We start from the raw sequence: 70,971 nt of genomic DNA, 5'->3' as shown, positions 1-70,971 counted from the left end.
GTCTGGCGGTTCCTCAGAAAATTGGACATAGTATTACCTGAGGACACAGCTAAACTACTCCTGGGCATATACCCAAAAGATTCTCTAACATATAACAAGGACACATGCTCTACTATTTTCATAGCAACCTTATTTATAATAGTCAGAAGCTGGAAAGAACCCAGATGCCCCTCAACAGAGGAATGGATACAGAAAATGTGGCACATTTACACAATGGTGAATTCATGAAATTCTTAGGCAAATGGATGAAACTAGAAAATATCATCCCAAGTTAGGTAACCCAATCACAAAAGAACACACATAGTATGCATTCACTGATAACTGGCTATTAGCTCAAAAGCTCTGAATACCCAAGATACAATCCACAGACCACATGAAACTTGAGAAGAAGGAAGACCAAAAAGTAGGTGCTTTGGTCCTTCCTAGAAAGGGGAACAAAATACTCACAGGAGCAAATATGGAGAAAAAGTGCAGAGCAGAAACTGAAGGAAAGGCCATCCAGAGACTCTCCCACCTGGGGATTCCCAGATACAGTCACTAAACTCTGACACTATTGTGGATGCCAAGAAAGGCTTGCTGAAAGGAGCCTGATATAGCTGTCTCCTGAGAGACTCTGCCAGTGTCTGACAAATACAGAGGCAGATGCTCTCAGCCAACCATTGCACTGAGTGTGGGGTCCACAATGGAAGAGTCAGAGAAAGGACTGAAGGAGATGAAGGGGTTTGCAACTCCATAAGAAGAACAACAATATCAACCAACCAGACCCCCAAGAGCTTCCAGGGACTAAGCCATCAACCAAGGAGTATACATGGCTCAGGCTACATATGTAGCAGAGGATTGCCTTGTCAGGCATCTATGGGAAGAGAGGTCCTTGGACCTATGAAGGTTCAATAGATTGAGGGCAGAGGAGGCCGGAGTGGGTGGGTGGGTGGAGGAACACCCTCATAGAAACAGGGGGAGGGGAAGGGATAGGGAATGGGGGGATGGGTAAAGGGATATCACTTGAAATGTAAATAAATTAAAATAAATAAATAAATTGGGAAAATGAAGAATATTAACAGATTTCATCACAATGACTAGAGTAACACAACCAATGGGTCTGTTACATCCTGGAATTCCTTTACCTTCTTTATTACTAAGGCATGGCCTATGATAGTAATTGATTTAAAAGATTTGTTTTTTAATAATACTCTTGTATAAGCAGAGTTAATGAAAGGTTTGGTTTTACAGTACCTACTTACAATAATGTTCAACCTACAAAAAGATATCAGTGGGAAGTTCTTCCACGGGCAATGTTAAGCAGTCTAACTTTATGTCAATATTTTGTGCAGCAACTGTTAGAAATAATTCATAGGCAATTTCCTCAATCCATTATTTATCATTACATGGATATTTTGTTTGCTGATTCTGATACAGATACTTTAGAGAAAATGTTTAAGGAAATACAAAGAATTCTGCTAGGCTGGGATTCTATTAACTATTTGGTTTATAAAATAAGTCAACAAAAAAATTCAACCACAAAAGGTACAGATCAGAAGAGATCAGTTACAATCTCAGTGATTTCAAATTAATGGGAAAGATTAATTGGGAACAACCTACCACTGGATTATTTACTTAAGTGTTAAGAAATTTGTTTCAAATGTTACAAGATTCAGGCTTAAGTAGTCCAATATGGTTAACAGCTGAAGCAGAAAGAGGGAGGGAGGGAGGGAGGGAGGGAGGGAGGGAAGGAGAGAGAGAGAGAGAGAGAGAGAGAGAGGTTATTCTGGTAGAATAGAGACTACAAGATATACATATGAGTCACATAGATATCAAACTTGATTGTATTTTGGTTATTTTGCCTTTAACTCTTCCTCCTACTAGGCTCATGATGCAAAGGGAAGACAGTATTATGGAGCAGATTTTCTTAACACACAAAGTAAAGAATTAAAGACTTAGAAAAAGTTTCTGATTTGATCATGCACGGTAGAACAAAACTCTATCAATTATCAGGAACAGACCCAGAAGAAATTATCGAAACTTATACTAACGCTGAGATAACGCCATTATGGGTAATCAGTGAAGAATGGCAAAGAGACTATTGCAACTATTTGGGAGAAATTAACAGCAAATATCCTAAAAGCAAACATCTTCAGTTTATAGAAAGAACTAATTGGATTCTCCCATGTATTGTAAAGGGAACACCAATTCCTGATGCACCTACAGTCTACACTGATGCAAATACGTTGGGATGGCAGGCTGTAAGCCAGAGAATATGAGCCGAGTAATTCAAAGCCCATGTACTTCAGTTCAGAAATCACAGCTGTATGCAGTCCTTATGGTACTGTTAGATTTTTCCTTAATCTCCTAATATAATTACTGACTCTCAATATACAGAAAGAGTTGTTCTGTATATAGAAATTTATATGCTAAATTTATTCTGGATAATTCAGATCATAACATTCAATCTGCAACAGGCAATCAGAAATAGAAACTATCCATTGTAAGAGACCTATATTTGATCTCTTACAAGCTGGCCAGGCCCATCGGTACAAGGAAATGAAGAAACTGATCAATAATTATTAGGAAATGTATTAGAAGCCTCAAATTTTCATGAAAAAAAACATGTTAATAGTGAAGGTTTAAAGAAAACAGTTTCTATCACCTAGCAACAAGTCAAGGAAACTGTAAGAGAATGTCGTACTTGTTCCCTATATAACCAAACTCTACCCCTTCAGGAAGCAACCTTAGAGGCACCAGAAGAAATGCAGTCTGGCAGATGGATGTGTTTTAGTTTTCAGAATTTGGAAACCTACATGTATATACCATATCACTGATATATATTCAGGGTTGGATATGGGCAATGGGCAACTGCTTGAAGTTCTGAAAAAGCTGATTCTATAATTACACATTTACTGTAAGTAATGGCTGTTACAGGGATACCTGTGTAAGCTAAGACTGACAATGTCCCTACGTGTGTCTTCAAATGATGAATCCATTCTTTATATAATTATAATACAAACCACATTATATTTATTATAGGTATACCACGCAATCTTATAGGACAAGCAGTTGTAGAAAGATCTAATCACACATTAGAAGAAATGATTGTAAAACAAAAATGAAGAATAAAGACCCCCAGGTATAGACTTAATAGTGCTCTGTTAACTTTAAATTTTTCTGAATATTAATGAAAAAGGGAAGAACAGCAGCCTAGAGAAACTGGATTATAGAAGAAAATTGTAAAATTAAAATACATACTATAAGGATGTGGTAACACCAAATTGGAAGCCAGTGAAAGTTCTGCAGTGCAGATGCAGATTTGCTTACATATCCCCAGGGAATGAAAAGCTGTGGATACCATTAAAAGCAATAAAGATTAGATGTACGCAAGAGAGGCTGAAAACCTTGGCATGATCCAAAAAGTGCTTATTTCATTGAAAATGTCTTTGCTTATAATTTCCTGCTGCGTGTAGCACAACTAATGGCTTAAAGCAGAAGGCGGGCAGGGGGCACTGTAGTGACTATGATTTGCCTCGTGCTCTAGCAGAGGCATCGTTTTGCCAGTTGCAGATAGTTTCTGTGATTGTGTGATGTTTGGAATTCTGGAAAAATTTTAGAGGATATATAAACACTAGAGCCCCGATAGGCGGGTTGGTGGTTGGTGGTCATTCATGGGTATTGGGTATGGTTTGTTAGTAGTAGTTCTCAAAGAAGAAACAAAAGAAGCAAATTAGAATCTGGGATTGCTATCTCTCTCTCCCTTCTATCCTTTTCTCTCTCCTGTCTAATGATAGGGGGTGAACCAGGGAAAACCCACAAGGTAGCAAAGACCAGCTACACACACACACACACACACACACACACACACACACACACACACACACCATTCCTGGCTGGGGAATGATTGCTCTGCGGAGCTCTTTGTGGAAGCACCAGAGAAGTTAAAACACATCTCTGCTAGTCAGGAGAGCCCAGCCTCCATGGCCAGAGGAGACATTATTCCTGCATCCCAGGGCCACATCCCAGCACCTAGCAGTTACCTTGAACAAGAGCTACCATGGTCATTTACAGAGGCCAGTTCTAAATTCTCCATCTCGTCCTGTCTGCCTGTCCCTAGGATTCATGTTAGGGGATGTGGCCTAAGCCTGTCCCACGCTGTTTTCTCCCCTGACCCAGCCCACTGCTTGCTACTTTTTCTGAGGCCGTGTGCCATGTCTCTAAGTCCTATGGGTGTGAAAACAACTACCTTTCCAAGTGCTGCTCATGTCCGCTGTGGCTACCCATGTGTACCAGACCTTGCTGCAGGCCCAGGCAGGCAATGCTAGCAGGGCTGAGCTTACAGGGAGGCAGCGCCCTCCCTCGCTTCCCAGTCCAAGTCCTTTGCATCTCCCTTTCCTTAAGGCAGACAGGTGAGGGCACCAAAGAGGCTAAAGTGACACTGCAGCTGAGAGAAGGTGACTCCAGAGTGGCAGAGGTCCCTGCAACAGAGTCCTATGGATGGTAACTAACAGAAATGGATGCCCTTGCAGGCTTGGGGTGGGAATCTGAGATGTTCCGAGCAGGCCGTGTTCTCCCTGAAGCTGTGTACCAGCCAACTGCAGGGAAAGTCCTTCTCTCTGTTCCTTCCAGCTTAGACCAGACCATCTGTGTCCTTCCTTGTCAGGACATCTTATTCTTGGCCTTATTGAAGATACAAGTCATTGTCCTTAGGCCACACCCACTCCATGATGACCTCATCTTCAGCTGGCCAATCATATCTTTGGTTCAAATAAGGCCCATGGCCGAGGTTGTAAAACAGGTGAGTTTGGGGGACCTGCACTAGCATGGTCTGCTCCTGGGCCACACCCCCACTGCCAGGGATCCTCTGTCTTCTCAGAGACCAGCTAGAAACCCTGAAGGACACCATCAGAGAAAAGGAAAGGCCCACTACCACATCTTCACTTGGTCAGCAACCAAAACCTGTGACTAGTAACTTCTGTTCTCACTGGAGGCCACCATGATGGTCCCTCTACTTTCCTGTAGGCCCACAGCCTGATGCCCCATCCCAGGGAAGCAGAGATTGCTAATTTGTCCTGAAGATGTTGGTAGCTACAAGGCCACACAGCTGACGAATCATATGGAAACAGATCCAATGCCGTGTGTGTGTGTGTGTGTGTGTGTGTGTGTGTGTGTGTGCGTGTGTGTACACACGAGCACATGCATGGACATACATATTAGTTACTTGGGCTTGAACCTAAGACCTCATGCACACTAGGCAAGCTCTCCACCACTGAGCTACATATCCCAACCCATTTTAAAACCAGATCTCACTAAATTAACCAAGCTGGCCTTGAACTCACAAACCCACCCTCTCACACCTACCAAAATAGCTAGAAATTATAGGCCTGAGCCCCCAGGGAGGGAAATCTCTACCTCTGCCGACCTCAAGAATAGCCTCCAGCATGGCAGGCCATGCCAGCCAGGTGCCTGGGCTTCATTCCATTAGCACCTTTTTCTGTATTTCTAGTGTCTGACTGTGGGGTGGCCCTTCAGGCTGACTGGATGTCTGTAGAAGGTAAATCCATACATTGCCAGTGATCTCATGAAAGGCTGAGAGCTGCGGTCAGACAGCAGCTGAGGTCTGGATGGTCGCGTGTCGGATCAGAGCCAAGCAGCTTGACAACAGCTGCCCTCTAACATGGGCGGGGAACAGCTCAGCAGTTAAGAGTGTTACCGCTATGACAGAGGACCGGAGTTCAGTTCACAGCACACACATAAGACAGCTTACAACTGCCTGCAACTCCACCTCTATGAGACACACCCATCTGCATCACACACCTGGGGATCCAGACTCAAGGCCTTCAGGACCCCAGGGCCACAGGGTTGCCAGTACTAAAGCCAGGAGCAAACGCCAGGCCTTTGTAAGTTCAAAGTATGGCTGTGAGGCTCTGAGGCAGAGCTAGCCAAGGGTTTGTAAGGTAGAGGCCAGCGCTCCCTACACAGCTTCCCAGGGACAAAGCTGCAGCCTGTGTTACTACAGCATTCTCCCATCCTCTGTGACAAGCCCAAAAACCTGGAAGGGAATAGGGCAGAGCCCAAGACATTGGGAGTACCTGACCCGCATGTCCAGATAGTGTCATTAGGTCCCTGACCTAAGTGACCAGGAGGAGACCAGACTGAAGGTCAGTTTTCTCAAACAAGCAAAGAAGCAACAGTGAAAGGAGATTCTAGGCGGATATCTCTTGTGCGGGAATAAGTTCACAAAATCCATTGTGGAGTGAAGGATAGGGCTGGCCTGACCTCTGAACCTCACTGCCCTCCCTGCCCACTGCAGCTTAGCCTCAAGGCTGACCATGCCCAGCTGGGGAAGAGGTTTCAGATTTCCAGACAGACTCACCTCAGCACTGCTCCTCTTCTTCCCACACCAGGCCCCAGGTCTGATTTTTCTGTGAATGAAAATCTATTTGCCACCTGCATAGTGCCAAGGAGCCCAGTTCCAAGACTTCAAAGACACGAGCCTGCTGCCCCCAGGGCCACAGGCACCTTCCCTTCACAGCTAGAGCGTTCCCTTTTTAATTTAAACTTTAATTTTAAACTTTAATTTTGCAAGTCTGGACAAAGTGAATGCCAAGAGCTCGGGTTTCTCCCTCGTCAGTGAAGTCAGTGGGAGCTGGCGAGGGACTGTGAAGGCAGGCAGGAGATCCAGCTCCCCGCGGGTCTGGATAATGAGGCCGTGCGAGGGCCACTGAGGCAGCCCTCAGTCACTGGGGCAGGTGGCTGTAACCTTGGTGGCTAATGTCCGTGGCAGCTTTCTGTGCTTCTCTGACAAGCTATTTGCTGGTTTGGGCAAATATTTTCTGCTCCACCCACAGAGGCCCTGCATCACTCACCTAGTCCAGGAGGGTTAGCAAAGACGCAGGGCACAGCCCCAGGGCACACAGAGGTCAGATTAATCCCACCACTGTCCACAGGGCCAGCTGGACACACTGTGGCCTGGCAGTCTGAACAAGGACTGAGTGAAAGCTCTTCGGTCAGAGCTCTTCCCTCTTCTGCCAATATCCGTGTGTGTGTGTGTGTGTGTGTGTGTGTGTGTGTGTGTGTGTGTGTGTGTGCTATAGATCAGAGGCCAATATCAGGTTCTTTCCTTAACAGCCACAGAAACTCTTCATCTCGCTGTCTGTCTCTGTCTTTGTCTCTGTCTCTATCTGCCTCTCTCTCTCTCTCTCTCTCTCTCTCTCTCTCTCTCTCTCTCTCTCTCTCTCTCACCACTCGTTTTGTTTTATTTTCCAAGACAGGGTTTCTCTGTAGACCAGATTGGCCTCGAACTCACAGAGATCTGCCTGCCTCTGTCTCTGCCTCTGCCTCTGCCTCTGCCTCTGCCTCTGCCTCTGCCTCTGCCTCTGCCTCTGCCTCTGCCTCTGCCTCTGCCTCTGCCTCTGCCTCTGCCTCTGCCTCTGCCTCTGCCTCTGCCTCTGCTTCTGCCTCATGTGTTGGAATTAAAGGTAGGTACCGCCACTGCCCCATTTCACCTCATTTTTGGGAAACAGGGCCTCTCACTGAACCTGGAGCTTATGAATCCAGCTACACTGGCTGGCCAAAAGGCCTCAGGGACCCTCCCATGTCTACCGCCCATGAGTGGTGAGTGGGTGCTGGGGCTCTCTGCTCGAGTCCTGGTGCTCACACAGCATTTCACTCACTGCACCATCTCCCATCCTGACAGTTTCCATCCTCACCACACACCCTTAACCAGCACTGACTGGGGCCGAAAAGGTCAGAGGGGGCTTGCTGGCCTTGCTCAAGTCCAAGGAAATGGCAGCCAGAGATCAGAATGGGTCCCATCTGGGCTGGACCCCTGGTACTGTCTAAGCCTAATGGCTTAGCCTTGGCAAAGCCTTGGAAGAAATGGTGGAGAAAACTTAGCTTCCCCAGGCAGCTCAGTCTTCTAGATGTATAGTCAGGCAACATCTGTGTTGTCTTTCTTTTCTTTTAATTGGTCCTAGAGATTGAAGCCAGGGCCCTGTGCATACTAGGCCTGTCTCTGCAGCTGAGCCCCATCCCTGTCCAACCAGCATCTACTGTTCAACCTCGTTTCCTCCTCTGTAGAGGGAACGGCCCTATCTGTCACTACTCACACGCGGCTCTAGCTTTCCTTTGGATGACTTCAGGAGCTTCAGCCTGGACCACGATAGCCTCACCCCAGCGATGCTGCTGCCTCCCCATGAGAAGGCAGGAGGTCATGGGAACACATGTTCAAGATGGAATTCCAGAGAAGCTCACCCCACTGCGCAGGTAGTAGATAGAAGCAGATGGATTGGGTCAGCTGCCCACGAGGATGATGGGGAATTCATGAAAGCCCAAAGAAAAGGAGAAAGGGGGCAGGGGCAGGGGGTTATGCTCACATCTGGAATGTTCCTGTGGGAAGTGACTGAAGAAGTGAGACCAAAGGAACCGTCTCAAGACGGTCATCAAGAGATGACTGAAGTGTCCTGCCTTCCTCACACACGCCTGTGCACCAGCCTTGGGTCAAGGAGAGGGGTGCCATGTCTTTCTACAGTTTATCTCTCTAGCTGGGCTCATTCTCTAGATGTTAGGCGAGGCTTGCACTGACAGGCACCTGTGGGAGCGGCCCTGCTGCTGAGGCGTGGGAGCCAAACTGCTTGGGTTTACAATAGCTGCTCTATTTGACCTTCCAGTGTCTCAGGCTCTTCATCTGTAGGATGGGAAGAACACTGACCTTTGAGGCTAGCTGTGGACTTCCCTCACAGAGTGACAGAGTGATTCCTGGCACGGGCAATTACTCTCACTCACATGGCCTCCCTCTTCCTGACAGAGTCTAAACTCTCAGAGTCAAATGTTTAGTCTCTCTTGGACCTTTTCCTCTGTCTGTAGGGTGGACAAATGTTCAGGAATAGCTTCCAGCACAAAGCTACCTCAAAAATGCATCACCCACACTTCCTCCTATCCTACCAGCCATTTGAAGATGGCCGCCAAGCAGCCCAGGCCCAACCATCTACATGGTACAAGCTGGGTATTTGTATCCTGTAGCTTACTTGGTATTTATGTTCCAGTGGTGGTGAGAAGTGGGAAAATCCTTGTTCCATGCTAGCCAGAACTCTGGCAAGCCAGGGGAAGTCTCTTTTGCCCATGGGTATAACACCAGTACTGGACCACGGATCGTGATAGTCAGCCATGTTGTCTAAAAATCTACACTGTAATTCAGGATGAGACTCAGCCTGGGTGCTCTCTCCCTGAGGAAGAACAGGGATGTTGTAGCAAGTTTCGTTGGGCGCTGTAAGCCAACAATTTGCCTATGTCCTAAGGAGGCCCTAATAGAATATTTAATGGTCTGGAACAATTTGATAGCTCTTCATAGCAGAAGTCTCAGAGATTTGGCCCCATTTCTCCTAACTGACTCTACCTGGCCATCTCTTCAGCTCACAGCCTTGCTGACTGGCTTTGGAACGCAAACAGACGCTGTGGTCACTTTCTATAGCTCTAAAATTCATCACAGTGCCAACAGTGTTCGGGACGCTCCTCCCTTTAGTGACAAAGCCAGAGAAACCGATCTGGAAAGAGCCCAGCAAGGAGCTGATGCCCAAGGTCAACTCGGCCTCTGGGCGGCAGCAGAGCAAACTCACCCTTAGCTGACCCGGATCCCGAGGCCGCGTGGTTCAGGGTGTACACTTGGGTTGAGCTTCGCTCTGAGTTTCATTTTCCAAGTGAGCAAACCGAGAGAAGATGCACTGAGGAGGGAGGGCTCCACAGGGTTTGCCGTCCATCCGGGCACAGTGAAGGGCTCCACAGGCTCTGTTGTCTGGGCTCCAGGGTGACTGTAGCCAGGTCAGACACAGTGCAGGATTTCATGGGACCCTAGGACTACACAGAAACAGAAAGAGAATAGCGGAGATGGAATCTCTTGAGGTGTGTCTCCTCAAGTGTCAGCCTTTCGTAGTCATGATGCCATGGGAACAGTGCGCCATGGTTTTCTATGACTACAGTGGATGATAACATACCTGAAATCTCCCATGTAAAGTGCTACAGAGGCCCTTGAGCTGGAGAAGTCCCCGGATAAAGGTAAGTCACAGCTATTAAAGCTGCCGCAGGCCACACCCCTTCTTGGAGGCCACCAGACAAGTTTGTTCATCCACCCCCAGGCTCCTTAGACTGTTTGCTAGAATTCTGCAAGAATCCAGCAGGCTCAAGGGAACAGCTTGGGAGCCTAGCAGGGTCGGTGATTGTTCTACGCCTGAGAATGGAGACACAGGATGTGAAGGAAAAGGAGCATGGCCGGTCATTGCCAGGGAGATACAGAACAAAATCTGCTTTGAATTCCCACGCAGAGGTGAAGAAGCAAGCCAGCCCAGAGGGTACATCCCACACCTCCATCTTTTTCCAGCACCAACAAACTGTCCTGGGAGGCTTGGGTGCCAGTCAGCTTGGGTGCTGGATGCCAGTCCCTTTGAATACCTTAAGGGGTGAGGGGACAGACAACAGGAAGAAGTAGGACTCAGAACTTTTCCTAGGAGTCAAGAGCATGTGCTATTGTGGGGCCCAAGGCTTCTGGACGTCTACATGCCCTGAGTTCCTGAGCTAAAAGGGTCTTGGTCTCTCACTGTCTCTGTCCTTCTTCTCTACCTCCCTCCCTTCGTCCCTCCCTCCCTCCCTTCCTCCCTCTCTCCCTCCCTCCCTGGGACTCCAAAGTCTTCAGAGGGCAGGAGAGTTTAGAATAAAGAAAGCCTGAGGTCAGTTTTACTAGAGGTCTCCAAGTGTCTGCCTAGCTTCAAACCACACACCCACAGCCTCGAAGGCTCTAGTGGGCTCTGCCAACATCTTTGGGACCCACTGGAGGGCATTTTAAGGAGAAGGTGTGCTTGTCACGGACTTTGCAGTCCAGTGACTGGAGTAGACTGGAGTAGGAGTTTGCAGACTGGAGTTGAAAGATGGCTGTGAGTGCCTGTGAGAAAGAGGAGGCTCTGCGGGCCCCTCAGGAGAACCCACAGCTGTTTCTGTCCAGAGGGGAAAAAGGGCTGGAACAGGAATAACTGAAGGTGGGAGCAGGACTACATTGTCCTGGCCTAGACGCCTGCCCCGCCCCGCCCCGCCCCGCCCCCTCCCCCTCGCTCTGGCTGGTGCTTTCTGAACGTGGTTTACTGTCCATTCCCTGGGGTTCAAGGTGTGTCGCCACCGACGCCAGTGGCTTTGGGCATGCTTTCTCCCACTGAGAAGCATAGGAGACGCCTGCTCCCACTTCTGCAACACAGGCGGCAAACCTGGTCAGAGGGATTGGGGGAAAGAGGAGGGAGATGAGAGAGGCAGACCGAAAGACTGAGAGGCTGAGAGGCTGGACCCGGACACCCAGTGCTGGCAACCTGGGCGTGACTCCCCTCATCTCCACAACAAAACTGCTCTGCGTCTGCCCCTCCACCCCAGTCAATTTCCGCTAAGGCAGAAGACTAGAAAATCCTGCCCACTGGGCCTCCTAAAGCTGAATCCCCTCACTGCCCACACCTGACCCACACCCACATCCATCAGGCCCCACCACCAGTTACTGCCACAGGCTGCTCTTATGGTGTTGTTGAGTGGTGTGGGTGGGTTTTTTTGTTTTGTTTTGTTTTGTTTTGTTTTGTTTTGTTTCTCGGGCCGAGCTCCATCCATAAGAGGAACACAGATTGGTAAATGGTTTGTTCTACTAAAAAACCAAGGGTGTTGCAAGCAAGAACCTTCGTCCATAAAAAAGCCAAGTGCTGTCGTGCTATTGTGGCCTGCTTCCTAAAGTGATCAACAATCAACAGTTTGGCTATTTCCTAGCTTACTAGAAAAGCAACACCCCAGCTTTCAGAACTCAAGCACCTAAGGACGATGGCCACTCCACAGATTCGCCCACTCTTTCCAGCAGCTCCACATAGCTATTGTGACGGGAAAAAAAAAAGGCTCTCACTTTCTTCCTTCTTCACATCAACGGACCCCTGAGACGCTACTCTACCGCCTCTGAGGACAGTGCCTCCCCAGCTGTCCCAGCTCCTGGCAACCAGGCCTTGAAGTCCACGGGCTTGGATTCATTCACCCACCCTCGCATGCATTCCAACCCTCTGAATACACACATTTATTTATGTTTTTAATGTAGTAAATGGGCAGCTAAATGAATTGCGATTTGTAATTTTTATGGTTAATTTGAAATCTCGCTCTTGTTGGCTAATCCTGTTAGTTGATGGCAAAACAGAGAGAAACAGTCGCCCTTGTCGAGAGTCTAACAGGCATTTGATGTTAAATTACAGCTGGCCAGAACAAAAGAAGAAGCCGGACTCCTTGGCCCAGCAGCGGCCTGGAGACCAAGGAAAAGATCCCACAGCACAGCTCAGTCCTCGCCACAATGCCCATCCACCTCAAATTGGAAAGGCCCACTCGGGCGCCCTAGTCCAGCTTGTGAAGGTCCCAGGTGCTCAGCCTCAAAGGGGTGCAGAGCTTTTCAGAGACCACGGGCAGATGTGCAAGTCTTCATCTCTCGGCCCTTTTCCAGTCCTTCCTTTGGGAAGCCATCTGGGGAGTGAGATGTCCCTTCTCTTTCCTGGATCCCAGCTTCCCGCTAGCCAACGGGACCCTCCTGGCGGATTCAAACCATGCAGGCGGGTTTGGGAGGATAGTGGGGACGTGCCTGTATCTCCATAGGAGGCTGTAAGCTGCGAAGGGAGCAGCGGGCTCTTTCCGCTACCTGTGCTGGCAAAGGAGGGTTTCCCCACTCGCTAGCCGCGCAAGAGAGAGGCCGAGCGGGAGCGTGCGCCAGGGCGAGTTTGCTTGTTGTCGCTGGCGCAGAGTCTCTTGTTCCTACCCCCTGCTTCGCGCCATCCCAGTGAGTTTGATTGAAAAGCGGCTTCAGGAAGGTGTGGAACTGGGAAGAGGGTGCTAGGCGGGAGGGACGAGGGACGGAACCTGGAGAAAACCGGGAAGGACCAGCCAGAAGTCACCGCAGCGGCTCTGCTAGCTGCTCCGGGACTGCTATTTTGAAATGCAGCGACTGCCCCTCCGGGGCGCAGGATACCGGGGTCAAGTGTCACTTCCTCTGGCAGTCAATCTCCAATATTCCTTGTAATGTTTTTAAATGGACGAATTCATTACTTGGGGACGTGTGAATGGAGAGTGTGGGGAGCAGACTCGATCAATAGCGTCCACTGATGGTTCATTTTTCACAGCGGAGCGGGGACCGGGGAGCTGAAGGAAGACCTAATCAATATCGCGCACCACGGGCTGGAAAAGGTCATTTAGGGAAGGTGGAAAAGTTCAGGCTCCCGGGCAGTGAAGCCTAATCGCCCCTTGGCTTTCCCTCTACCATTGTCCTTCTAGCACACTGTCACCAAGAGCTGGCTGCTTAAGGTCAGGTCCAAACACGCTATCGCGACACGCCCACACCCAGTGTCCACACTACTCCCACGCAAACACAGGTGGACTCAGCCTAAAGGCCACACCTGCGCTTTTAGCAGTGTAGGGGAGAGTCATGCAACACACACACACACACACACACACACACACACACACACACACACGAGTCCTTTAGTGTCTGGGATGAGTGCACAGGTGGATCCGGTGATTGGAAAGATGGGCCAGCCAGTCCCGCTGCTGTTAACAGAAAAGGTCAAGGAAAATTAAAAGGGAAAATACCTCCAATATCCTTTGCTGTCTTTCCAACAACCCCTTGGGTCTCCAGTAGGCAAGACTGGGCACATGAAAGGCTTGCCAGGAGCCCTCAAAGGGGGTTATTTCAAGCGGTCCAGTAAATGCAATATCCAGAGAGGGCATGCAGTCTTAGCTGGAAATCGAAAGCCCGTTCCCTGATCCCTGATCAGAGAGATTAAAAACTTGCCTCATGACGGCCACATCCCTGAGTTTGTTGGAAGGAAATGACCCGAACTCCATCCCTGGTTCCCTCAGCACCAGGAGGTGTTTCTCTCCTTTCCAGTTTTGCTGCTAGGCCAAATGGAATGGCTGTTTGACCCACCAAAGCCTGTGTGGCTCTGGTTGCATATAGTATAGCTATTGTCTCATCTTACACACACACACACACACACACACACACACACACACACACACAGCACAGTGTGTGGCTTCTGGGGATCTGGAGAGCTATATGGGCCTCTGAAGAGCAATGGGCACCATCTAAAAGGTGTGTTCAGCCAAAAGTACATATCATGAGTGTGTCTCTCTGTGTGTAAGAGTGTGGGTGTGTGTGTGTGGGCGTGTGCATGTGCACAGTGGTACTTTCTATGCCTCTTAAAGGAATAGAAAGCAGGCTTCCTTTTGGCCTCCGGTGAAGCCCCTCCGGATCTTCTGGGTCGCTGGCAGCCCAGTCCCACCCCACACCTTTGCTTCCTCCGAGGTAGAGGAGAAGATGGGGAAGAAATACTGCCAGTTTAGTGAAAACCCAACTACTGCCTTGGTTGTTCTGGGTGTTGCCATCTAAGCTTGGCCACCTTCTAGGGTGGAGACTGTTGGCCCTGTATGTGGGTGTGCTCAGATGTGCCCAAATCTGCGTCATTCAGGAGACAGGCTTGACTTCAGCAGCAGGTATCACAGTGTTTGTACGGCTTAGCAGAAAGTGTTTCCTCTGGAGCCTGATCGGATGGAGCATGCCTGAGATAGTATTATTCTCTATGCCTGTGTTCTCGTCAGCAGGTTGAAATTGGTGGGGGAAAAAAGATCGATTTGCTTGTTTTGAAAGGTTAATTTAAATATGTTAATAAGAGAAAATAAAAATCGTTTGCAAATTAGACCTTAAACCTCCTCACAAAAATTTATCTTTTAAAGAATAGCCATCAAGGGGCCTCTATTACCAATATTTTCTGTAGATCATTCTTTTTACCTAAATTTGATCTGATCAAGTTCCATGAATGGTGTGTTCTTATTCAAGTGTAGTACTTTTATTTTATTTACACATATTGACATTTCTCCTGGGAGTTAGGTTTCCAGGCACAGTGTGTCAGGGACAAGAGGCAAATGCCCGTTTTAGGGGCAGGTTCATATAACAACAGTGCCATTCCTAGGAGCCTCACTCAAGCAGAAAGAATCCGTTTCTGTTCGTTAACATTTTTTGAGCCAGAAAATTAAAAACAAATATTTAACTTCTCAATTTGGAATTCAGGTGGGCATTGACGGCTAAACTTTTGCAATGCATACTCAATGAACTAAACACAATCTTTCCTAGCCAAATAAAACCCCCATTCCCATGGCTCAAAAACAAGTTAGAATAAACCGAGGAGTGGGTAAAATTCATGGAGAATATCCGTAGAGGGAGCTGACGTGTTTGAACTTAGCCAAGAGACAGTTTTTGGACACTGCTCAATTCAAGGGCTTTGATACAGCTAATGAAACTATGTTTAGAATAGACAAATATTAAATAAACATATTCCAACAAACCTATTTATAGCTTTCATTTTTTCCTCTTCCAACACAGCCTTTACAGCTTCTTCACCACAAACATGATGAACTGACAAAGCCTCCTGAGTCTGTTCTTTTATTCAGGGCTCTCCATTTGCATAGGATGGTGGTGGAAGCAGGAACTGAACCCACCAGGGTCCATCCATTGCCGTGGAGCTCCTGGTTCTGGTGCTAAGTTCTTATCAATTCTCTTATTTCTCCAGTATTTTTCCTATACTTTGTCAGCACACGATTAACATCTCTGATACTTCTCTCCCCAACAAAAATAAATCTGTAACATTTATCTCCAGATAAATCTCTAGAGTCAGGCACCTGAGGTCCAAAGCTGCTAAGGAGCTCTTGGCACGCCCTGAATTTGGCCTGTCCACTGCGCAGCAAGCAGCTCTCGGCCCTCAGCTTCTCATCCTGCTAGGTTCCTGCAAATGCCTCCTCAGCTGAGTCCAGAACCTGGATTTCCACTGATGATTCAAATCTAGGATCCTTGTGTCATGACTACTGAACTGGAGGCTGCTAGTGCCCAGACTGATAAAGGCGCAAATCCAGAGGTCACGTCAGCAGTATCTGTGAGTTGGGCGGAGGAAGGCAGAGTCCTGAAGGAAAGGCTGGGTAGGAACTCTTGCTTCCCAAAGGATTTACTGAGTAAACCCCTAGCCTTCCTCCTCAGCCTCCCTGGTAGAGAACCAAATGGAACGACTGTCCTTACAGCGCCTATCTCTGTTCCTGTAACTGCACTACTTGTTTCTTTTTTGGCCTCTAGGCTGGTTCACATTTGCCTTGGTCTTCTAGCTGAAAAGCAGTACTAGTGATGATAAAAAGCAACAGGATTTCTCTAGCACTGACAAGGAGCCCCAAGGTGTATCTGATGTGAGAACTACACTGTGCTAATGGCTAGTTCTAAGCATTTGTCATCTTCCTCATAGCTGGCTCGCCTTTCTGTTCTCTCTAGCTTGCTTCCCACTATGTGCACACACACACACACACACACACACACACACACACACACACACACCAAATTCCAGACCAGTAAAGTAAGACAGGAAACTTCAAGTTCTGATGAGAGGAACAATCCGTGTGTTGGTAACCCCTCCAGCTACTCAGGCCCAGCAGCTGGGAACACCAGAACCTTCCTTCTCCAGAGAGTCCAGAGAGTCCAGAGAGTGCACAGATAAAGGTGTGTGTGTGTGTGGGGGGGGGGGATAGACAGGATAGGCCTTTTTAAAGCCTTCTGGAAACAAGTAACTTTTAAATGAGTCTCTACTATGTAACCAGAATAGACTTTAGACCAAAGAGGTCCTGGTCCTACCCTACCTTGGAGAAGATAACAGAACCTAGAGCTCTGAGTCTTTGCAATAAACTAAATTATCGATTTGTTTTTAAAGAGGCACCCAATCATGAATTAACCACCCACACCATTAACACGTGGGATCAGCATGATTCAGTTTTGCAGAGCCCGTTACTTCTTACACACATGCATGTCTGTATTAAATATGGAAAGAAAAAGAAAAAGAAATTGGAAAGAGAAACAAAAGATTTGGATCTCTCTCTCTCTCTCTTTTTTTTTTTTTTTTTTTTTTTTTTGGTCAGACCCATAAAATTGTTATTAACACTTTTCTCAAATTACCCAGAGAAAGCCACAGAAATGCTCTGCCCAAGAATTCTGCAGCTTCTCTGCTACATACTGCGGGGCAGCAAAAAGAAGAAACAGGCAAAACTATACTCAGTTCAAACAAACCTGTGTCTCCCACAGCAAGGAACCCCCCTGCCCCCTCCCCCGCCGTCTGCGATCTGACAGCCCTGAAGACCTTGTCTGCCTGTCTGCCTCAGCTTCCCCAGGAATCTGACAGGCTTTGTAGGGGACACACCTAACCACAGTTACAGTGCTTAGTACAGAAGCCTAAAGGGGCCCCTCCTGGCCTCTCCCTTTCCGCAGCACCCTCAGAAGGGGAAACTTTGATCAACCTGCTCTTTCTTCTTCTGTGGAGCTGAGCTTTCCAAGACCCACATTCCATTCCCAACCAGAACAGCAAAACCATTCAGTTTTAGAATGGGTTTTGTCCCTTTAGTTTTCAGCCTAGAGAAACCCTTCAGAAAGCCACAGACAGACTCGATAGCTTCCAAATGCTTTCCGAATGAACGTCCTTGGCTACTCAGGGAGCTAGAGATACAGCCCTCTGCCCCGAAAGTTAATTGCAAACTTAAACGATTATAAATTCTCTCTTGCCTCGCCCCAAAGACATTGTGTTAATTTATAACACGCACAAGAGCCTGGCTAACAAACCCAGTCGAAGTTTACATGTGGCAGAGAGCGACAGACTTAGTTTTAAAACAATAAACGAAGCGGATTTTTGCCAGTTCTTCTCTCCCGAGGTTTGATGATCTATGATCCCTGCTCATGAGTTTTTAAACACCTGACTCTGCCTGGATATTTTTTAAAAATGAATCGATTTGTAGTCCTCGCTGCGGTTGCCTGTGGGGAAGGCGCCCGCGTTGGCAGACACCTCGGCAGCGGGAGTGGGGTGTCCTTCCATCAAAGAGACGCCAGGGGGCAAGGAGCGTTAACAAAGGCGGCGCCTGGCGCACTTCCTTTATCTACCCGTGCGTGTCACGCGTTGCAGGGCGAGATGTCATTTTGCAAGGTTATAGTCTCCAATCCCACACAGCCTTCTGGCTCATCACTTACCTCTTGGGCACAAACAAACAGCCTCTTTAAATAAAACCAGAGAAGGGAAGCAGATACCTTTGTACAATTAAAATCACAAAAGAAAGCCAGAGCGAACTGAACCTTGCTGCTAATCCGACTTACCTTGCTCATACTTTGGCCTAATCCTATTTTCTCCTCGCACTACAATGAGTCTGCAAGGCCACGGTTTTTTTCTGTTCTTCCAGAGGGTAGTTTTACCTAGGCAGTTGGGCTGAGGGGTGCTGACCCCCGAAGTGGAGAGAGGCTCGTGGGCTGCCTTCCTGCCTGCCGGGCCTGGAGGTCCCAGTGCAGAGGCTGCTGTGCAAGACAGAAAGCAAACGAAATCACTCAAGGGAAACTTGGCTGGAGACAAAACACATTCAATTTCCTGACGACCTCGCTTTCTCTACCGAATTATTTGCTTTTACAGAGGCACATTAAACAAATTAAACACCCCCCCCCCCAAAAAAAGGAGTCCTCTGACTCAGAAAATAGTTTCACTTAAAAAGGGCAGGTATGGTAATAACAAAAAGAAATGAAAGAAAATACCACATCAGGCCGTTAAAAGAAACTCTTTTTGACACCTCAAGTCCTGGCAAATTTGTAGCATCATCCTTTACAGGCTGCTCAAACAATGAGAGCCTGTGCTACCGTCTGCGACAATCCAGGAAGCTAGCACCCGGCTTATGTGGGCACATTTTCACACCTTCTTCCAAACCGCAGCCCCCTGAGACTGATCCTGGTTTCAGTCTGGCCCCTCGTTTCCAGTCTGGAAAAGTCTGGAAAAGGAGATTTGTTCTGAGGTGGGTGGGGTGAGGCGCACAGCGGGAAGGAGCCAAATATTGCCACCTTTGTATTTTAGGGGTTTACTTCTTTGCTATCCCCCACCCCACCCCTCTCCTCTCACCTCCTCCTCCCTGTATCGTTCCTCTTTGAAATGTCATGAACTTGGCGCTTTGAGACCAAACCTCCGGGCTCGGGCCTGAGACAATGGGATTGTCAGAGGGCCAGCGCCAGCTTTTTCTGCGAGTTCACAGAGCGTTAAGCCTTTATCCCACGAAATGGCTCCGTGTGACCAGGTCAGACAAAAGCCAATCTCTGTCTTCCTCTCTTGAGAAGACCTGGGCTGAGCCCCGCGCATAGTGGTGCTGCTCTGGGGAGGGGCTAAAGGCCTCAGAGCCGGGTCCCGGGCAGTAGCGTGGGCAGGGCAAGGCCGCCGGTCTGCCTTCTTTTGCCCAGTCTTGTTGAACAATAGTTTGGGAGCTCTGAGGCTCCAGTGTCTCTCCTCTCAGACCCGTGCACTTGGTCCATTCAAACGGGCAAAGGGTGCCCGGTGCTGCCCTGCAGCCTCTGTCCGGGGGATACACTTCTCCAGCATCTGACCCTCTCCACACCTCCGCAAGCCCTAGGCCGTAGGTCCTGGGTGTGTTGGGCACCGTGGTGTGGGTGAGCCCTGGCGCTTGTGAGGACCACGAGCACCACACACAGGCACCATGAGCTTGTCTGTGTGCGCACGCACGGGTGGTTTCAGTGTGCCTGTGTAAGGGGCAGGCGAGTTGGCTGAAGGATGACTTCCTCTAGTGAACCTATCCAAAGTTCCCATGGACCTTACTGGAACTTCGGGAGTGTGGGTCCGTCGCGGTGAGTGTCCGGGGCTCTCAGCAACTCTCTTCTACAAGCTCTCAACTGAGTGGCAAGGGCAGGGACCAGAGAGTGTGCAAAGTGTGGTTTGTGCATAGGGTGGGGCATTAGGGTCCCACTGCAGCCAGCAGGGACTGCACTGGCCAGGCCTCAGGCAAGGCGAGTGGGAACAAGATGGAGGGGGCTGTTTGCAAACTCCAAAGGATCGGGACCCTAGGGAGGGGAAGCAGGATATTTCTCCCCATGCACTCTGAATTCAAATCCCTGTGAGGAGGGAGGGAGCCGGTGACCCTGGAATACTCACATCCACCACAGAGACAACAGGGTTCCCTAGCTAAGGCAGACTGAGGAGGATTCAGTGAGAGCTGCCTGGGATTTTGAGTGAGGGCTGAGAAGGGGTTGAAGTCAGATGACAGAATCGGTCATCTTTCTCTATTACTGTCCTCCCCTCCCCCTCCCTCCCTCCCTCCCTCACTCCGTCCCTCTTCACGTATGTATGTATGTATGTATGTATGTATGTATGTGTGTGTATATGTATTTCAAGACAGGGCCGCTCACTAAACCTAGAACTCACTGATATGGCAAGACTAGCTGGCCAGATGGGTCTTGGGCTGTGGGACTGCCATTTCCATGTCTGGTCTTCCTGGGGAAGAGACAAGTTTTTGGATGCAGAGGCACCAAGGTTGCCTGGGAGACTGGACCCCTCCGTTTGCACTTTTCAGCTTTGAGTCAGTCATGTCTTGTGCAGGTTTAGAGCTAGAAGAGTCCCTGAGCTTGTCCCTGAGGTTGGTAGGAAAGCAGGCTTCCCACTCCAGAACCCTGCAAAAAGGCTGGACCCCAGTTGCCTAGGTTAGGTCTTGTGACTTGTGCGCTCAGTTGGCTTCCTCTGCTGGTGAGAAAGCTCTTCTCCGCTGGCTCCCGAGCTCCAGGCTGCGTAGGCTGGGCCTGCCACATAGTAGGTCAGCTAACTAGTGGCCTTTAAGGCTCTTTGGCTGAGTTGATGATTTAACTGAGGGGCTGCCACCAACAACTGACATCCCTTGCCAGGAAGACCCAGGAAACAGCTTTCCTCAAAGCTCTAAAGTAGAAGCATCTAAGGACCCTGAAGTCACCTGGTGATATTGAGGTCACCCTGGTGATACCCGAGGGAGGCTAGGGTCTCTGTTGTTTTTAAGTATGCAAACACCACGGACACAGATGTCTGCGCTGTACCTGGCCATCTGCACTATGCTGGGCAGCCAGTGCCCTCTCCTCTTCTGTGAGGCCCTGGACACTGTTCCCTGCTGTCCTCCCTTTTCCGAGGTCCAGGGTGGGACTTCTGGCAGCCCCAGGCTCCTTAGAGACAGTCTGCAGGTGCTCCAAGACAGCTTTGCCTTTTTCAGGGCTCCAGCCTGCCAGTGGGATGCTCTAGAGACCGCACCTCTTCTTTCTCTATCTGTGGCGGACAGAGGCTCCCTCAGCCTCATGCTATAGGTGCTTTGGGGGAAAGTAAGGCTTCCCTGGCCTTCACCCCAATCATGAAGGATTCACCAATAAATTAAGCCTTTTGCCAGGGAGTTGTCTTCCACAAAGATTTAACATAGGGAAGCAGGGATTCAGAAAGCCCTTTCTAACCTCCATTCCATGGGCAGGGAACAGGAAACAGTTTGGTCACAATATGTAAGGAAAGATGTAGATTAAGTCCCAGACAGATGACCCCTGACCCAGAGCACACTCAGTGTTCTAGCAGATGTGTGTTTGTGCTGGGCCCAGATGCTGCTTCAGTGCCCCGAGTCACAGATAGAGCAGGTGCTAAGGCACCATCAGATGCTGAGTGAGGGAGGCACCATCAGAGGCTGAGGCACCATCAGAGCAGCCCATCTTTGCCTCCCAAAGGCTTGGCTGGGCTTCCGTGGCCTCTGTGGTCACGGTTGCTATTTCTTCCCTTCTAGAATCTTCGTACTCAGGACTCATGCAGACAGTCAATGATGGAACTGGTTAGGGATGCTGAGCCTGGTTTTGTGTGGCAGCTGACCAAATGCATGCATAGGGACAGAGATAGAGTCCATGATCATTCCAACTGGCGGGCAGCAAGTGCTCTGAGCCAGGCGAGGCGCCACACACTTGCACACACCTCTGATCTTACCATGCACCAGTGAGGGGGATGCCAGGTGCCAGTTCCGCTCCATGACAGGAATGAGAATCACCTAGGAGATGCACCTGGGCGTGTCTGTGAGGGTTTCCAGAGGTGTAGCTGAGAAGAGAAGCCCCTCTCTGAATGTGGACAGCACTATCCCAGGGCAGGGGCCCTGGGCAGAATAAAAAGGAGAAACACTGGACCTTCAGCCCCCTTGCTCTGACCATAAGATGGAGTGTGGCTAGCCGGCTCACACTGCTGCTCCCCCGCACCTTCCTGCCCACAATGGGGAAGCCATGAATCAAAATGAACTCTTCTTCCCCAAGTTGCTTCTCCTGTATCTTCTTTTATTCTTGAGCAAATCATACACATCCAATTAAATATAATTATAGCTGTCTTCATCTCATCTTTTCCGCTGCCCCACTCTGAGTGAGGAGTTACCTCCAGGAGCACAGGGGACTCAAGAGGTCAGGGGGCCTTAAAAGTTCTGTAAGTTTCAAAAACTTCCTAGACTTTTGAGTTGTGTTCATTTTCTGAGCCTGGGAAGATTCATTTACTTTTTGAGTCTTATATGGTTCCTCTTCCTTGAAGGAGGGAAAATTCCCTTTCTGAGAAATAGCAACACAAGAGGTACATTCCTCTACCAAAAACAAAGACCTCACAGAAGCCACATACAGTCCATGCACTCCGTGGACCAGGAGCAGGCCCCAGTCCGTCAGGGAAGTTTAAAGCAGCTTCTTTAAGTGCTTTGGAGCTCCAAGCACTTGGCATTTATTGTCTGAAGAAGCAGCTGTCCGACCACCAGCACGGGCTTGCTGTGGGGTGATGCTGCTGTGGCCACTTTAATTCTGTTTAATCTGCCTGCCTTGAGCTTGCTGCACATTCAGCTTCCGTGGAGATAAGGCCTTTTAGTGCAAGGCTCCTCAGGCTGAGGGGCCACTGTATGGGAGCACATGAGGTGAAGTTTACGCATAAAGTAAAAAGCACAGGCCCGCTGTCCACAGTAAAGGCAGAACGTGGGCCCAGTAAAGCCTTGGCATCATGGGCAGAGTGTGGAGAGGGGTGCTGTGTGGTCCTAGACAGAATGAGACTTTCCTCTGACACTTCTGAGGTTCAGACACTGTGAGGTGGGCCATCACCCTGCTCAGCACACCCCATCTTACACAAGAGGACCCGGGGTGCAGGGTTTGCCCGCTGGGTGCTTATGGGCCCATCTCACTGATCTCACTGAGCCACACTTGTGTATTTAGGATGGCCTGGGCCTTTATCTTGGTTAGGAAGGCAAAAGCAGCCTCAGGAAGGCAGGAGAGAGGAGGGGAAGAGGGGAAAGGATGTCATGGTATAGTGGAGTTTGTTAGCAGGGCGGTGGGGGGGGGGGGTGAGGGGTGGGAGGGAGCCCCAGAAAGGGAGGAAGGCCTGACCTTCCTTTGGCAGAGGATGGGCAGGACTGCCCCAGGGACCCATCTGTCCATCTGTTCTAAAGCCTGCTGTGCCCCTGTTAGTCTCACTGTAAGACTGTAGAAGCCTTGGTCCTTATCTGAGGCCCCTCACTGTCCCTACCAACTGGAGCTGTCCACAGCAGAAATTTTAACTACTGTCCTCTTTGCCCCAAACGCTCTGTGTCCTCCTGTGTCTAGTCCTCCAGAAACCCAGCACTCCCTGACTCCAGGGTCACTGTCCTCACCTACATCCATCAGGAAGGCAGCCCTGCCCCAAGTGGCTCATTAAGGTGGGGGTCCCTCTTAAAAGAGGAGGGGAGGGGAAGGAGGAGAGAAAGGAAGGAAGGAAGAGAAAGAGACTGAGAGAGACAGAGAGAGGGAGAGGGAGAGAGAAAGGGAGTGAGTGAGAGAGGGAGAGGGGAGCGTGGGAGGGATGGAAGGAAGGAAGGAAGGAAGGAAGGAAGGAAGGAAGGAAGGAAAGAAAGAGGGAGGGAGGGAGGGAGGAAGGAAAGAAAGAGGGAGGGAGGGAGGGAGGGAGGGAGAAACCAGACTCTTAACTCCATTAATTCGGTATCAGTTTTAAAACAGGTGAAGAAAACAAGTCCTGTAGTCTGGGGATGACTTGCAGATTTCTTGTGCCTCCACCCCTTTGAGCCGGCTGATAAATGTTTGACTCCGCGGCTGTGGCCCTGGCCAGGCTGCGGGCTGCGGTGCCTGGTGCTCTCTGCAATCTCCTGGCAGTTGAGGAAACCATGGCTGAAGACAGGATGCATTGTTAGCCCTCTGCCCAGGCTGTGCGCTAAGAGCTCCTCAGCATTTTAAAGACTGGCAGGCAGGCAGGGGCTCCTCAGGGCGGGCAGGATTTGGAGCTGAGCGGTGGACTGTGAACTCGGAACCTGCTGGCAGGTCAGCACAGCGGCCTCTTTCACAGTGTGTCACACTCCTGGTCTCATGCAATGGGAAGATATGTGCTCTATGCTTTTCATTTTGTGATATTTCCCAGGGGAGATCAGGCTGTGAGTTTCTCTGGTTAATGATTTTTCCACTCAAACATAAACAATTTATGAAGACACACTGTTCCCAAGAAATAATGTGGAACCTGTTTGAATTTAAATGTTGTTGGGGGGGGGGTGGTCAGTTCTGCCTTTACTGAAAACCATGTTAATGTGTTGGCCCATCTTCTTGTCTCTTCTATCTGTCGGAGCTGGTTTGTGCTGAGACTCCTGTGTGAGTCACAGGTGGCTCTGGGCCAGCTACCTGAGGGGTGCTCTCTCCTGGTATGAAGAGAGCTAAAGGGGAAGCTCGGAGATGAGCAAGGAACACTGGCTTTTGTTGCTCAGCTCAGGCCAAAGAGCAGGTGAGCTCTGTCTCTGGAATGGCTTCAGCCCTGACAGTCCTGTGACACCCTCATCATTACCTTCTGTGCAGTTTCAGGGGCTCCAACACCTGGCCTCTATGGACACCAGGCACTCACATGGTGCAGACACACATGCAGGCAAACACTTAAACACAATAAAATAAAATATCGATACAATAGGGGCTGGAGAGACAGCTTACAGGTTAAGAACACTGGCTGCTCTTGCAGAGGACCCAGGTTGGATTCCCAACACCCACACTGTAGCTCACAACCATTACTATTTCTGGTTCCAGAGGATCTGATTCCCCTCTCTTGCCTCTGAAGGAAGTGCATGCATGTGGTACACAGACATACATGCAGGCAAAACACTCATACACATAAGCTAAACATCTTAAAAAAATAAAGGAACCATGTACACTGAGCCCATATATCTGTTCACATGGGAAGCACACACTTCATGCCAAGCAGATAAAAACAGTTGTTATTGAGGAGTTGTACTGGATTCCAGGTCTGAAAACAACTACTTGAAACTCAATTTTAAAACCATGATGTTTCTCTAGACACTCTAGTTTATGCTGTAACTCCTAAGGTGAGTTCAGATTTTCCGATTCTCTTTCCTCAGCTCTCAGGGTCCTATCAGAGGAAGGAAGGCTTTCTCTAACACGCACCAGGCAGGAGGCCCTGAGGCGTCCTCTAGGAGGTCGTGGACAGGGAGGGGCATATATTGCTCATGCACTGGCCTTGGCAAGGCTTTTCCTGACTTACTTTGGGAAAGCTGAAGTCTCACGTTCAGTCTTCTCCAGGTGACTTACAGATTATTACAGATTCCTTCCCTGTGCAGACAGAAGTCCTGGGACCTCATGCAGAAAGCTATCAATTTCCCGTTTCCCACCAAATATGGGTGAATGTGCCGGACACATTCCTGAATGTGACTAACTATCAGCCCAAACACCAAGACGGAGCGTGCATCTGGTCTTGTCATCTTAATAATATCACCCCTGACTGGTGGCCTGCCAACTGTTACAGGCATGGGTCTGAGGCCAGAGGGTACCTGCTGAGATTTTCAGGTTGCTGTGTCCTGGGACAAGGAATTGGACCAGGGCCACATACATAATGATTAAAAATGGAGACAGTTTATTAAGAAAGAAACAGGCACTCTCAGGAATGGAAGTGCGCCAGAAAACTGGCAAAGGTGGAAGGCTCTAAAGCCCCGGGCAGTAAGATTGCTGAGCCTTTGTAAGTCGTTTACACAGGCCGTCTTCTCTGGTACTGGGAGATCCCAACTGGACATCATGGAGGAGTTCTCATGTCTGCTACTGTTCAGGAACCCTGTGATTGGAGTGGGATTCTCTGCACTAGTTAATCTTGCATATTGTTAATCTTGATGCTTCTGGAGCCTCCCTCTCTGAATTATTCTTCAACCTCATCCTGTATTCTCCTTAGATAGCACAAAAGTGAGGACATGCATCCGAGGGCCAGGATAGAGAGGCTGAGAGGCAGTGAAGTGCCTTCTCCTGCCCTGCAGGCCTGCCCTCCCTCTGTCCCCGGAGCCTAGGCCGTGGGTGACTGGAGGAGCATGCCTGAGCAGTCACTCTTACAGTGCACACCCTTTGGGAAGGTGTCCTCAGTAAGAACAGCACAGAGCTAGGGCTGCCAGGACTGGAAGGGGCAGGGGAGGCTTGAGGCACTGCCTGGCAAAGGCTTCTTCTGCACCAGATTCTCTGTCTCTGGGCTCCTTGTGTTGCCAGCTGACAAAAACTATGGTGTGATGTTTACATTAAATGTATCACCACGAGAGAAACCTCACCTGGTGCTCACCTTTGTGCCACCTCTGCCAGCTACCGCTCTCCTTCCCTCTCCCTGTCTCTACCACTAAAAGCAAAGCGCCTATGTTTATGCTGAGACCGAGGGAAGTAGCCGTGCCCGTGTCAAGAGTGTTCATCGTACGTGGTCAAGCTTCCTCGGAAACAGGGAACATGGGAGACCTGTGGTTCTAAGAATTCTCGACTAGAGGCTCCAGCTAGCTGGAGATGAGCGTGCTTCCACTGTGGAGTCCACCACGCTGTTTCTGAACCCTGTCTTTGAGGCTTCCATTTCGAGTTACATGCAACCAGATAACAGGATCTAAAGCCTCGCTTGCTCACTCCACGGCAGGGATACTCAGGATCATTGCGCCTGTGATGTCTCACCTTGCCATTTCTGTATCAAGCTTGCACTTCAGACCCCCACTCACAGGAGCGTGTTCACCGAGCACCCACTGGGTGTGTGCTGCCAATGCCTACTGTGTATTGCTACAGGCAGACACAAAGGTAGAGGCCAAGCACACATAGCTTCATCCTGGAAAAGCACACATGTCATGCAGATGGGGCAGGAGACAAGACCACATGACAAGCATATATACATGGTATGGCCTGCTGCATGAGATTTGTCCTTCTACTGGATGGCATGGGGGACATGGATATATAAAGGACATGCAAATGAGATCAGAAAGAGCAGCGTGGGCTAAGGGGTAGCTGGCATTCAGGCATTCAGAGCTGAAGGCCATGTCTTATCGGTGTGAAGCCAGGATTCTATTCTGTGAAGGGGCAGAACTAGGTTGTTGATCAGGGAAGGGATTGGTGGCATCTTGACCAAAGATGTCAAATACAGAGCAGGGGCAAGTGGGCTTGGGACACACTTATGTGGGCAAGAGCTGAGACCAGAATGGAGTTGCCTGCTCTGAGCCTGCTGCCATCTGATGCTCATTCTCCAGAGGTATCTAGCCAGTGCAGGAGAGTGTGTCCATACGCCTCTGCCTAGGCCCATCTCCCTCTGCCTCCTAAGGCCACCTCCATGGAGCTAGGCAATGGCCAGTGCATGTTTTGTGGCTCCCATTCTGGTGCCTGAGTCACAGAAGTTCTAGCACATCTGTTCCTGGCCCACAGCCAGAGGTGTCTTTGCCTAAACCACATGGTCTCAGAGTGGAGGCACGGGTGTCCTGGCTACCCAGAAGCCAGGACGCTGCTACTGCCGCCACCGCCGCCGCCGCCGCTGCTGCTCAGTGCTGGAGAGGTTATTTCTGCCAAGCTCATACCAGTTCTTGTCAGATGAACTATTTCAAAACTAAAACAGAAGCTACAATACTCTCCTCTTACCCATGCAGGCTAATTCCCCACCCAGACAGCGCTGAGCCCTGCCTTTGATATTTTTTCCCCTAAGCACACATGATAAAGTTTAGCACCATTTTTATCTGAGCCCTAGTGTGATGAAACCACAACAGTCCACGTCCACGTAGTCAGAAGATTACACAGGGACTGCAGGTGGGCAGTGTATATGGCAAGGAAAGACTGCATACGGATGCGTTATGTCCTGGGCAGGGTGGCAGAACGGCTTAAAGTTCGCTCACTCTAGTGGGATGGCACACAATTTAAAACACTTGCATATTTATTCTAGAATCTCCCATGTAGTATTTTCAGGCACAATTGACCAAGGAAAACAAAACCGGGGTAAAGGAGACTCCGAGTGCTCAAAGAAAGGCTCCAGGGGGCGCGAGCGAGAGCCTGCCTGGGAATCCTCACATTCGTTCACTCTGCCAGACTCCTGGAGCCCATCCCCTGGCCCAGCCTGCCCTCACCCCCTGGCCCAGCTTGCTCTCGCCCCCTGATCCTGTCCCTTCTGCATTCATCCTTGCTTGCTTCTTGTTGCTGCATCTCCATGACCGTCCTGGTTGATCAACTATGAGCTGCGCTGTCATGGGAAGTGACTTTTCTAGCTGTTGGATCTACATCTATAAAGACACAGCCGTGTGTGATGTTTGGTTGACTCTAGCTTGTGATGCTATCGTGAGTAGATGCAGAGGCACCTCTCGCCTGAAGAGCAAGAAAGGCCAGAAGAAGGGGGGACAAATACACCTGCACCTCTCTAAGCCCAAACCTTCCACCTGCATTTATTCATCTCAAAGACCAAGGACTCTTGACTGTAGGTGACAGAGGGTATCCAAACAGCAGTGACTGTCACTAATCCTAGAACTGAGAACTACAGGTGTTGGTGGAAATATTCCATGGCTGCTTTGTAGCCTTTTGTTCATACGGAAGGAAACTGAGATTCAGGAAGTTGGGGCCCACCAACACTGGGCAGCTGGTGAGCTCGAGGCAGGTTGGGACTTAGGCCTCCTGAAGGCCATCTAGGCCTCAGCCCATCACCACAACCTCTGGCTGTTCATCATGCACCTTCTATATTCTTACCCATCGCAGCAGGGACTCTAGCAAGTCCAGAGCCTGCAGCCTCTCTGCTGTGGTCGCTGTCTCTGCTCCTTATGTTTGTCTAAGGACACCCCAACATACCTCCTTAGCCTGCCTCTTGAAGGTTCTAGAATTTTATAAGAAGAGACAAGCATGCAGCAGGTATCTGCATAATCATAGAGTTCAAGAAGCCCCAAATTTTACCCAGTAGTGAGTTTTTCTCAAAGGAGTGATGGGTCCTTCTGTTAATGAAGAGAGGAAGGGTGCTAGGGACATGGAGACACCTGGTCTAGGCAGCTCAGAAGGAAAGGCTCCCTAACCTACAGTGCTTGGGTACTGTTATTCAGGAAACCTGCATCTTCCTCCCAGTCAGTGAGGGAGTGCTGGGACCTTATTCTTAATTCCCAGAGCCTTGCACAATGTCGGACTTGTAGTGTACACAAGATATCATCCCCTTGTCCGTGAGTACACTCTGGAGCTGGTCTTTGAGCACCAGTTCCTGCTATTCACTACCTCTGGGCACTGTAGTTTCCTTGTGTGCAGCAACATATAAGAGCTCCCACCTCAGGTGGCCCCTATGAGGAGGAAGGGAAGAGTATACCACTCACCTTCTACCCCAGATCCCCTCAGCCCAGAGCAGACAATGACAGGCAGAGGACCGCAGCTCTGTTCCTGAGGCTGCTAGGCCCCAAGCCCTGCTGCCCCAGGGCTCTCTGTGTGGCTGGAGGGGGTGTGGCCCATGCTCTGAGAAGAACTGAGGTCCAGAAAAACTGATTCTCTCCAGGAACAACAGCCTGGAGGCAAGCCATCTTGTCATCCCTACATACTGTCCAGCAAGTCTTGTGGATAAGGTCCCAGGAAGAGAGAAGCTGGAACCGGACCTGGGAACAGTAAGCAGATTTACTGGTTCCATCAAAGCAGAGGCAGGGATCAGGCTAGCACGGCCTCGCTGTCTCACACCCCCCCAGGAGACACCAGCACTCCTAACTCCAAACTCACCCTTGCTGCAGAGTCCACTCCTCAGCCTGCTCATTCATTGAGTTCTTAGGTTCTTTCCCCATACAGGCCTTCTCAGAGCCCCAGCAGGATGGTGCTTTCTTAGAGTCTCAGTCTGTGTGTCAGGAGGCCAGGAGAGAGGGTAGGCCTCACTCCAGGGCCACCGTCCCACCCGCCCCACCTACCTGCTAACTCCTATCACAGCCCCACTCCAGTCTAGCCTGTGTTTTGGACTTTCCTTCTTTTTAATTTTTTTAAATTTATTTATCTTTTGTCCACATGCGTTGGTGTTTTGCCTGCATGTCTATGTGAAAGTGTCATATCTTGGAGTTAGAGATAATTGCGAGCTGCCATGTGGGTAGTGGGATATGAACGCAGGTCCTCTAGAAGAGCAGTCCTTAGCCATGAGTCATCTCTCGAGCCCCTTGGACTTTCCTCTCAGACTGCTTCCTCCAGCCCTGGTGTCAGAGGTGACACCTGTACAGGACATGTGAAGTGTGACGCACTCACCTCTCCATCTGAGTCATCTCCCTCCTTCCCTTTCTTCCTTCCTCCATCTTTTGAGACAGCATCTGACAAGGAATCATGCACCCCAAGCTGGCTTCAAACTGGTTATACAGCTAAGGATGACCTTGAAGGTCTGATCTTCCTGTCTCCACTTCCAGAGGGCTGGGATTCGGGGTCTGAGGCACCACATCCGCTTACTGCAGTTCCATGGGCTCTCTGTGAGCTAGGCAGGCAAAGTACAGATGAGCTCTCTCTCCACCGTCACCCTGCTCTCCTCAATTAGTTGCCTGCTTGCTTTTAAATTGCATTTATTATTATTGTGCCTGTGCATGTGCACACATGCTCAGGCGTGCACATGCTCAGGCGTGCATGCGTGTGCAAGAGTGTTTGTGTGGTAGTTAGAGCACACCCACCCTCAAGACTCAGTTTTCTCCCACTGTGGGGATTTGAAGTTCAAACCTAGGTCATCAGGCTTGTGGGACAAGCACTTTTAATCACTGAGCAATCTTGCTGACCTGCTTTTCTGACACCTCCATGCCTGCTGGTGTCTTCTCCTATGAGTCGAGTCAGCCTCCGTTTCCTCATTTGCCAAGGACAATACATTTCCTCGTTTAATTGGAGATTCCTCTAATCTAAAATTCAGTTACTAAACCTAAAAGTGAGAGTACTTTATACTCTTGTGCAGGGCAGCCGATAGCCCTTTAATGACAGCATGGCTCTAATTAAACAGACAGGTGGGAAGGGAGAGGGTCAGAATTCCTGGTGACACCACCTGGGTGTACTTGAGCTGTGACTGACAGGAGTGGATGGGGCCCGGTTCAGATTCCCTGGAACTTCAGATGGCACCATTAGCTGCTGGTCAGATGAGAGCAGCCTACAGGGCTTCCCACACCAGCCCCACTCAACAATGCGAGTCACACAGCGGGGCTGCATGGTGCTGCGTGGGGCTGCAGGCTCCACTGTGTGAGCTACACAGAATCAAAGTTTTCACTTTGCCAGCCCAGAAATGCTGCCAGGTGCTGGCTTGTGGCATTTCTGTCAGAAAGCCAGCTGCCATGAAAGTGGGTTTTAATCCAGCCTGGAGTGGCCGGTCTCCCGCATTCTCTGCATGGCTTCAGAAGTTAACACGGGCTCCGCTTTCCCTGAAGCTAAAGGAGGAGGAACCAAAGCTTGGAAGAGTTGGCACCAGTCTGAGAGCCAGATTAACACACCCGGAAAAGCATGGAGGCCTGGCTGGACACTCAGCAGCCCTGCCTCCTCACCCCCAGATCCTCAAGCCAAAGAACCCAGCTGAAAAACCATGGCGATGGGGTGTGTGTGTGTGGGGGGTCTGAACTTAGGATTTCAGCGCAGTGTTAAACCAAAGGGGAAGATTCTTTGAAGAGGTGGATGGGGCTGGATTTAACCCAACAATCAAAGCTTCCCACAGGTTCTCTGCGTCCTTCCTCCCGCTCACTTACGTCAGCCTGAGGGTCCCTGACAGACGAGTCCATGCAAAAGCTCTCCGCTGACCCCCACTGCTGTAGATACAGTCCTGCCACCTTTGTTTGCTTTTTCTTTTCTTCCCCTAAAAGCAATTCCCTTTAAACACTAACCGTGGTGGGTATCTGGATACAAATGGTGGCATGCGTGCTGCAACAGAGGTTACATAGTCTGCTATTGGGGTGCCAGAGCTGTATAACACCAGCAACCAAAGGGTCTCCACAGGGCATCTGGGCATTTCTGCTTCACTCTGCTGGCTGTGGTGAGTCTGTTCCTCTTGTCTAATTTGAGGTCATGGGATCTGGGCATGCTTTCATGGGTATTAGTAGTTATGCAGAGAAGAATGCCAACGTAGGACTTTGTCAAATTGTCTAAATGTGTTCTACTTGATGTGTTTTCCTTATGCATGCCAACCAAAGGCATCCAAGAACCAGACACCCATTAGGTCTCAATAAGGCAGACTCCACTGCTGGCTCACCTCTGTCCTCTACTCGCTGGCTGAGTCGCCGGCCATCTCTGGAATTATCACCATTGGCACCCCCAGCCTCTCTGGGACCTATGAGTAATACATCTCTCCCATTCTTGCATGCTCCCCACTGTGTCTCATCTTACATACACCCCAGAACAAATTCCCCCATCAATGTTCTCCACAGTGTACAGTAGAGAGAGGACCGTGGGCATGCTCAGAGTGTGAGGGCTAAAAAGAACGGAAAGACAGGAGAAGGGTGGGTTCATTCTCAGCCTGACTCGTGGGTCATGGGCTTCTGCTGCTCAGGTGTGCCTGAATGTCTGTCCTGACCTGGATGGACACCTTAACCTTGATGCTCTCAGAGCTTCAAGCTCTGTCCTCAGACAGTCTAAGGCCCCAGCTTCCAAACAGAAAACCTCCATAGCTGTGTGAGCCCATCCTTCATAGTAGGTTATATCTACTTCCAGTTCCTGCTAATACCCACTGCAGGCAGCTTCTGGGGTGACAGCAGTTCCTCATTCCTCCATGTCCTGCCTCATGGACAAGGGGCTCTCTTCCTCCTGGCATCCCCATCACTATACCACTGTCTCGCTTCCCTACATGACTTCCTCACCTCTGTAGAATGCAGCTCCTGGGTCTACACTGATAGGCTCCTCCTCCTGGGGACCTCCCTCCTTGTTCATGCCTCACTGTGGATACAACCATAGCCCTCCTCCAAGACACAAAATAGGAAGCAGCTCTTAGGAGTCCTTGCCACATAGTGAATACTGGCTCCCAACTCTCAACTGGAACTGATGGCTCTCTGGCTCCATTAGCCTCACAGCCCCAGCAGGTGCTCTGGGAGCATCTTCATTGGCACCTAGAGGGGCCCAGGAGAATGAGAACAAGAAGATAGGGCACTCTGGCCCCAGGAAAAGTAGTTGGTCCCCAGTTCCTTGGCCATAGCCAGATGAGTTGAACCCAGCCCATAGGCGTGTGTAACAATTTGCTCCATCTATGTGTGCCATGTCTGTGTTCACTACCCTGCAACATCCTGTCAGAGACCTGCACTGCCAACCAGGATCAGGGAGCTGGGAAGCACTGTGCCTTGAAGATGCCAGGAGCCAGGAGGATCACAGGGCCAGCCCAGAGGCTGCTGTCAGCTCCCAAGCACATAACTTTATACAGCCACTGTGAAGTGTATAGAGCTACTGACACAGACCTCTAAGGGTATGGAGACACCTGGTTTGTGGGGAGTGCAGAGAGCTTTTAGGTGTGAAGATCTGGAGAACCAAGGTGGCATCTCACACCCTCTAAGTGTCTGGAGTCTGAGGGACGGGTCCCTAGTGTCTGAAAATATTTGCACCAGCCTCAAGCATCTTTTCAGAAGTAGGGACTCTCATGGTTGTCTAAACACGTGGGGAGGCTAGTCATCCTTTCTTTCCTTCCCCCAAGAACAAGTCCAGGGAGGTAACTGCCAGGTTCCTGAGGAGCAGCCAGGGAGCAGCCCCGGGTGACCTGGCCGTGAGGAACCAAGTGAGAGCTTCGAGCAGCCGCTCCTGGTTGTGTGTTCTCGGCCGAGGAGGACTTCAAGGTCCTTCTGAAGTCTTGTCCTGTACCTTCTCGGTGGCAGCATGTCCCACTCATCGGTCTTAAGTTACCGGCTCCTCCTGCCCTCCCTTCTCTTCAGAAGCTGTCCCTGACTCAGCTGCGGAAGTTGCCTGGCTTTGTAGGAGACACTCAACAGGGGAGTTTGTCAGGTCTATCATCCTGCTGCTGTCCTTCACAAAAGGGTCTTTTAAAATTGTGTCAGTGGAAAATGGGAAGGATCACTAAAGCAGAGATCAGTAAAGAAGACTTCACTCAATGCCTAAACCCGTGTTAGGCAGGGTTACTGTTGATGAAGCCTCATGATCGAAATAGGTTGGGGAGGAAACCTTATTCCACATCATAGTACATCCTTGAAGGCCATCAGCGCAGAAACCTGGAGCTGATGCAGAAGCCATGGAGGGATGCTGCTTACTGACCTGCTCCCCATAGCTTGCTCAGCCTGCTTTCTTACAGACCCCAGCACCTCCGGCCCACAGGTAGCTCCACCCACAATGGACTGGGCCCTCCCCAGACAATCCCTAATTAAGAAATGTCATAATGGCTTACCTGCAGCCCAATCTTATGGAGATATTTTCTCAATTGAGGTTCCCTCCTCTTAGATGATTCTAGCTTGTGCCAAATTGACGGGAAACCGAGCCAGGACAACTCCCAAATATGGACCTGATTCAAACAAACAAACAAACAAACAAACAAACAAACAAACGTCCAAGTTGGAGGTCCCTGTAACCCTGCAGCCTACCATGCTGTGGTTTCTCCATGCTCTCTGCAGCCTCCCAGTTCCCACCAGTTACAAGCACTTGAAATATTCTCTCAGAGGTCCCTGGGGTGCCAATGGGCAGACATTTAGGAAGAGCACAGAATTCACAAGAGTGGCTGGGCCATCCTGAGGGACAATTGTTCTCCCTTGTCAGAGGTGAATGGCTTCCAGGCTCCCACCTGAGGACTTGTTTCTAGGACCTGACACCCTTTGTTTGGAATAAGATTGGTCCCAAGACCCAGGCCCTACCCCTACTCTGGCCATCTCTCCAAAAGCTCCCCAAAGATGCCCCAAAGCTGTGCTGTCCTCCTGTGTCCTTTGGCTCCAGAGCCTTCAGAAGATCCTTGTGTGACCTGCGGGATTTTCCTATACCAAGCGTGTCCCTTGGTCCTCCCATCACATTTTGCTGCTACTTTGTTTCCAACCCAATTCCCCCGTAAAAGAAAGCTCAACTCAATCAGTAACAAAACAAGCTACAAGCCTGGATTGGGCCACCTCCCACTACACTACTCTATTTCCATCTATATCATCCCATATAACTTGCGGTTTCTCCAGGCCACAAGTTTCTCTCTCTCTGCCTCCTCTTAGGTTATTTGAAGTGAGAAGACACACTTCGTGTTTAGGGCTCTGGGTGTATGAGCTAGGGACTCAGATAGACAGCTGTAGAGTCCACATCTGGATGGTTAGGGGTTTTGTTTGTTTTTAATCTGTGTGTATGTGGGTCTGTCTGGGTGCCTGCAGTGGCCAGAAGAGGGCATCGGATTGCCTGAAGCTGGAGTAGGAGATGGTTGTGAGCTGCCCAGTGTGGTGCTCTAGTCTGGACGAACAATGGCGGCATCTCTTTAGTCTTAGGTTCTTAACCTTTTTAATGTCGTGACTGTAGTTCCTCATGTTGTGGTGACCCCCAAGCATAAGATTAGTTTTATTAGTACTTTGCACCTGTAATTTTGCTACTGTTATGAATATTTTTGGAAATGGACGGTTGCCAAAAGGGTCATGACCCACAGGTTGAGAACTGCTGCTAGCCCCTTTCTATGAAGGTTAGTTTGGAAACTTGAAACACTGGGAAGGGTCTCAGTGAGGGATTTTCTGGGCTGGGTTGGGCTGTGGGCATGCCTGGGAGGGACTTTCTTAAGTTATTTGAAGGTAGAAGACACACTTCGTGTTTAGGCTCTGGGTGTACGACAGTGGAGAAAGTGTGCTGAGCAGGTGTGAGTCTGTCTGCCTCTGCTCCTGACTTTCTACAGGGCTCCTGCCTGCTGTTCCTGTTGCCATGATCTTCCTGCTATAATGGACTATAGCCTGGAATTGTGAGCTAAAATATGTCTGTTTTCTCCTAAGTTACTTCAGCACTGTATTTTATCACGGGAACCTTGTCTTGTTGCTGTGATAAAGCGCTGGCCCAAACAACTTGGAGGGGTATTTTCCTTACATTTTCCAATCCACCAAGTCAGAGCCAGACCCTGGAGACAGGAGCTGACACGCAGGCCATGGGGAAACGCTGCTCACTGTCTTGCTCCCCGTGGCTTGCTCGGTTTGCTTCCTTACACAACCCAGGACCACCTAGTCAGAGTTGGCACTGTCCGCAGTGGGCTGAACCCTCTTACATAAACCATTAATTAGGAAAATGTCCCACAGACATGGCCACAGGCCAATCTGAATGAGGGCGTTTCTCAACTGAGGCGCCCCTTTTCTGGATGACTCTCATGTCTGTCAAAGTTAACAAAACCCAAGCAGCACAGCAACACAAGTAAAATTAACACAACAGCCCAGCTCAGGAGCGGGGTGTAACCCCATTGCCTGGGCATCTAGTTGCCTCAAGCCTTCAAGGCTGATAGATGGATGCAGGCAGGCAATAGGTAAGATGACACTGACCCTTGCCTGGGTAGTGTCCTGTGTGATTTTTTTGAGCCTCTGTGTCCTCAGGTGGCCATAAACATTCAAAGCTGACTTAGTCAATACAGTGAGTTCCAGGCTAGCAAGGGGTGTAGAGTGAGACCTTCCCTTTCTCAAACAAACAGCAGAGACAACATGCAGCCCCTGCACGGCCTTGACAGGGTGCTCTCAGAAGCAAGGCCATGACCACACCCCTTCACTCCTTGAGAGCATCACAGTGGGCACAGTGGGGGCACTTTAGTGGCTGTGACAGATTCAGCTGGGCTGTTCCCCACCAGCCTTGCCTCCTGGGTGACAGAAACCCCCTTGAGACACCAAGCGAGAGGACATCTGTCTACCAGACCTCGGGTTATATGTGCTGGGCACCCATTCCAGCACAACAGCTAAACAGGAAGTCAGACTCCAAAGACTACACATTTCATCTGAGCTCATCAAGAAAGAGATGCGCTTTCCTGGCTGAGAGCTGTGGGCTGCGGTTCTCTGCTGGCTGTATGAAGTGGATCCTGCAGGGGTTTGGTTGGGTGTGAATGGGAGAGCTTGTGGGAGTGTGTGTGGGAATCTGCCACTTTTGGTTGTATGGAGGATGCATGCGGTAGGCATGCGTTCAAGCTTGCGCGTGCTCTCCTGTCTTGGGAGCAACCTTACCTGAGGAGAATTATCCCAGTCCACATCAGTCCAAAGCTCTTAGTAGCTGACTTTTGGAGCCTTGGAACCTGAAGGGTCCTCATGGCCTCTGAGACTCATTCTGTTCCACTGGTCATTGAGCTCAAGTCTCTACCGTTGGGACTGAGAGGAAGCAGGTAGACTTAGTGCCTAAGCCAGGGCCTCTCTGAACCCCTCACAGCTCATTCTCCACTGGGAGAGGTGTACAGTGCGTCTTGTACCAGGGAAGTACAGGGGAGGCAAGGCAGACACACTCTCTCTGCTCTTCCCCAGGGATCCCCACAAGCATGGGGCCTCCTATATAGTCTTCGTCTAACCCGCTCCCACTCTTCCTGCCTGAAGCCAAGGGGTGGGCCCTCCCTTCATGCCCCACATACTTGACCAGGAATTGCTTATGCCTGGCTCTGCAGAGGAAATTGCTCTGATAATATCTCTCCTTAAATTGTTCCTGGACCTACAGTTGGAGAGTCTCACAGCCAGGCCTACCTGCCCCTGACCCCAGCCGGAAGAAGGCTAAAGGCACGTTATGTTAGCCTAGTTAGAGACGCTTAAACTTTTGGCTGGCACAGGCCCCCCGCCTGTACCGAGGATGCCTGACCACCAAAAAAGGCCCAAGGGGAAGCAGTGATGGCTGCAGGCCTTAAAGATAGCGCTGGCTGTGGCTGTGTGGCAGGCTATGCAGCGGCCAAGGCATTCCCTGAGGGGGGCTGGCTGTCTAGGGTTATGCACCCTTTGCAAATGGGGCTGTTGGATAGTCCACTTCTAGAATATCCACAGACCATCACCTTCTCCCTGCCCTGAGGACCCACCGTCAGCGCCGCCCTTTTCATTATCGCTGCTATACTGACATTCTGTTCTGTTCTTGTCTCTTCCCACCTACCACATCCCAGACGTCTGAGTCCTGGAAACTTGACTGGGCAACAAGAAAGGACAGACACAGACACAGGGACAGAAACGCCGGAATCTTATTGGCCACATGTACTCTGTTGGAAACACCAGCGACAACCTGGAAGCACAGCACCTTTATTTCATACACCCAAATCAAGGAGGCAGGTTTACTGTGTAGGGATGCACGAGCCAGCTCCTTAAGGGAGCAGCAGCAGGCGGCTGTCACACACAAGGAGGAAAGTTGTCAACACTCCCAGCCTGACCTGCCACTCCCATGGTTCTGAGGCACTGGGGTCATTGAATTGGCCGTGCACATTCACTCAAGACTTAGTCTACTCTGCTCATTTGCACAGGGCTTTCTCAGGCATTGAGTTTGTGCTGATACATTCCCCTTGACCTGGAGTTCTGTGCAGGATCAACTCGAGCACCTCAGTTTCTCCCTAGCAAGGCTGGCATAAACCTGTCTCCTATCACCCTCCTAACCCACACTAATTAGCTTTTCATCCAGTGGGCATAAAGAAGGCCTGAATTTGAGGCAGTCATGTTAGCACAAGGGTTTAATCCCAGCACTAGGGAAATAGAGGCAGGTAGATCTCTGAATTCAAGGCAAGCCTGGTCTACAGAGCAGGTTATAGGATAGCCAGAGAAATCCTGTTTATTAAAAAATGAATAAAAATAGGGGGCCTGGATTCTGAGGCTCTGTTTTCAAAGCCACAGTAAGTCAAAGGCCCCAGGCCCCAGAACAGAACCTAGAAGGAGGTACGTATTTAAAGTGCTGGGCTTCTGGGAGCTGCTATGAGATTATTACTGGCCATTTTCTCCCAAGCCTTGGGATCATCTGACCCAAGGCTCCCTGTCCACCAGCACCCAAAGCCTGCTCTAAGGCCTTGCTGAAGGTGGAACTCAACCTAAGGCAGGGCTCCTGCTTGCTGGATATGATGTCCATCCTTAAATGGTGCCAACTGGCTGGTTCCCATCTCTGTGGAAGGCTGGGCTTCAGCTCTGGGTGACAGGGGAGCAGGGGCTAGAAGGGTTCTGATTCCCATATGGACACACGGAGCTATGCCTCCTGATCCCATTAGTGCTAATCAGATCTGCATGAGAGGATCTCCCTTTACCCCCTACAGGAAGAATATGGCTGTATTTCCATGCTCCTAGGTATACAGCTGAAACACATGCACCTGAATGTGCTTCACCCTCATAAACATACATGTTTACATGTTTGTGTATATGTGTGTGATTATATATGCACAAACATACCATGTACATATCTATGCAATGCTTACAACCAAGATATACATGTGCACATGCATGTACATTGTACATTTGAGACAGTGTGCCATAGATACATAAGCACACAAATGCATGTACATAAAGTACACATGTTTATGTGCACACACATATGATATGGTGCCTACACACTTTCCTATTCATGCTCCAAAGCAGCCAAGTAACTAGAGCCAAAACTGAGGTATGATGCAATGAGGCCAGAGTTCCCAGATGCAATAGGCTATCCTGAGCTAGCAGGGCAGCCCTGAGCCAGGATGGGGGTGGACGCTACAGGACGCTACAGGACGCTACAAGGGTCTTAGCAGGTCTCTAGAATCGAGCAAACCAGGACAAGGGATATTGGTTAAAGGAATTCTATCACAATTTTTTAAAAAATCTACCTTTCTTCTTGTAAGGCCTTCAGTTTAATAACTATCCAGGGCTTACTCTTAAACTCACCGCAGCTTACCACTAAGGACTTTATGACAGATTTGCCACTCATCTGAGAAGTGGCCTGAATCCAGGCTGTTAGAGCTGATAGATTTATCAAAGCTCTTCCTGGCTCAGAGCAGGAAAGAAGTGCCCAGAAGCCAAGAGGGAAGAAATGGAAGCGAAAGGGAGAATTAACTGAGGAGACCAGGAACAGCAGCTGTGCTATGGAAGAGGGGGCCAAGGCGGGGCGGACTTAAAAACTGAATCTCAGGGGGCAGAAAGCATCTCTGGTTCCAAGCAAAGGCACATATGTTCTTCTCTGCTTCACCGACGCAGCCCTGCAGACTCAGCAAGTGTGGGGCAGGTTCAGCTTCAACATCTGAGACGACAGGACAGCAGTGTGTACAGATCCTGCACAGGACCTCTGTGAGGTCAGGGAACCGGACTGCCTCTGCAACTCTAATGTTATATGAAAATATCGCCTGAGCTCTAAATTCCCAGCAGATGACTGCTGTGAAGAGTCACCCCTCTTCCAGTGCTCTCCACACTCTTCAGGGACTCCCCAGACAGTGGCCTTTAAGCCCTCCATCCTTGCCCTGCTTCTGGTTATCCTACGGCTTATGACAGCTCCTTTTCTGCATAAACTCAACTGAACTCACTGAGGGCTGTTCCCTGAGGGGCTGGCGGGACCAGCAGCCTGAGTGGAGGTGTCTCCCTCACATGGAGGACGTACCTGATCGACAGAGGCTTCAGTAGGACAATAAAGCTGAGTTCACTCTGTGACAAGAGGATTCACTGAACCCGAGTGCTCTCTCCAGGACACTGACCTTTCCTGAACTCAGCCCAGAGCCTGGCACGTATCCCTCAGCTTCTCCGCCTCAGACTGGAGTGGGCCCACAAGGGTCTCTGGTATTTAGCTTTAAATGAACAAGAATGGGATTTCTTGCCCTGAGTAAACACCGGAGCCTATTTCTTGTAATAAATATAATGCGTGCGCATGCACACACACACACACACACATACACACACACACATACATTGATGCTTCTCTGGCAAACCCAGGATACACCTTAGCACCCATGTCAAAGGCATCTTGAGGGGAGAAGATGAAGGTCCCCAGACTCCAGTAACGGGAAAGTTGTTCACTTTCTGATCACCCCTGACAATGGCTCAGAGCCCTCTTCTTTGAAATCACAGCATTCTAGATACATCTATTACTGTATCACATTCCACTCAATGTTATCTCTGTGAGACTCTCTCCAGTACAGTCTGCAGCCATGCTTCCTGGAACAGCAGGTCACTTCTGCTAGGACTCACAGACATGGAAAAGGGAAGATACAAATGACAGACTCGCCATCCTCACAGGGTCTTAGTCAACTTGGACAGCTGCAGCACATGTGCACCCAGCACCAGACACGCAGGTTTGGGGTTTCTGAGTCTCCAGCGAGGATTGCTCTCTTACAGGAGGAAGCTGTCATTGTTTGGCCTTGTGGGAGGGGCAGCAGTAAACAAGCTAAAGACACAGAAGACACAGGACACTGAGATTTCTAGCTCTGGACTAGAGGAATATAGACGGACTTCCACTTACCAGGTGTGAATGTAAGTAGTTTGAAGACTCAAAAAGACCTGTGCTCAAATACCATGTGTCTATCTCCTCACATTTCCCCAGTGAATCTCCTGCCTAGCTCTCTCCCAGAATTCTTTTTCCTCCCAGATGTCCCACTTCCCATTTCCTGCCTAAGCCAAAGGCAGGAAAGCCTAAGCTTTTCAGTTACCAGGTGACACATCCATACAACACACAAGCTATTCTCTCTACATGCTGCCCTCTGCATGCCTCGCACGGCTGCCTTGTGAATCTCCCCCATGGCTCCCCGACCTTGGTAGTACTGTGCCTTGCTAGGACATGTATCCATGGGACCAGCAGACACACCTTATGAATCTTTAACCACTCTGATGCTCAGTCCCCCTTGCTGGAATGTTCAGAAAATGCCAAGAGTTCTGGAAGAAGCACTGCTTGTCCCCTGAAGTTCCACAGCACCCTTCTCAGGCAGAGCTCCGTGTGGGGTGCTCTGGACCCCTGCTGGAAGAAGTGGGACAGAAGACAGCACTCACAAAGAAGATGTAAGGCAGCAGCAGGCCCAGGGTTCCGTTCACAGGTGAGGCAGCTCTCAACGGTGGCTGTAACAAGGACAGGACAGGGCCCTTCTGCAGGACTTCCCAGAGCCTTTCTTGTGCTGGGTAAGAAAAACACAAGAAAATATTTGAAAACCAACATCCTGTGGGCGTGCTTCACAACTCACACTCACTCGCCACATCTTATGTCATGGGGGACTTGTGCTTGGTTTTAATTCGATTCCGCAGACGTTGTATCAGTGCTAGTCCTGGGGATGCTTGCAGCCTCCAGTCTATAATTCTCAACAAAGATCCACACTCGACACCTTGGAAATTAAGATGTCAGAGTTTGCACACGTCAGCATCCGCGATGATATTTAGTGCTACTGGGTGGAAAGATGCCAAGGTTAAAGGCATTGCCCCTACTTCCCTGAGCCCTAGAGACCATCTGGTCACAGCCACCTGCCAGCAAGCAGCCTCTTCACCCTGGGTGGCACCAATCTCGGCCGTTCTTTCCCAAATGCTTCACTGAACCTTCTGTGGGCCATCACCAGTGGCCCAATCCCTGCATCTCTGCAAAGCCTTGAAGAGGTTGCTCAGCTGGGGAAAGCCTCCAGGGGTCTTTGGTAAGATAGAAGACAGTAGCTCTGCTGTCTGGAGTCCCACTCCATTGCAGAAGAAGGGATACATGTAAGTACAGATTCGTGCTCACAACCCAGCCTCCATTCCTATGAGCTAAGTGACCTCATTATTTTGAGCCTCCATTTCCTCATCTGAAAATGCAGTAGCAGATTCTGAGGGGGAGGATGTACAAAGGATGTACTCAGGAAATGTCCTGTGGGAGACTGCTCAGAGCATGGGAACAACATCAGGAGGAGAGACAGAGCCAGGGGCCTGAGGAAGAGCCACAGGTGCCCTGGGCAACTGATGGACCCAGCTAGAGCCAGCAGAGTGGGGCAGATGGACACACAGCAGGTGCCTGTCCTGAATCAAGGGCTCTGCAGGGTACCAGAGAACAGGGCATGACCGGATATTCCCAGATCGCCATGTCTCCTGGCAAGTGGCTCAATCAGCAGAGCAAAGGTCATCAAAGAGTCGTCCCAGAACTGGCTGTAGAGAAGAAGGTTCACAAAAGGGTTGACCCTGCATGGAGGAAGCAGGGCCATCACTCACTGGGGACTCCCAGCAACCTCCGCAGATTGTGCTGATGATTCAGGATGCTGCCTGGCCTCTCGCCAGACTTGGCAAGCAAGTGTGCACCCTATCCTCCATCCCTTTCCTGTTCCTGCTATCCCAGCTGCAGCATGTTAGCATGTCAGGTGGGAAGGTCCTGAGCTCAGCAGTCTGCAAACCTCACTGATTCCAGCCAGCAGAAGTCCAGCTGCTCCTTCATAGCTGACCGGTTCATGATAGGGTTTCTAGTGGTGAGACAGAAAGAAGCCTATGAGAGACAGGGCCTTCAAGCCTCGATATAGGCCATGGGTTGCAGGAACTGTGAATCCATCATGTGCTTCACAGCTCAGGCCACAGTCATCTTTGCCCCCTCTTGATCCCCACTCTGAATCTCTGAAGAGCCTCCTTGCCGCCTAGCATGGGGTGGGCCATCCTCCTGTGAGCCCCACCAGGGAGGAACTGCCTTCAGGTAAGCTCCAGGGCAGGTGCACCTGAGGTGTGCAGGGAAAGCCCCAGCATTAAAGACCTCAAGCAGGAGCCTGGAGGCAGAAACTGGAGCAGAGACCACAAAAGATCTCTGCTCACTGGCCTGCTCCTCCTGGATCACTTTACGTGATTAATTTTACACACCACGTGTCCTAGGATTGCTCTATTCACCATGGGCGGCCCCTCCCACAGCGGTCGCTGATGGAGAAGATGCCCCACCTACTTGCTTACAGGCCAATTTGACAGAGAATGTTCTCTTCCAAGATGACTACAGCTTGTGTCAAGCTAACAAAGACTGATCAGCACCGAGGGCATGGCAGGGGAGACACAAAGACATCCCGCAGCTCTGCGGTCTGCTTCCCATCTTCTAGAACAACCAGATTTGAGCAGTGACCTGGAATGTCATTGGGTCCTGCAACTGGTTGATTCCTTTCAGCCATCCCTGGCCAATTCTGCCCCTAGTGACAGGGAAAGTTTATGACCACGGTACCATTTTACTATTCTGTGCCTGCGTTGCCTTTGGACTTGTGGATATTCTTCTCTAGGCAGAACAAGATGTGCTCTGTTAACTATCCCCCTCCAGTGATCCTACATGGAAACAAGCCACTCAGAAGTGATAGAGGGGACCCCGTCACTGCCTCTTAGACAGTCTGATACCCACATACTTGTCAAACCACAACTAATGGGACTCAGACACCCTCCGGGCAGGAGTTGCCCAAGCCACACACTGCAAGGTAGAATTAAAAAAGCTTGGTACATCACAGGAAACAAAAGTCTTGATGTGAGAACAAATTGGTGTCTTCTACAATGCTGCTTTCTTTAGGAACTGTCTGAACCAAGAGTCCAAACCCCCATTCCCCAGCACACATATTACTGGGATACCTACACCCTCTGAGCATTCACCTCAGAACAGCATTGAGTTAGGGGGCATAACATTACAGCTCTCTAATCGGGTGGCCCTGGAATTAATAGGACACCCCTCTGTCTCAAGATGTTTCTTGGAGAGATTTAAAGAAATGTCGGTTCCCTGCAAATAATAACAGCATTAGAAGCAAAGAAAACATTCTGTCTGTGACAGTTAATCTTGATCACCAATTCAAAGGGATCCAGAACCAACACAGACAGATTTCTGAGCAGGTCTGGAAGGCATTTCCAGGAAGGATTAATGGAGTGGGGGATATCCTCTCCCACAGGAGGAAGCATCTTCCAAGACTGTCTGGGTATAAAGAGGTCCGAGAGAATGCAGGGTTGTCTGCCCGTGTTGGTGAGCATATCCTTTCTGTTCCTGCTGGTCCTGTCCTCTGTTGTTATCAGATGCTACTTCTTCAGGTCTCCAGAGGCCCTCAGCACCAGACTGGCATGTCAGAGCTTGGTGGACTGAGCAGCACCTCTAGTCTTCAAGCAGCTACTGTTGGACTGTACAACCCAACCTCGACTGTCCAAGCCAGTCTAGTAAAATCCTCTTGTGATGCAATCCCTTCTCTCCATCGGTTGGGGACGCTGACTAATGCTCTGTCTAAGCACAGGCTTGCTGGACTACTCAGATGAGCGTGGGAGATGCAAAGCCATCTCTGAGAAACCCCACCAGGGACGGTGAAGGGCCTCTCAAGAATCCCATGAGCCTCTTGGGCCTCCTCTCCCTCCACGATGGAGTGTTTACAGTCCACATCTTATGAGAGTTCCGTGCAGGTGAGCAGAGGTGCTCTGCTTCAAGATGGAGTCAGCCCTGTCCTGCCTGTCCGCTAGGCCTTCCACCCAGTGCATCACCACTGCAGCCTCTGCAGAGGCTCTGCTCAAGCAGGAAGCCAATTCTGAGGGGCTAAGAATTTTGTGGGAAATAAATTTAAAATAGAACTCCCCCATCCTCTTCCAGAAATTCTGCTTTGACAACTTTAGGCTCTGGCAAGGTTGGTGCCACCGTCTGTGACACAGACAGTCCTTCATGGAGAGCAGGGTGTGTGGAGCCTTCTGCATGGAGAAGATCATCCTGCTGTGTGTCAGACTTCCAACTGGGAACCCCAGTCCTCAATCCTGTCCTACTGTCTACCCACAGCTCCCCAGTTTGACCACACAAGTCCCTCCCTAGGTCAGAGACACAACTTTGAGAGGTCAGGACCCCAGGGCCTACCCGTTCCTCTCATTGTCTGGATATTATTACTACATTGGCTATAACCATATCACATTGAACCAGTAGGCTCCTCTGTGCCCCAAACGGAAAATTAATTAAGTTTAAGGCTTCGGGTTACGTAAAACAAATTAAGTCTCTGCTTCACCAATTTATGTCTCTAAACCTTGACTCTCAGTTTACTTAGGATATGAGATTGTTGAGTAAAACAGAATATACCTTAAAGAATGGAAGCCATGTGGATATGAGATTACATGAACTGATTCAACTGTAGAACTAGGTCAAAAATAAGGTTTTTAACCCCTGTGCGTGGGAGAACTACGGGCCGTTGAATTATTCATGCTACTGCACACGCCACTGTTTTAAATGAGACGACTGAACGTTGGTTTGGAAGGTCATTACACCCAGGAAAAATGCAAATGGGTTTTCCTTCTTTTTAATTGTCACAGCCTAAGAATCACCCCCACGTGGAAATGAAATGGAAGCAGGTTCCATCCCTGGTGGGGAGACCAGCTCATCTACTGACTCCTCTTTTCAGATGTAGATTGGGAGTCTGTTCCCCAGGGTAACATCTTCCCCATGGAGACCCCGGCTTGATGGGTGAGGAAGAGAATGGAGGTACTATTTAAAGCATGTTCTAATAATCCAATAATAAGGCGTCTCTTACTTGGAGAGGGTGGAATTGGGGGTAAAGCTCAATTAGCCTAGAAAATGTCCCCTCACTCTGACCACTAGCGTGAGCAGTCCTATCAGGATCACTCCTGGGGGTCCTACAACAGATCTTCCTTCCAGGTTTCCAGACAGGATATTCGGACTTGTCCGGGGCTGCTATTTATTGATGTGAGTGTCTGACTCCCCTTTAGTCCCAGCCTGGGGCTCTTCACTCTGCACCTCTAGTCTAGCATCAGCAAGCCCACCAGGAGAGGCATTTCTGAGCAGGAGCCGGGTTGGCCTCCTCCAGAGCACTGCAGTCTCATACCCTGGCTAGCATTCCTTTTGCTTCTGTGCTGACTCAGAAACTCCCTCCAACCACTACAGTCATGGTCTACCAGGTGCACAGTCACTGTGGGCAAAGTCAGAAGACTCTCCTCCTCCTGGAGCCACAGGCAGGGGTGGAGAGACATGCTCAGGAAGGTTCCCAGCCCCCAAGCTCCAGCAGCCACTTCTGTTCAGAAGAGCAATGGCCTCTCGATCTTCGTGTGCACAGCGTGAGCCAAGGGGCTTGGGAAAGCGTAGATTCCTCGGGTATGGTCAGCACTTAGGATGCAATGGGATTTCAGAGAATAACATCTACCTTTCAGAATAACCCCTTCCCTGCACCTAGAATCACTCTGCTGGTCAGAGGTTATCAGCATTGGCTACTGGCTTGGGTACTCCCTGGACCTGAGCCAGGCACAGGGCCAGGCATGGTCAGAACACCCCTGCCAAGCCCTACACCCACAGACAGAACCACACCCCAGAATACAGACAGCTCTCAGGTAGCTGGACTTCATGTCATATAACAAAGGAGACAAGTAAGGCCAGGGTCACAGAGACACGGCCTGCCTCTGTGTCTCTGCAGACAGAATAATGGCCTCCAGGAACTATGCCTATTCCCTATTTTCTGGACCTGTGACTGTCATCTTATACAGAAGGGCCTTTGGGACTACGAGGGAAGGCTGCATTGTGCCTTCCAGGCATTGAGGAGACCTGACCCAGGAGCAAGAAGTGAGGCTGGCTTGACTGGAAGGTTTGAAGTCAATAGTCAGACAGACTGCCGCACGCACATGTACCGGGAGAACAGAGCCGGTGCAGGGGAGGCTGCACCTCAGAGAGAAAAAAGCACTTCACAGTTGTCTATTAAACCTCTGGCTCTCCTGGGTGCTTGGTCCTGACACTTCCCTTTAAAGGGGGAAGCTAAGATAAAAAGTCCTTGGGTCACTTGTCTCCACAGTGGACACCAGAGAACCCAGTGGCAAGCGTCTCCTTTTAGGTAGAGAGCCATGTCCCCTGGGCTGATGGATCACTGTTGATCTCATTCACCCTCTATCTGGATCCAGCTTGTTTACCTGCACTGCTCCCCAGGCATCAGCCTGCCTCCTCCACAGGGAAGGCGTGCAGGGCAAGTCATGTCTCTGCACCCTGGTCTCACCTGTCTCCTATGTCCTACCACCTGAGACCCAGCTACCACGTCAGAGCTCTCCATGTTCTAGGGTGGAGTTCTGTCTGGATTTTCTCTGAAGACATACTTGCCGTGGGCCTCCACAGCTCTGCAGCTGCTAGAAGCAAGAACTTGGTTCCTCATGGTGGTCAGGGCCTCTTGGGGAGAAGGCATGATGGATGCCAGCTGCTGGCTCTGAGTGTGTGTGTGTGTGTGTGTGTGTGCATGCGTGTCTGTGTGCATCAGTGTACCCTCCAGAGTGTGCAGGGTCTAGAAGCCAACATCAGCTGTCTTCTATTGCTCTCCCCTCTATTTTTTTGTGTCAGGGTCTCTCACTGGCTCTGGAGCCCTGTGCGTGAGCTGGACTAGCAGGCCAGCAAGCCCCTGGCTTCCCCCGTTCCCCGCTTACACGGGTGCAGGGTATCAGGACTCCAGGGTCCTCTGCTTGATCAGAAGACATGGTACCCTCAGAACGTCATTCCCTCCTCTGCCGACTGTGCCTTCCTCTCACCCTGGAACTTTACTCAACTTACTCCAGCCTGTGCTCTGAATGTGAAGACTGTCAGGTCAGCTCCTCTGCTCCTCCAGCTCCTCCACAACTCTGACTCCTGCAGAGAGCGCCGTCCAGCCAGCTCATGCCCTAGCCCAACCCTGTGGGGAACCTCCAGCACCATCAGAGCCATTGCTCTGGCCAGAGTCCTTGCTTATGCTCTGTCCTCTTCAGGTGACTCACCTGCAGCCATCCATCCAGATCCATCACATGTGATGGAAAGTTGGTCTGGGGTGTTACCTCTTGAAAAGAAACAAGCGCTTCTGCTCTGCTGTCAGCATGGACAGGTTGTGAACATTGCTCAAGGAGCAGATCTGGTTAAGTGCTGGCCAAAGTGAGGGCAGACCTGTCCCCACCAGTGACACATGCAACTGGGCTGCTGCAAAGTTCTGTGGACAGGAAAGCGTGCCGCCCTGAAAGCCAGATTCTTCAGCAGAAGATCTAAGGAGAAGATTAAAGGTGTTAGGGGTGCGTGAGTCCTGATGATTCAAAACCACACAGAGGGGTCCATTAAATACTAATAATCTTTTCAAATGAATGAATGAATGAATGAATGAATGAATGAAAATAGAGAGCAATAGAAAAAACATCTGACTTGAGCCTTTGGCTTTCACTAGAGCACACAGGTCACAAACTTGTATATATACATAAGAACACTGTTGAATCCAGGCATGGTGGCTCAAACAACTAATCCCATTTTTAGGAGCCGCAGGCAGAAGGACAGAGGTTGAGCTACACAATGAGTTTCAGGATAGCCAAGATTATATAGCATGACCCTGGTTTTTTTTTTTAGAGAGAGAGAGAGAGAGAGAGAGAGAGAGAGAGAGAGAGAGAGAGAGAGAGAGAGAAGAAAGAAAGAAAGAAAGAAAGAAAGAAAGAAAGAAAGAAAGAAAGAAAGAAAGAAAGAAAGAAAAGAAAAAATGCACCTGGATATGTTGTCAGTCTCAGCCCTTAAGAACACAACTAAGAAGTGGGAGCCCCAGTGGGGAGCTGGAGTGTGCAGAGGCACAGTGGCCACGGACAGGAAGGAGTGCCCGTGTCCAGTGTGGGCTGGTGCATGTGAGGTTACAAAAGAGCCACAGAAAGTGCAAGAGAGGCCCGCAGGCCCTGATGCAGCAGGCCAGCCCGATCCACTTGCATTTTCAGGTTGTGGTCACTCAAGTCTGCCACCTCATCTCCTTGGAAAACTGAGGCAGAAGGCTAGCAAATCCGTGTCAACCTGAGAAAATTGGATTCTGTCTCAAAATAATAAGAAGAAAGGGAGAGGGGTCCAACCCCTAGTACTGTAAAAAGCAGGGAGAAGGCATGAGGAGAGGAGAGAAGGAAGAGGAAGGAGAGGAGGGAAAATGGAAGTGGACATTGGCACTGGTTAAAGTTCAATGTGATGCCCCAGGAAGCTCACTGTTATTTTGCCTGGAAAGTGGCGTGTGCCACCCTGCACATGTGCACCAGGATTGCCTCCCCGTGTTTTAATAAGTTGCACAGAAGTGGTAATCCTACTGTCTGCTATTAAGCCAGCCCATGACAAAGTGATAAAAAATAAAAACTATTACTCCACTCTTGGGACTAAGTATCTATTATTTGGGATACTAAAACAAATGTTCTTCAAAACATATTATGTAAAAATAAAGTGTATTGTAGGGCTGGAGAGATGGCTCAGAAGTTTAAACTGTTCTTCCAGATTCCCAGGACCCACATGACAGCTCACAACTATTTGTAACTCCAATTCCAGGAGTTTTGACTCCTTTACTCAGGCTTATATGTAGGCAAAACACCACTAATGTATATAATTTTTCAAAATTATACCATTAAGTATATCATTAAAAAATGCATTCAGACTTGAGGAATGGCTCAGTGGTTAAGAGCACTGATTGCTCTTCCAGAGGTCCTGGGTTCAATTCCTGGCACCCACATGGTGGCTCACAACCATTTGTAATGTTATCCAAGGTCCTCTTCTGATGTGTCTGAAGACAGCTACAGTATACTCATTATATATATATATATAATGTCTTTAAAAGTGTGTTCAAATCCACATAAACTTTTAAGTATGTAAAGAAATCAAAATGTGCCAGGCAGTGGTGGTGCATGCCCTTACTCCCAGTACTTGTCTTGGTCTACAGAGAGAGAGTTCCAAGACAACCAGGACTACACAGAGAAACCCTGTCTGCAAAAACAAAGCAAATGACAACAAAAAGAACCCACAGTGTTTAGGGGTGTTGGCTCCCGGCTGCTGCGTGCTGTTCACACCTCACTTCTGGAAGTTCACCTTTAATGGTAGGCCTAACAGAAATCAGGCTACGTGCTCATACCTTCAAGTCGGGTAGCTGGCATAGTCTCTCGGGACCAGTCTGTATCTAAAGGTCCCTAGCGAGGCTCTTCTAGTGCATCAGAAAAAGCTGTGATTGAAGAATAACCCCCACACCCCACCTTCACTCTCCACCCGCTCTTTTCCATCCCAGGGAATGGTTTGGAGGCCCAGGACTGGCAAGACCCGAGGAAGGAAGCAGAGGGTGGAGTCTCGGGCTTTCAAGGTAGATAAGGTAAGGGTTTGTCCAGCTGGGTGACAGTTTGTCTAGTTTGACAGCTGAGTGGGTGGGAAAGACTGCGAAGGCCACTGGGGGCTAGGGAACAGGACCCAAAATCCTACTAGAATTTCCAGGGGAGGCTCAGAGACAGTTCCACACTGAAGCTGCTTCAGAGAGATGCGTGGGCAGCTATCTGGCGGAAGTTCAAGGCCCTGCCCCATCCTGGCGATGACAGAAGTGGGTTGGGGAAAAGTGGTCAAGTTCAGGAGGAGACATCAAATTCGTGTGTTTTGCCTTCCCCTCTACCGCCATAGCATCTGATCCATTCCTGTGGTGGAGGAAGTGACGGAGAATGACTTAGCAGGCTGAAAGAATTTAGTACGTGTGTTGGGGGTGGGGGTGGGAAAGGGGCGGGGCATGGCCCATCTCTAGTCATCTGCCTCCCTGCCCAGCAGAGCCCTAACCAGGCCTGATTGCTCGATCCTGGAGAGAACAGCCATTTCCTACATTTGGAGCTAAGCTTGCCCTGCTGGGTCCAGGGAAAGAAAATAGGGCTCCGCCCCTGTGGGTATCTTTGTCCATACCTTTCCGCCTTGCTCCTCCCTCTTCTCCATCCCAGCCAGCCAGATGTTTAGTCATTTAGACTTTATCTTGTGTCTTCATTGGATGGCAGCCCTTCCTCCCAAACAATAGCTTTTTAACGAGGTGTCCGGATCCCCTGCTACAGTGATTTCCCCTCTGGGCCACTGAGGATAAGAAGGGGCGCCGATCCGTAATCCCTCCTAACCTCTGACCTCTCCCTCCTCCCCCCTCTCGCTCACTTTCCTGCCTCCCATTCTCCAAGATTCTTTAGGAAAACAACATACAAACTTAAAATCTGCATGCTAGGGTGCTCAGGAGGCAGTTACTACGAGGGAGACATTTCTTCCAAGGTGTGAGACTCAGATGCCACCGAGACCCATCAAGCCAGGGAGAGAGCCTTGCCTGGGAACGCGCGTGCGCGCACTCAGATCGATAGGCGGATCGATTCCTCTCTAAAGGGGCAGCAGGACCCTCAGCTAAGAGAGAGAGGTGGGGGAGGAGGTGTCTGCACCAGGGGCAGGTGTGGGTGTCCCCTCCTTCCGTCCCCTCCTCCATCAGGAGGACACGAAAGAGGCAATCGATGACGTTAATTTTAAAGGTGAGACTTGGTGGTGAGGGCTAGCTTCTGCGAGTGGAGACCTTCGTTCTGGAAGCAGCCGGATCAGGTCACAGGCTATAAGCCTTTACCCAGGATCTCGAGAACTCAAAGTTGCGCAGTGGGGGTGAGGAATGGGGGCGGGGTGCAGAGGGAGCTGTGACACCAAGTTCCTTGTTGAGAGCCTTCTAGCTTTCAGGTGGGTGGGGCAGCAGACCGTGCCACCCCGGAGGGCCACTCTTTCACTGAGCCAAGAGGCTTTGAAGTTGCTGTCTCTGCTCGGGCCCCCTTGGCTATCCGGCTCTGCGCAGCACCGCGGAGTCCGCGCGGTAGCCCCAACTTTGTCGCTAAGCACTTATTGCAGCCGCTCATTGGACCACGTCGGTGGGGCGAGCACAGCCCTCTGATCTGTGAGCTGAGAAGAGCTCAGCGGTTCATTCACAAATCCGCGCCTACCGGTCCTTCCATGTGCTGGGGCGGGGAGGGGGCCACAGGGGAGGGGAGTCTCATTCCTGTCGAGCCTTCATTCCCAGTAGGACTTCAAGGCACGGGATTTGGTGGGGGCGGGGGGGGGGACTGGCTTTTGCCTTCCAGGAAAAGCTCTGGAGCAAAGTAGTGTCTTAGTCCTTAGTTCTGATTGCCTGGCTCCGGCTGTGGCGTCGCCGGGAGCTCCTCCTCCCTAGAAGGTTCAGCCCCTGCATCTTGCTTCAAGCCAGGGGAGGCAAATGTAGACCCTCATGCCCGTCCCATCCCCCCCCTCCCCCTTGCACATATCGCTGAAGTCAGTAGGAATCATTCTCAAACTGCTTGCCCAGGAAGTTGCTGCCCGGGGCAGAAGAGTTGGCTCTACAAGGATTTGATTTTCTCCATTCTTGGAGAAAATTTACATAATGTCGTCCCAGAAGTCGGACATTAAAATCTCCAAAGAGGAAGTTTCCCTGGCCAACAGGGTAAAGCAGAGAAATGGGGCAAGTGGGATTAGGAGACCGGAAAGAACGGCTGCGTTCTAGAGAGACTTCTATTTTGGGGAGGAGTGTCTAGATTGCTGGGTCCTACCCGACCCACCAACCGGTACGCACCACCATCCACCCTAGGAGCACGAAGCCAGCTCCTGTAGATGCTCGCTGGACGAGCTCACAGGGCTAAACTCAGCGTTTGGCCGTCGCACTCTGGCAACTCCGGGCGGTCTGGCTCCCCGCTGGCTAGAGGCGCCCTGTGCTCGCCCCGCTCTGTGTAAGGCTGGGTCCTTCCAGAGGTGAGCAGAGAGAGTGAACTCCTCTCCTCCCGTTCCGAGTTGTAGAAGGGACCACTGCTGGTGCGTGGGGATGTGCCTGTTCCCCGATCCCAGACCCAGAGGGGGCCTGTGCCCGGCGATTCTCTGCTCCACGCTCGTTCACTTCTGAGGATTGTCTAGAACCTGGTTCTCCAGAGAGGGAGCTCTCCTTCACACAGCACGGTCGCTTTTTTTGTCGCTTGGTTTTGTGTTTTCCAGAAGTTTCTAACGTGGAAAGAAAAATCTCCCTGGAGCCATAGGGTTACAAGCTTATAATTAGGCAGCTCTCGGGCCCTGGCCTACACTCACGTTTTTGTTTCTGTTTTTGTTGGGGGAACACTTTTACCCAAATCCATTTTGGTCTGATTCAGGAGAAAACCCCTGTGATAGGTTTGCAACCCAAAGTGCTGGATTTTCAGGCCACAGTCGGGGCTGCTTTAACAGAGGCTCTGCTGAACTCATATATAGCGAAGAAGACCGAAAGCTTGTGACCTTTGTTTGAGAAATCTGTGCTTTGCCTTGTTGGTTGATGATTTAAGATGTTTTAGGACCCAACATTCTTAGGTCCAGGAGGAAAGTGTCCAGAGGGATCACCTCCCAGGCGCCCAACACCTGCAATCCAGAGGCTGCAGCAGGGCTTCCAAGGTCAGCACTGGCAGTACAGACTGCGAACTGAAAACGGGCAGCTAATTAGAACACGTCGCATTTCTTGCCCCTGATGGATAGGGGAGTGAAAATCCTCAGGAATGTGAGGGCATTAGCTACCAACACGAGATATCCTTGGCATATCCCATTTCTTTCTCCAGGCCGTGCTAATTCTCCAAACGGTGTAGAGTTGCTCACGCTTGTCTTCCTCACAGAGGTTGTTTGTCTTATGGGATTAACTGCTGAGAGACACACGAAATCCACAAACACCCCGACATAAAATTATCTCAACATAGAGAGGCTCCCAGAGCCAGCGGAGAGCTGAGGTCGGTTCTGGGTTTTGCTTTCCTTGGAGCCAGGGGTAAAGGACTGAGGGAGAGGTGAGCGTGCTGGGGCACTGGGGGCTCTTCATCCCTGCTGGCGGTGAGATGGGACATCTGGCCAGGGTAGGCTGGGCCTTGGCAAACACTGGGGACTAGAGGTGTGACACTGGAGACCATTTGAGTGAATCCATGAAGGTCAAGACTGAGACTTTGTGCTTGAAAAAGGTCACCACGCTTTGATAGCGTTTGCTTCTGAAGTTAACACTGGAATTGCCTGGGTGCGGGACACACACACACACACACACACACACACACACACACAGATTGCACATCTAAGTATATGTACAGGTCAATGAAAAGTACTCTATCAGCTGCTAGTCTCAGAAGAATTCTGCAATAGTTTAACAAATATAAAAAGTTGAGTTGAATGCACAGTTTAGTCACAATCTTATATTTCATAGAGTAAAATTAATTAATCCTATTATTTTAATTTATTCATTTAAAAATTTCTCCCTCAAGTTAACCAAGTCGGTGCAAGACAGCACAGTTAAGAGATGTTCCTTTTGGTAAGGGCATAGTGTTTGGGTGCCATCTTTTCCCAATGAGGTTAATGTCCAAATAGCTGTTGGTAGTTCAGTTGGGCCCACCCAGATGGTTACATTAAAGCTGTACTTATATTGATAATGTTATGTTTCCAAAAGAATTCAGAAAGCTGTCTCTCTGTAACACCTGGAGGGGCCAGAAGAGAAGGTTCTGTGAGGTGAACTGTGAGGTGAACTGTGAGGTGAACCTACCTATTCTAAAATTCTCTCTTGCACTTCTTGGCTTTCCCCCTAAGATAAAAAGAAAGAAAAGGTATTCTTTCTTCCTTCTATACAGATAATGAGATTGAGGGAAAACTCAGACTGTTCCTAAACAGCCACCTTGCAGACCAAGCTCAGGGGTACAGTCTCTAGGCTTGGGGCCACTTTCCTCCTGTAAGCCATTGCAGAACTTCCACCATAGTTGGGCTTCTTAACACATCAGGAAATGCTCTGATCTGTACAGTGACAGGTGCGGAAGATCCAACCAGAATCTAATTCTGTGGGCATGGTGTCGGTCTGATTGGCTTCGGTGTCAGCTCTCAGAGCAGTGGGTCCCGTTTGACCTCCCAGACCCCGCATTTGGCCATGAAGACCAGCGGTGCCGCAGAGAGAGAGAGTGCCGGCAAGGTGGACAGCTGAAGGCAATTTGAGGAAGTCAGGTTTGCCAAGGAGAAACCAAGACTCCCTGAGAAGAGCCCCCCCCCCCCCCCCGGGAAGCCTCTTTGACCAGCGAGGAAGGGCGGACCAGCCCTACCAGGCAATCTGGAGCGCGGCTGCAGGAGACGCTAGTTCAAAGTGCTGTCTGCACCTCTACTAGGTCCTGGAAGTTGGCCCTCCCAATGGATTTTTTTTTCTCTCCCAGACTGTCTCGCTGTGTCTGGGACCAAAGGATGTCTCCAGTGGGTCCTTCACACACACACACACACACACACACACACACCCATAATACCCAAGGAGCTCTATTTGAGCCACGCAGCTTTCCCAGATGTTTCTGTAGCAGGCTGACAGGGCAGCGTTGTGCCAGGCTCAGGAGCCTACCCTGTGCCAGCACCAACCCACAGATTAAGCTCTACCAGGCCCGCGAGGATGCTCCTAAAAAGCCCAGGACACGAAGCAGATTATGGCCTGGTGCCCCAGCCCCCTTTCCAGGCCATGCTCTGTGCAGTTTCACCTCCTCCTTTCTGGGATTATCTGGAGATTTGGCCCCAGTCTAAGTTAGATCACGCTCTGCGGGCCTGTCCTCCCTCAGGTGAGCTCAGACACAAAACCTTGACCTCGGTGTCCACTGCCCTTGTCCTCCCCACCAGTCTTTGAGTTTGGCCTTTGTCTGAAGGTGGGTCGCAATTGCAGCATCAGAAACCGAGAACTGCTCGCCTCACGGATGAAGGCTTCTCTGCCGCTGGCTAACTTCCCAACCAAGGTCCAAGGCCCAGAGTGCGGGCCTCACCTCCCACCAGGATGCAGGACTGCCTAATCTGGCCTGATTTTGCTAGGGGCTTGATGTCGGTCTTTGGAGCTGTGTCTCCGGTCTCTGCCAAGCAATGGACGAAGACCTCGCTCTCGCTGCTTTCGTTATCTCTTTGGAGTTAACCTTTGCAGTCGCCTAAAACAGGGAGGGCAGTGCGGGAAGGTAGAAGGACTGAGAAAGTCATCTTCCCAGGACTTTGTGTCCAGAATTGGAAAAACAAAAGAAAACAAAACAAGAAGCCCGCGAGGCTGGTTGTAAGCAAGCATCGGTGTCTGTTGCAGCAGCGGCGGCAGCGACTTTCGATTGCAATCCTCTTCAGAGTTACTAAGCCCACTGTGTGGACGCCGCTTTCCCCTTTGTGCCCTCGGAGACCTCTCTTTGTTCGCTAGCTCTCCGGACACGAGGAGGAGCAGAGTTCCATGGAAGCGGGTGCTTTGCGGGCCCACTGCTGGTCCCTGGTACACATAGAAGGGAAACGGTGTTCTGAGGCCAGAGCCGCCAGAAGCGCTCCGAGAGGGACAGTTGGCCACGGCTGCTTCCTCTGATGGAGTACCGAGACATGCGGCCAAAGGGAATTGAAAGCGAGGAGAGCCTGCGAGCGAGCGAGCGCTGTGTCAGAGCCGAAGCTAGGACGCTACGGTAGTCTCCCGCGTCTCAGACCCGGGGTGGAGCAGATCCGGCAAAGTGTACCCCAAGACGCCCCCCAAAACAACGCTACCCCATCCCAGAAAGTACAAGCGGCTAGATTGAACCCCCCCCCCAAAAAAAACCCCGCACTAGAAGCCAGGAAACTTGTTCCTGATACTTAAAATTTTCCCAGACCCGGTGCACCACGTTGTAAAGTACCTTCACCCCACCTTCGCTTTTGGAAAGGGTCTCTGCCCTTTGGGTGGCGCTAAGGGTAACTCTTTCCTGGGGTTTTCATTTTGAGTAGCCCAACAGCCACCATTTTTTTTTTTTATTCCTCTATCCGTTCTTCACTGTCCTCTTTCCTACCTGCAGCCCCTCCCTTCCTGGGAGCAACCTGAGAACTCGCCAGTGTTCTTGGCCTAGCTGGACTTGGGAGGGGAGGGGGCTTGGAGGGGAGAGAGAAAGAGAGAGAGAGAGAGAGAGAGAGAGAGAGAGAGAGAGAGAGAGAGAGAGAGAGAGAGAGAGAGAGAGAGAGAGAGAGAGAGAGAGAGAGCCTGTTCTTCAGGGTCTCCGTTGCAGCAGACCTGAATTTGCGTTTAGGGCAGGGGAAAGAGCAGAGTCCTTGGATTTATCTAACGCTGGAGCAATCTATGGGGCAGAGGTTCCCAAGAAATGAGAAAACACAGCAGGCGAGGGCCTAATTGTTTTCATGGGACAGGTAGGGAAACAAACTGAACTTGGAAGTAGTGCCCGGATCTTGGAGCTCTGACTGACAGTTGCTATCACAACAGTCCAGTTTAGACGGCAAGAAGAAATCAGAGCGTTCATTTGCTGGCTGTTGATAGTTCAAGTCTCAAATGTGTTTGTTCATAAGGATGCTCCAAAATCCACTCACTGGTCCCGTGTTTGTAAAGGTAGGTAGACTTCGAGGTTTCTCCTCTCTCTTTCTCTGCTTTGTCTGTCCCTTACCTCAGAAGGACCCAGGAGGTATTTTCCTAGTCAAAAACTTTGGTGAGGACCCCTTCAGATGAGAAACATAGAGTCAGGAAGAGACAGCCCATAAGTCCAGGGTGGCCATTTCACTTACACTCCAGGTCTGTTTCCAGTCCCTACCCACACCCATCACCTCCAGCAGCGGCGGCCTCAAATGCCTGGGGATGCTTGTCTGTGTGAGCTAACTTGTGGAACAGCCCTTGGGAGTCATTGCCCCTGCCCAAACCTGCCAGGTAGACAGTATGTGCACAATGAGGCATTGCTTGGTGGGGGTGCCCGAATCCAGACACAGCTGCCAGCCGCCGGATAGCCTGGCGGGCCTCCCTGCCTGGGTGCTGCAGGCTCTGATTTTTGCCCTTCACCAGGGTCTGCCAGTTCCTTATAGGTGGTGACCTGAGCTTCAGGTAGCCAACAGGCAGGACTTAAACACAGCAACCTCGGCCCAGACACCCAGCAAGGCAAGCATGGGCACGCCCTCTGACGTGGTCCTAGGCTCTCTGAAGACTTGATTTTATTTATTTATTTATTTATTTATTTATTTATTTATTTATTTATTTATTTATTTGTTAGTTGGTTGGTTGGTTGGTTGGTTTTTTGAGACAGGGTTTCTCTGTGTAGCCCTGGCTGTCCTGGAACTCACTCTGTAGACCAGGCTGGCCTTGAACTTAGAAATCTGCCTGCCTCTGCCTGCTGAGTGCTGGGATCAAAAGTGTGGGCGCCACCACCGCCCGCTAGGACTTTTATTATTATGCAGCCCTCCTGTGCCCATCAGCTGCTTTTCTGGGTGTTTCTCAAAGTTAATAAATTTCTGTAAAAACATTTTTTTAAGGACATGTGAGCCCATAGTAACCAGTATTTTGGTAGGGGAGAGAAAAGCAAACTGAAAAGACCTTGGGGAATGTGGGGGAAGAGAGTGGAAAAGAGTCATTCTGTGAGCAACTGGAAAGAAGTTTAGAGGGAATAAAGACCAGGGCAAGGGAAAACAAGGTGGAGTCCCCACCCTGTCACAGATCCCTGTCCTTTCAAATTAGCTGTGCTTTCTCACAAAACCAGCTTAAATGTTTTAAGACAAAGGTAAGGAGATCAGTGGCCTGGTGGCTCAGCATAGGAGTTGGGGAGTACTGATTACTGGCCCCCCCCCCGTGTATATGTGTGTGTGTGTGTGTGTGTGTGTGTGTGTGTGCAGCTGTATTCGGAATCAGTTGTGGGGTGGATGGTTTAGGGGTTTGACTAAGCAGTCATCACTCATTTCTGAAATAGAAAATCATGTTATAACCCTTCTCAAATAATCCCTTTATTTCTCCTTCCTTAAATGGTACACTAAAGTGTAATCTCACATAGATAAAGATCTGCGTTGAGGTTCCTGAGGAGTCACTGTCCACCGGTGGAATCTATTGGTATGCATGCATCTCCTGCACAGGCACAAGCGTGCATGCTAAGAGCAGGACTCTGCAGGAGTACTAGCTATGCTCATGCCTGACAATTAGGACTGCGTGCTGCCGGGGAACCAAAGTGACAATTTTCCCCTCCACCAGCAAGGAAAGCGGGTCACAAACCTCCCTTTGTATCTCGGCAGCCCATTTCATCTTATTTATGCATTTTGTGCAAGGAATTGTGGGATCTCGCCCCACCATAAACAATATGGGAATGTTAAAAAATAGCGATCTTTCGGTGCGTGTTCACTTAGGCGTAGCAGTGACCTGGCGGGACTGTCACAAGCTTCCTCAGTTTCTCTAACCGAGAGAAGATGGGGAGTGCGAGTGAGCACCGCTGACTCACTGACGGATCTGGGCTAGCGTATAGGCTCCAGCGCCGGGAACCCTGAACACGGCCGCTTTAAGGGGGGGAGGGGAGGAGGCGGCGGGGGAGGGGCGGCAGGCGGTTCGTGTCACCAAGCTGCCGCCAGCGCGTCACGTGGATGCGTGGCGCGGCGGCCATTGGCCCGAGGCACGTGTCCAGGAGACCGGCCCGCGACGTCACTTGAGGGGGCTCTGTTAAAAATAAGAACAAAAATCCAGAGTGAAAGTGTCTCAGGTTGAGCTAAGTGGCCTGAAATTTTCCCGAGCCCGCGCGAAAGCCGAGGCGGCGAGGGCGCGCGGACCGGGAGGGAGGGAGCGCGGGTGGCCCTGCCTGGCCCGGCCTCCCGCCCCTCACTCATGCGGCTCGGGCCGCGGGGCTGCGCGGGGCTCAGCGGGGGCGCAGCCGCTCGCCCGTGGGGCGCCCCGGCCCGCAGCGGGGCGGCGTCCTGGCGCGGGGAGCCCCGGGGCGGGCGGAGCGCAGCGCGGGCCCACGGGCCTCCATGTGCCTGCTGGCGGCTGCGGGCGCGCTGAGAGCCCGCGCCCCGCAGCCTCGAGGGTCGGCCGGGACCGGCGGGTGGCAACGGCCGAGCGGTGGCAGCCGGAGCGGACCCGAGCGGCGGTGAGCGCGGGCGGCGCGCTGCCTGCATGCGCGCGGCGGCGACCGAGGCGGCTGAGCCGGAGCCCGAGGCTGCTGGCCACCAAGAGGAGCGCGGAGCCGCACGGGCGTCTCGGGTCCCTGGCGCGGTGCGGTGACCATCTAGAGTCCGGCGCGCTGCCAAGACCGGGACCGGTTTCCGTTGAATCGCCCCGCGTCCCGGCCCGCGGGAACACTGGTGATTTGCTAACGCACTCCGTGGATCCGAACGTGGCTTGTCTCCGAGCGCGCCCGGCGACCTGTAGGACTCCAGCCCTGGCCACTGTCGCCGCTCGCGCGCTCGGAGGATTCAGCTGGCTAGGGACGCACCAGGCTCGCTGTGTGCCGTGGGTCGGCCGGAGGTCGCTTTGGCGGTGGGCCCGTGGAGAGGCGGTTTGGGATTTTCTGTGAAGCATGGAGGAGAAGGATTCCAAGTCCAGCGAGACGGCAGCGGAGGCTCAGAGACAGCCGGAATCCAGCTCCGGCAGCGGCTCGGGTGGCAGTAGCAGCCCGAGCGACTCGGACACCGGCCGCCGGCGGGCTCTGATGCTTCCCGCGGTCCTCCAGGCTCCAGGCAACCACCAGCATCCACATCGCATCACCAACTTCTTCATCGATAACATCCTGCGGCCTGAGTTCGGCCGCCGAAAGGACGCCGGGACTTGCTGTGCCGGTGCGGGCGGAGCCAGGGGAGGTGAAGGCGGCGCTGGCACTACGGAGGGAGGCGGCGGCGCAGGCGGAGCCGAGCAGCTCCTGGGCGCCAGGGAATCCCGACCGAACCCAGCGTGCGCACCCATTGCGGGAGGGCCGCTCTCCGCCGCTGCTGGCGACCCTGCGGCCGACGGAGAAGGCGGCTCCAAGACGCTCTCGCTGCACAGTGGTGCCAAAAAACCCGGCGATCCCGGGGCTTCCTTGGATGGAGCGCTCAAGGCCCGGGGCTTGGGCGGCGGTGACTTGTCGGTGAGCTCCGACTCGGACAGCTCTCAAGCCAGCGCCACTCTGGGCGCGCAACCCATGCTCTGGCCCGCTTGGGTCTACTGCACGCGCTACTCTGACCGGCCTTCTTCAGGTGAGCCTTTGGGACCCAGACCGCTGAGGGGAAGCCCGCGGGGCTTGGGAGGGCGCTTCCTAGTGAACTTACACAGAGGAAAAGAATCTCATTTTCTCTTGCGCGCGCGCACACACACGCGCGCACACACACACAAACATACACACACACAAAGACACACACTCCTCACCACAACGGCACAGAGCAACACCCAGGCAGTTGGAAGGACGTACAGACCTAGGACAGTAAAAAAAAAAAAAAAAAAAAAAAAAAAAAAAAAAAAGAAGAAGAAGAAATCTGTCGCTCTGTTCATCCCTCTCCTGTCCTGTCCTGTCCTGTCCTGTCCTGTCCTCTCCTGTCCTCTCCTCTCCTCTCCTCTCCTCTCCTCTCCTCTCCCTCGCTCTTTTTTTCCCTGGACCCCGTAAACTCTCTGCCATCCTCAGGCCCATAGTCCCCCAGGCCTGGATATTGCAACTCTGGGCGCTGTCCTGCTCCATTCTTGGCCTAGTGTGATCGCTGCGAAGGAGCAGAGGAAAAACTACAAGAAAGCCGCGAAAACTGAAGCACCCTTGCCAGTTTATCTGCCGAACCCCGTAGTGTAGTTCCATCCTGCAAGCCCGCGGCTTGGAGAAGGTGCAAAGATCTCAGAGCCTCCATCCCTCAGGCAAGAAGGAACCGTCAAGGGTTTTATGGCTACCGAGAGTGAAAAGGGGGCGGCTTTCAGAGGGGCTGTGTGGAGGTTTCGGACAGTTTTTCTCCATTCGTTTATAATTTTTAAGACCTCGTAGAAACGACCGGCTGCATTAGACACAGGCCTGCGGTTAGAAAGCGCCATTAGCAATAGGTTTCATTTGTCCGTGATCTGAGCGAGCTGAGCGAGGCCCTGCTCGCCTCAGCCCTCAGCTGTTCTACCGGGGTGTTTCTGTTCCCAGCAAGACCGAGTCGCTCTCGGCTGCCTTCATGCAGCGCCCTGTGAGTGTCTGCTCAGACCCAGTTTTTTGCTGCTAGACCTGAAATTTGCTCCATTGTTCTCGCCTCCCTCCTTTGTTAATATTTAATTAACATATAGGCTCACAAAGCCGACTGGCCCTGAGTCGCCTCGGCTTTGTGAGGCGCCGGCGAGTGCCAAGCTCTGGCGGCTCGGGGATCCTGCAGGATGGCCCGCGTGGTTCGCCTCGCAGCTTTCCTAGCTTAACGAAATCCGTTTCCTGACTGTAAGTAACGTTTCTTTCCTGTGCAGCGAAAGTAGGGGCAGAGGGTACGTGCCGAGATTTGGTTCTGTTTTTTCTAAGTCTCCTAAGTGTTTGCCTTTTAAAAGAGAATTTACAGGAAGAGGAACCGAAAGTATGGTTTTCAGATGTTCTTTCTTGGAAATAGGAGTTTGCAGAGGCTGGAGTGTGTGTTGCAGAACACAACCCCAGGTTGAAGGAGACTGGGGGACAGAGCCCTCTTTCTTCCCAGGGAGGGAACGAGGAGAGTTTGAGATCTGCTCCGGAAGTGGGGGGGTCAGGTTTGAGGAGGCTAGGCCTCTCCCACGGTCTCCCATTTCTGTCCTAGTAGCTTCTGAGGGTCACAGAGTCAGTCGGGCTCACGGCCCTAGAAGCCTGACTGGCCGGGTGTAAGCCAGGCCCATGGTTGCCGGCCCGTGCTCCCTCATCCTCCGCATGGGTGTGAAGGTGACTGTGTGGCGTGAGGATGTGTGTGACCGTGGGTACACCTAAAACACCGGGTGTTGGATCTGCACCGACCTGGATGTCCTCTGGTACTCTTAAGACCCTTTTGGGTTTGCCCTTCGGTAAGAGCGCCTGGATCCGCTTGACTGGAGGCCGAGGGAGTCCGCGGCCCTGCTTGCCGCCCCTGACGCCTGGGTGGGCACTGCACTGAGGAGCTGATGCGAGAGGAGAGTCTCCTACCGCACCGCCGGGTTTCCTCCACTATGCTAGCAGCGCAGGGCAGTGCATTCGGTCCTGGTCGCAAAGGGAGGGGGATGCTCAGGCCATCTCTCTGGCCTCTTCCGCTTATAGCGGAAGGGGCCTTGATGGAGGCCCCCGCCCCCGCATAATGTCTCCAAAGTGAATTCATGCTTCTTGCACAGAGAAAGACCCAGAAAGAAAGTGTGGGTCTAGCCAGGGGCCTGTCTGGCCTTTTCCCCGCACAGCACCCTATGAACCTTGTGACCCCGACAAAGAGTCTTATCCCAAGACTCCTACCATTTACCCTTTCCTTTTGAAGGCTAGGTCCTGGGACCACACCACCCTCCACACTTGCCCCAAACACTAGCAACTCCACAGGAGGAAAGGGTTGGGACCAACAGAAGAACCCGTTGTGGGGAAGCTGTTGGGAGGGTCACTTTATGTTCTTGCCCAAGGTCATTTGGGTGGCCTGCTTCTGATGAGGTGGCCCCATGTCTGGGGTGGGAGGTGAGAGGGACAGGCCACCAAGGTCAGTACCCCCTACCCTGTAGGAGCCCCAGGTCCCTCTCCTGTACAGAAGGACTGAGACTTAATAAAGCATGAGCCATTGAAGTCCTTCAAGGAAACAAATGTGGACTCACCAGGCCTAGCACAGGGCTGACGGCTCAGCCCTGGCTCCTGTGACTGGTACTGCCTGTGGGAGCCTGTTGGAGGTTACACAGGAAGGGAGACAGGGTCCCGCTTGACTGACTGGCCCACTCTTTTCTTCAGTCTTTTCCTCCTCTCACCTGTCTCTCACCCCTTTTGCTAGGATAGACTTGGAAAGAGATAAGGGGAGAAAACAAATGCAAACAAGGCCAGAAAATGTTTGGTTGGGCATTTCTTCAGCTAGCTTTTATTAGGATCCCCTAGTTTGTAATAGGCCTTTTAGCTAAATCTGCCAGTCCATCTCATTTTCAGCTCTCCCCCTTTCTTTCGGTCAGTGGGCACATGCCCAGATTCAAGTCTATATCACCACCCCCAATGCCCAACTCAAGCTGTTCCGCCTTGCACGCCTTGGGCAGGTCAATTCCTCCCTGGAGTCTCTGCAAACTCTCAAACTTGGGTGGGTGGGTTGTGGGTAAGCAGGTAGCCGTGAGCAGCCAGTAACCTCTGACCTCTCTCCTCCATGCCAACCAGGTCCCAGGTCCCGAAAACCAAAGAAGAAGAACCCCAACAAAGAGGACAAGCGGCCGCGCACGGCCTTCACCGCCGAGCAGCTGCAGAGGCTCAAGGCTGAGTTTCAGACCAACAGGTACCTGACAGAGCAGCGACGCCAGAGTCTGGCGCAGGAGCTCAGCCTCAACGAGTCTCAGATCAAGATCTGGTTCCAGAACAAGCGGGCCAAAATCAAGAAAGCCACGGGCAACAAGAACACTTTGGCGGTGCACCTCATGGCGCAGGGCCTGTACAACCATTCCACCACCGCCAAGGAGGGCAAGTCGGACAGCGAGTAGGGCGAGCCGGGCGAGCCGGGCGGGGCGGGCCGGCGGGCCAGGTCTAGGGCCGCGCGAAACAATGCAATAATTTAAAAACCGTGAACAAAGGGCCAGTGTATAAAGATTATACCAGCATTATCTGTGAAAATCCCGTGTATTAGCTATGGTTCTACAATAATCTGTGTATATATAATTTGCAGGTGGTGTAAAATCCAAAAATCTGACTATAAAATATTTTGAGTTTTTTGTGTTTAAGAGGTTATGCTAATTTTATGGGTTTTTTCCTGCAAAGGGGGCTGTTTAGGGTTTCAGATCTTTCTTTCATTTTCTTATCCCCCCCCCCCCATTTTAATCCCTTAAACTCCATTATGGACATTAGACACTCCTCCCTTCCCCCCCCCCACCCCCGAAAGAAAAAATTTAAAACAACTTGCTGAAGTCCAAAGATTTTTATTGCTGCATTTCCCAGGACTGTGAACCGAATAAATAGCTCCTATTTGGTCTGTGGGCTCTGGCGCTTGCTTTGTGCTGGCTCGGACAGCGCTGTAGGAAGCGCCTGCGCCAGCGCCAGGCCAGCGCGGTGAATGAGTGAGCCGTCTGGTGGGAGGAGAGGGCGCGGTTCTTTTGCCTAGGTCTGAGGAAGTCCTTGCAGCTCTCCGTAAGCGCCTGCCTCCTACACCGCCTCCCTTCCTAACCACCTCGAGGCCTCGCTGGCAGCCACCGTGTATCTGCGTCTGTGTCAACAACCCCTGTCCCGCCACAGCCCCTTAGTGACCTGCCAGCACCTGCTCTCCCGCCACTGTGGCCAGCATTTGAGGCTGGGGAGCCTTGGGAGTGTGTCCTGAAGGCTTGAAGGCTTTGCTGCAGGAACAGCTAGCCCTGACCCAAAATCTTCCACCGGGGTGGGCCTTGGGGCCTGGCAGAGCGAGTTGGCATCGTCTTCCCTTTTTCTTCCTTCCTTTTTTCTTTTTCATTTATTTTTGAATGGTAAATACATGTATGTGTACATACTTGTGTATGCATGTGCACGCACACCCCAGGCCTGTGAGAAGCTGGGCTCTGGAGCTCACAGCTACCTTGACTTTCAAAGGAACTCGGATCCTCCTGAATCTAGAGGACATGTGTAAATTATCATTTCTTATCACTTTTTGTCTTTTTTTGTTTTTTTAAAGAAAATATACATTTTATTTTTGAAGGTGTGGTACTGTGTAAATTAAATATATTCAATATATCCCTCACCAAGTACATATATATGTGAATATATATATATATATATATATAAGCAAACACGTTATATGTAACTCCACAATGTCTTCTGTTTAGCGTGTGGGAAAAGGTGTCCAAATGTCCACCGGGGCCAGCACGGTGGCCAGGGTGTTCTCGGCTGAGCTGAGTGGCAGGCTGCCTGCTGAGGACTGATGGTGGAGTTCTCTCTTTGCCTTAAATTTCTTTATTTCACTGCGCCAACACTTTCACTTTGTACATATTCGTGCCAACCTTCTGAAAAGGAAGCTATAAAAACAGAAATTGTAATTTAAGAGTCTGTGAATAAGCATCTGCTGCTTGAGGACCGGTGAGACACATGCCTTTGAGCAGGAAGCAAATCTGTCCTTTTTTAAGTTTATAAAATGTGCATTTTACAGTATCAAATATTTATAATCTTATGAGAAATGGATGAATGTTGCCCACTTACAACTGTGGTTACCAAGATTGTGCGCATTCCAACCTGTGAAGTTTTGTGTGTTTAAATTCCTGAAAGTTAACATTAAATAAAAAGAAACAACTCTTTATTATAAAATGTTGTGATGGCAGGTAGCTTTGTCCACGTCTGTAGCTAAGATGGTCTCCCCAGTGCTAAGATGGTCTCCCCAGCGCCCAGGCGCTGCACCTACTCTGAAACAAGAAGCAGGAGAATATTGTTTCTTTTAGATAACAACCTTTGAATAGTTACCATGTGAGCTCAGAGTGGAGGCAGAGGAATGATTTAAAACGTGCTGCTTCTGTTCAGTGAACTCTCAGTGCATGGAATCTAACAGGTCTCCCGGACCCCTCTCCACTGCCGGTTAATGCTGAGTGTGAGTGCTCTCTGGTGGGCTCTGTGCTATTTTTGTTTCTCCCACTTCCAATCCCCAAAGCAAAGGATCAAAATCTGCAGGATTCCGGAGGAGGGAGCTCTGAAGTGGCTGAGTCTAAGGCAGGCCATGAAGCCAAGCTTTCTTGGCTTGGAAGAAAATTGTTTTGTTCGTTCATTCGTTTTTCTCCCAGGAAGAGAAATTCAGAGAGTGTCAGGATCTTCTGTTGCCAAGGGCGACCTTCTGGGTAGTTTCAGTACAACACTGGCCACTAGGCCATCAGGCAGATGCTGGCCCACTGCTCCTGCCCCGTAGAACATCAGCAAGGAAGAGAACTTTGAGAGCCCCAAAACCTCTGTTCTCCAGGAGTGTGGCAGGGTTGTCATGGGGGTCAGGGTGACACAGTTACTTCCTCAAGACCTCATCTTCTACACATTCCTTCAAAACACTGGCACAATTTACATTATGCTGTTGGCCTCTCCCATTTTAATAAAACACAGCAACACCCATCTTTTTGTCAGACTGTAACCTGGTGGGGAGAGTGGGCACAGCTCTTCTAGATGAGAGCCTGGGTCCCACAGGCAGTCCAGCAGACAGCCAGCACCAGTGCCTGGTTTTCAGGTTATCTGTATTGTCTGTGACAGGTCCCTATACTGGAAGGGCCTTCAGATCCTCCGTGTTCTTGGTTATTCTCTGCGCCCGTCTGTGGGAGCAGAAAAATACTTCCCACCAGCTGGGAGGGAAGCTGCAAGTCCCCCAAATTCTAACCCTACCTCTGCGGTATGTATGCCTTGGAGATGGACAGGAGTCCTGCCACTGGGCCCTGGCTAGAATGTCATCCTGTGGGAGGTAGGAATTCCAAGGAGGAGGGGGAAGTTCCTTTGTGGAGAAATCCTTGCCTGTGATCTTAATCACTCTCTGCTCCTGCCTCCCCCAAGCTGAACTCATTCTACAGTTCTCTATAACCCACTGAAACTTGGGGAGAACCTAGCAATCTAACCAGGGATCGCTGTGACCTTCCGGAAGGCCCAGCCTGCTGGCCCCAGCAATAGAGTGGACTGAAGAATCAGGTGCTCTTTCTCACCTGGTCTAACAATAGCAGTCAGCTGAGGAGGATGGATTGGGGTCTACACGGTCTCCGAACCTGGGGGGCGGGGTCAACCTGGGGGGCGGGGTCAACTCGGACCAAAGGCTGTCCGCTGTGAACTTGGACAGTGCTTCCTTTGGAGACTCCCAGGTGACAACCTAACTTGATCTCACAGTTTGGTTTGGAGATTTGCTTGTTTTGTTTTCCCTTGAGTGGACAGGACAAATGTAGGATGACTCAGGCTGCTTGACACTGGTATTTCTTGTCCGCAAATACCCAGGCCCTAGGTGTGCAGGCCTTCCTCCCCGCCCCCGTCGGCCGGCCGGGAAGCTGGTCGACCGTCCTCTGCTTCTGCAGTCATTGGTCTCACGCTGCTTTATAGCCCACCTCCCGTTTTGCTTGGGCCCTTCCCCTAGAGCCCCTAGAAAGAGTCCCGGCTCCACCGAAAAAACAAAACAAAACAAAACAAAACAAAAAACCCGACAACCTGCTAAGGGAAGCCGCCTCGACTGCAGGGGCGGGGGAGTGGGTGGGTTAATAAGGACTGAGGCAGACGCGGGGCTAGGGTACCACCCCTGAAGGCAAGGATTGCAACTAGAGACTGATCTACTTCCATCCCTGAGCTCCTTACGCAGGGCCTCGGGACTGGGAACCCCTTCTTTGCGTCTTGGTTCCATCCCTGGGGAGGGCTAGGCTGTATCTGGGCCTGGAAGTAGCGGGGTGGGGCGGTGAGCCACCAGGGAGGCAGCTTGAGGTCCCTAGGACTTAAGGCAGCAAGGGGCCCGGCAGGGAGTGCTGGTGCGCGCGTTTGCAAGCAAAGCCCTTAAAATCTCACACTTGCACGGCTGGAACCCAGAGACGACCATGCCTGTTTTTATTAATAACCTCAAATACCTCATTATGTTTATGCTGCCTGCCCATAGAAAAGAAAAGGACATTCTTGAAATCGCCGGAAATGTAATAATATTCATTAAAGTAATTCCTAATTATATGATTTAATCAAGCGTGGTGAGCCTGTGCTCTTGCCTGAAAGAAAACGAAGGATGGTGTTATTACTGGTGGTGGTGGTACTGGCTTCGTCCTGGCCGCCAGTAAAACTGCCAGCTCCTCAGCTGAGGCCCAGTTCCTGCGGATGGATTTAAGGGCAGCCCCCACCCCCACCCCCGGAAGCAAGGTTTCCCTGGAAGGACTGCACAGTTGCAAGGACCGGTAAGGCTCAGACTTAGTTCCAAGCTAGGCCTGGGCTACTCCTAAAGAAGGGCAGAGCTTTCTTTTGGCCCTAGGGACCATCTGTGTTCCCAGGGGAACACCAGGGAGGCTTTCTGGGAAAGCAGAACCTCGGGACCCGCCCCCTCCAGGGTTGCGTCCCGGGCAGCGCCTGGGGCAGAAACAAAGAGTATCAGAAAGAGATGTGCCTCCCGGCTGGCTTTTTACCCCCGCAGCCTGGAAAGCAGCCCAGAGAGCCCTTTCCCCGTCCCCACCCCCAAGATACAGAGAAGAGCGAAGGCCCAGTGGCCTGCATGGCTGTCTTGCCCCGCGCCACTAGTTCTTTAGAGAGAGGATTGGATGGGCAGCTCAGGCAGGAAGAGTCAGGTCCCACCCAGCCTTAGGTCCTCTGTGGGGTTCCGAATGGTGGTGGTCACTGTTTGCAGGAACCGTCTGGTGAAAAAAAAACAAAAACAAAAACAAATAACAAATAACACACACACACACACACACACACACACGACCCTGCTTTGACTCATCTGTCCAGACCTGAAACTTGGCCGCGTGGTCCCGGGCGGGCAGCGCGTTGCCTGCGGAAGGGGAAGGGGCCGGCTTTTCCCCTTTCTGCTGGCGCATTGGGGTTCTCGCCTCCCGCCAAGCCCTTTGTCTGGATGGGGGCTGTCAGGCTCTGCCGTCTTGGCTTGCCCTCCTCCTTTCTCCAACCTCTACCCCCTCCACTAACTTCCTTTTCTCTTTTCTCTCCTCCTTGGATGGATAGTGACAGGCCCCAGCTGCAGCACAAGGCTCTCCGCGGGCGGGTCGCTCGCGAAGGACACCCCTTGGTGCCCAGGCTTACTCCCGAGCTTCTCCTTTAGACTAAAACTTGTCTTACGGTTTTGGAGAGCTTTGCTCTCCGATCTCAGCAACAGCGATACACCGAATTAAGGAAGTTGGAGTTTCATTACATCCAGTCGTTAAGAGAAAGGGCACGATTACCAACTCTGTAAAATTCTGCTCCTGAACCGTCCTGCTGTTACTATGGGCTCTCCCAATTTTTATTGCAGCAAAATAACAACATTCAGCATCTTATCCAGTTTTCCATGTATATTTCGTGTGGTGATATTAAACACACTCGCAAATACCCACAATGCTGTGCAGTTGGCACCATTGCCCATCTCCAGAACTCTTCTGGCAAAAAGGGAACCGATCCTTGTGTCAAGCTCTCCTCTTTCCTTCCCTTTCTCACCCTCTCCTTCCCTTCAGTCTCTGTTCCACTGCTGTCTGAGCACCTAGAAGGGTGGGTGGTAGGCACCCGTCACACCACGGAGGTGGGGGGTGGGGCGGGGGCGGGGGGGGCGGGGGGCTTCCAGGGCTAAAACCTCTAGGTGAGAGTTGAAACCCTTCACTCACCCCAGAGATGCTTGGCATCTGTTCATATAGGGAAAGCCTGAAGCCTACAAAGAAAACATAAGGCTGGGCTCCTGCGCGCCCTGGGGACAACTTGGTTCTGTTTTTCATGCAAATACTTCTGTCATGTCCCTAGTGTTATAAGAAAGGTGGTCGGTTTTATGGAAAGCAGCAAAGTTTTGTTTTATTGTGACTTTGTTGCTGTTTTGAAGTCATGGACCAAGCAAGTAAGTGTGTGTGTGTGTGTGTGTGTGTTGCACACATGTACACATGCATGCAATCTATGCCTGTGCTCTGCTATTGAGCTACACTTCTACCTCCAAGTTTTGCCAGC

General features: G+C 50.8%; 1 protein-coding gene across 1 annotated transcript; it reads left to right on the top strand.

Moving 5' to 3' along the window:
• The first annotated feature begins 60,840 nt into the window (after positions 1 to 60,840).
• Positions 60,841 to 64,883, top strand: En2 (engrailed homeobox 2). The gene is made up of 2 exons (XM_052172394.1): positions 60,841 to 61,495; positions 64,567 to 64,883. The coding sequence occupies exons 1-2, from the start codon at positions 60,841 to 60,843 to the stop codon at positions 64,881 to 64,883; spliced, it is 972 nt and encodes a 323-aa protein (XP_052028354.1).
• Positions 64,884 to 70,971: the final 6,088 nt, after the last annotated feature.

Source organism: Apodemus sylvaticus, chromosome 2, assembly GCF_947179515.1.
Source record: "Apodemus sylvaticus chromosome 2, mApoSyl1.1, whole genome shotgun sequence".
In the NCBI taxonomy this organism is placed as follows: Eukaryota; Metazoa; Chordata; class Mammalia; order Rodentia; family Muridae; genus Apodemus; species Apodemus sylvaticus.
The sequence above is the reverse complement of the archived record's forward strand: the minus strand, read 5'-3'. Positions and strand labels throughout refer to the sequence as shown.

What these genes read in the sequence shown, in the direction of transcription:
- En2 (XM_052172394.1), top strand. Translation starts at nt 60,841, where the DNA reads ATGGAGGAGAAGGATTCCAAGTCCAGCGAGACGGCAGCGGAGGCTCAG. An exon ending in CTCTGACCGGCCTTCTTCAG is followed by an intron (nt 61,496 to 64,566) that starts GTGAGCCTTTGG and finishes CATGCCAACCAG; the next exon opens with GTCCCAGGTCCCGAAAACCA.